Source organism: Atractosteus spatula, chromosome 9, assembly GCF_055471065.1.
Source record: "Atractosteus spatula isolate fAtrSpa1 chromosome 9, fAtrSpa1.hap1, whole genome shotgun sequence".
Classification (NCBI taxonomy): domain Eukaryota; kingdom Metazoa; phylum Chordata; class Actinopteri; order Semionotiformes; family Lepisosteidae; genus Atractosteus; species Atractosteus spatula.
Window position 1 is genome coordinate 38,655,589 of NC_142714.1, and position 60,948 is coordinate 38,716,536.

The following is a 60,948-nucleotide window of genomic DNA, read 5'->3' on the forward strand; positions in this document are numbered from 1 at the left end:
AGACCTAAGATTCTTTAGTTTTCCAGATTAAAAGGCTGTGAGAAATTGAAGATTTAACCACAAATTAAAACTAAATTGATCAAATTAAGGGAATCTTCATTGCAAAGTCAGTATATGTGCTACTTAATCGATTTTAAAGGTACTAAAATTGAATGTAAATACAGTTTAAGTTACGAGAAGGGTACATTAACCCATTTCCTTAACTGTCAACAACAAAATTAAGCTCACATAGCTCGAAGCTATTGAGAAGCACCACCTATACTTGGATGTTTTCTAAATCTTTTTCAGAAAACATATGTTTACAGCATGATCTGTCTTCCAACTTAGGATAAATTAAATGAATACAGTTTTTTCTTATTCTTTCGATGTATTAATGTTGATAAAATTTTCATTAACATATTTTATTCATGAAAGGAAGTGTAAGATTTTTTAATTTTCCTAACTGTAGTTCCTGAAGTGAAAAATACAGTAAATGTGCCTGAGGTGACCTGGCTTAATTTTGAGAGTAGTATCTGCTTCTACTCTTGTTAATCTAATTTAACAATCCAATTTAACAGAACACAACAGCCTATGGGAAACTGGGAATCAGAACAGTGGTAAGGCAGCCAGTGGCATTAATTTTCTGTTTTGAAGGAATACCAACGTCTGATGTGTTGCAGGGTTCTACCTGTTACTTTTATCTGCCTTGCAATTTATGTGAGCAAACTTTTTTTTTTAATTCAGTCGGTGTCACTGGACTAATGTCTCCTTTGATTACATCGTAGGCAAGATCATTGGACCTTTCAGACTTGTTTTGCGGTAATCCAAGGTTAAAAATTTAATGCACGATTCATGTCCATTCTACCATTGTTTAATTGCAGCAGAGAACAATCACTATAATTGACTATGGCAACAGTAATGAAATATTTTAGAGCAGGGAAAACAAAGAACTGGAAAATTAAATCAATCTCATTAATCATGTCAAAGAATCCCATATTAATTGAGTCTGCTTCCCATTAAATCACAATCGGACGTTTACATGCCTCATTGTAGATGTAGTTATCGAGACAAAAATGAGGGAGCACTAGGTCTGCTGTACAACTTCTGACATTGCATCCTGATTATAAAAATAAATGAGTGGAAACCTTTCTATAATCAGGTAAGCATGCTAAGATCACATTCCCCTATTTGCCCATGCAAAAACATTTGCAGGATAGAAGCCAAGATTTATAAAAGGGGAAGGAACAATTGTTCAAACCTCACAGGGGTATCAGGTGATGAGAAAAATGAGGAGAATTATATTTAACAGATGGTTTACATGATCCCTCAAATCTGAGTGAAGCCACTGACATCTAGGGACTGTGTGTGAATCGATGTTTAGCTTGCAGGCTGATCACACAGGAAGCAGAACATACTGTATACAGTACAGTACCTGGTGTCAAGGAATGCTTAAGAGGATTAGACAACCTACAGTACCATCCACCCTATTGGATTATCTCTACTCCAGCCTCCGACAGAGAGCAAGAAGGCAGCAGGTCCAGTTTCTTGGCAGAGATCTATGCAATTATCTTTACAGTTACTGCTTGTAAAAAGAGTGTGGACTATATAGAAAGAATAAATTAAGAGATACAAAATGTGCACAGGCACTCTGCTATATTTTTTGCAAAGCCAGTTCCCAGTAATATTTCATAGTAGAAAGGAGAATGCTTCAATTGCTTTCATAGTTTTTAGTTTGATTAAAAAAAAGAATCTTCCAAATGTTGTAGCACTGTATTGGGTCCATTTTGGGCAGATTTATTGATATTGTTATTGTGCTAAACTGTCTGTCTCATATTTTAGATGTCTCTTTATTTTTTATGTTAGCTTTCTTATTTCCAAATGTGCATCAATACCTTTGTATACGTCTCTTGCCAAAGTGCTAAAATCAGGACAGGTCCGCTTGAGCTCTTCTGGAGAAGGACCCAGAACTGAACTCAAAATGAAGAGTGCCTGTTGTTTTCAATCATGCATTTGCAAACTATGTGAGACACCATCCCTTGTGTCTTGAGTAAAAATTCCTAACCATATGAACAATTTAAATAATTTGTTTGTTAAGTTCAACACTCCTCTGGCATCTTAAAATGTTTTAGTCCTCAATCAATTGCCACCCACCAGCAATTAATTTATGGAAGCTTTGTCAGTAAAATCGTATGTAGTTAATAATATGTGATTGAAGAGCACCTACTCCTTAGTTATCCAGATTTAAGTTTCACTCAACAAATAATTTATTTTTCCCTCCACCAGATATCTGATTTGTGTTAACTTCGAGGTATGTTTTTGCTTTCTCGTAACGTCTCATTTTCTTGCAACGCTTTGTAGTTTCAAATTTTATGTTGAGCAATGATCAGCCTCACAGTGCAGACTTGTTAAGCTCAAAGTCTTCCATTGTTACTCTTTTTGATTATACAGCATTCTTAAACACATAAAACTCTCAGTATGTATTGCAAATACTGCTTTGTCACATTTATTTCTCACACTACCACATTAAGCTACTGTAAATAAACCATTTATTATTCATACATCTGTGCTATGGACCTGTAATAACATATTTCATAATACTAAAGGTCTATGGTATATCCATGCAGCCATTTTCTGAAAGCTTCATCTAATACAAAGGGGAGCCTGAGCCTAACTCTGCAAGGAATGGGATACACCCTGCATGGGACACCAGTCCATCGCCGGGCACATGCTGATGCAAACACACTCACACCAAGAACTACTTTCCTAGAAGCCATTTAACCTACTGGCATGACTTTGGACTGTGATAGGAAACTGGAGCATCCAGAGGAAATCCACACAAACATGAGGAGAACATACCAATTTCTACAGTGATAGTACCTCTGGAATTAAACCCAGGGCCCCAGCATAAGAGCTATGGTAACCACCGCGCCACTGTGACACCCGTCTGTAGCATAATAAAAACAGAATTTTCAGGACTACAAACAAATTATGGATACATGGAAAAACAAGAATACAATATGAAAATAGTCTATAATATATACTGTATAAGATATATAAGGGTATGACGCCTGGCAAATATGATTCTTTCACAAGTGGGTTGACAACTCTGCCAGGTGTTTCGTGCTCATCTTATTAATTGTCTGCATCCAGCTTTGTAGAGCACTGCACTGCATTTCGGAAAAAAAAAAATGAAAGTACCAAACCAGCCCCTGAAATGCTTCAATCAATTTTACTGCTCTTTTTTTCAGATGGCTTACAAGACTTGCTGTGCTCTAATAATTCAGTCTGGAAACTTTAAAAACAAACCTTGTATGATAAAGGCAGGGAACTTTAAAGGACTACCTCAAGTGGAAAATTCTTATGCAAATGTTGTAAGAGTTGGAGGAAATCTGTCAAACATTACGAACAGCTGCTGAGCATAGGGCTGTCGTTATTGTGTGCTTTGGCAGGGGGTGTGTGCACAGGAGCAAGGAGAGCAGGAACCCAGCTTTTGAAGTGTGCCTGCTGATGTGATATTTTTCTTGGCGACATGGGCAAGTGGAAAATACATTGTAACAAGCTCTCATCACTGCCCAAGTGCGGAGCTTTTCTCAGCGTAGTGTTTGGGTGATTTTAATGTGACATTGACACAATAAATCTATTAATCTCATCAGTGTGGTGAAAAGGGCATCACGTCCACACCACATCCCAGTGAAATGTTAGGTGGATGATCTTACATTTGCATTTCGTTCTGCCAAACAAATACATTTCACACGGAAGCGCCACACCACATAGTCTTTCGATCAGGTCCTTTTCAACAGAAATGTTTTTCTCTTAATCATCAGTGAGATTTCATGTAATACTGATGAAGCCATTAGTGATTTTCCCCCCAAATTTGTAATATCATGTCAATTAACTATTTAAGTTAAATACTAAAATCCAAAGTTTTAAATTCATTATAAATTTAAAAAATCTGTTCAACCCACTACACTAATGTTTATATATAGATGTGAAGTGCACCAATTGTATCTGTACCGAGTTCATTCAAAAAAACATTCTTACTAAACATTCAAGTTCAAGTTTATTGTTATTATAATCATACACGGGTATATGGTAAAACAAAATGCTATTTAGCTAGCTCTCAGACAGTAAGTAGGACAAAAAACAACAATACACTTTTATAAGAAAAGAAACACAGAGACATCAGGCAAAACAACAACAGATAATGTGCAAAACAACAACAGGTTACAGGTAATGTGCAATACAAAATTATGAGGAACTTCCTGACATGTGAGGTAGAGGTAGATTTCAATGTGTGTTTGAGTTACAGTAACCATACTGTAAATGTAAAACTTTTCAATACATATTGACCATCAAAGCAAATATAACTTACATCTGTAACAAATTCACAAAGCAACTGTTTGGAAAATGACACCCTCGTGTTTGTAACAGGTGGCAATTTTATATTTATTCAACAAACATGACATGGTTAAGGTGTAGTACCATGGTGCAGTGGTTAGCATTACTGCTTTGCAGCCCTGGGGTCCAGGGTTCCATTACTTGGGGTGCTATCTGCTATCTGGAGCTTGTATGTTCTCCCTGAGTTCATGTGGGTTTCCTCCTGGTGCCCTGTTTTCCTCCCACAGTCCCAAGACATGCTAGTAGGTTAATTGGCTAATTGCTGGTAGGTTAACCTGGGAAAACTGGCCCTGGTGTGAGTGTGTGTGTTTGTGTCTGAGTATGCCCTGCGATGGACTGGCATCTTATCAATACAATCCTGTACTGTGCCCATTGTGCTGGGTTAGGCTCTGGCACTCCTGTAACCCAGGATAAGTTGATTAGAAAATGGACGGATGATTAACATTTGTCATCAATAGGGTTGGTCAACGGAGGGTGTACTGTGAAAGTCATAGGTACTTTGTGAAAAGCAAGCTTGTGAAAGCTAGTTTGAGCACTATTGAAAGTGATACTTGCTTTACATCTACCTGTATAACACATAATTTACATGAGTTTGAAGATGCATTAATGGGTGATTCCATTCCTTTTCTAGATCCTGGTCAAACACGTGCCTTTTCACTGGTCTCTGAACCCGATATGCCACACATCATCACATCTGAAGCTGTAAACAGTCAAAGGCTTTCTGAGTAGGTTACCCGTGACATAAGTGTCACGTTCTTACCTCATAAGAAAGTCGTTGTTACACAAGCAACATGAAAATGTGTATTATCCTACTGGAATGTTGTTACATCGGGATGGTCTTGTAGTAAGGGGCGCAGGTGAAGTTCTTGGACTTGATTGACACAACCAGCATGTGCTGTCAATCATTACAAGTGATCGATGTAAGTGATTATTGTTCTTACATCATCATTGACTTGTCTATGAGGGAGATCTTCACAAATCCTTAATTCAGACCTAAAGAAGACTTGGCTTCACTACTGACAAGTCCAACTGACCAAACCATATAATACTGTAGTGAACATTGGTGATCCTGTTTTATAAAAGATGACAGATAGGCTTGATCCTCGCAGATAAACAGCTGATATGTGGGTTTATCACAAAGATAGGGTGTGCCGATATGGTCAAACTTGGAAAGACTCATTTTATTTTTCCATTATACCAACTTCAGGAATGTCCCCACGTGGGTTCTTTAGAATTAAGATTTATTCATTAGTTATTTTTACACATGCCTGCCTAAGATACAATCAGAACCTCAGAAGGTCTAGCAAACAAATCCCCATTAACAGGGAATATTCAGAATATCAACATAATTGAAACAACTTAATTGTTTATGAACTAATTTCATTCATGACAAACATGTATATGTGCATGCAGATACCTCTCCAAATAAAATACTAACTCTTACTAACTACTGTACATCAATTAATTTTCAATGTGGTGTGATACTGTACTCACATGCTGGACCCCTAGATTGTATCATTGTGTCAAGATACCAAAACACAAATAAACATTTTGTACGCAACCAGTAATAAGTTCAATTAAATATCAAAGAAAAGAAAAGTAAGAAATAGTTCTAATCTGTGGTAACCCAGATTATATGTATTCTTCCCATACAGTTTCAATTTAAAAAAAAGTTTTTTGGGGGTGTGAGGGATACTTGTCTGAACCACATTCCTCAGAATTCTATACAGGATTAATTTCTGCCCTCAGTCACCTGACCGGTTGGCACAAGACAATTGGTCAGCTGACAATTTAAAAACCAGGAAACTGACACTTCAATCTGACAGTCACCATCTGCCTTCTGATGGTAGAGGCCAGATCCTTTTTTGTTCTGCAAGCTGCAGTAAACAAAGTGAGAAAAGGATGGCAAGGTCTGATCAAGCAAGTGACAAACATTCTGTGAGCTTGAATCATTTTGGAAGCACTTTTGAGAAGTCTTGGACAGATACTAAGAGAAGAGTCCTAGAGAAAAGTTATTGCTATTAGCCAGGGATTTAAGAAATCTAGCAAGAAACTCAAGAAGGAGTCTAAACTTGCCTTTTTTTAATTTAGTGGTTTTCCTGCACACTGTAAGTAAAGGAGCATTTTTGCCTTTTGTTTCTGCTTTACGAATCAAAGTTCCTTTTCTCACCCCCCACAACAGGGTGTCACAAGGGATTTCAAAAGGGCAAAATAACTATCTCTTAAAAGGACCTTTATATGATGTTAAAGAGCAGCTACTCTAATCTGATTGTAAATAAAGCTGATTTAGTACCACTAGGTTGGCTGACATAACTAAGACTACAACAGTGGAACAACATCAAACTGCTATTTAACACAATCAGGTGTTGCAGTATTTAGTTAATTGGCCTAAATATGTATTGGATATATAATCCAATATTCCCTAATTATGGTAGAGGTTACTTTTGTGCTGTTAACACTTTCTCTGTCTCTGACTTATTATGGATGCATTTGACCAATACTTTTATCCAAAGCATCTATATTTGTACCCTTAGAATTTTTGTCGTAATTTGATTGAAGTCCTTTGCTCAGGGATATGACAGCAGGGCTTTGTCTTTCCAGTTATATGTCCAGAGTTTTTATCCACTATTTCATACCGACAGTGACATGGCTTTGTGTTCTATGCAGCCATCATGGCCATAAATATCAGAGTTTCTTTCTTTTAACTTAACTTCTGAAGAAATGATGGCTATGAAAACTGTTCATGGCACCAGATGAAACCACTTAAGGGATATAAATATGTTTGAACTTATTAATCTAAGTCTCAAAAAACGTTTTTAACATCCACAAAAAACATTCCTATATTACCTCCTGTCTCTTCTCCTTATGCTGAGATTCATTTCATACCATAAGCTTTCCCACAATATTTTTTCTATTGTAAACATTCTATTTTCATATCTTGTATCCCTAAAAACAAAAAACATAATTGACATTTCAAAATGTCCCTGGAGTCCTTTTCAAATTTGAAACACATGGTGTATCTGTCACCTCCTCTTTTGATCTTGGTATTTTTGTTTGTCAGATTTTAGAGTTGACTTTAAAATCTTGGTTTTCAATTATAAAGTTTTGACTGTCTCTTAGATGATACTTAAGTAAACTTCAGAACTGTCAGCTCACTCTTCAACTGTTGGCTCTTTACACTCAGCTGAGATGGGTTTGCTGTACAGTATGTGTTCAAGACTAGTTAGCAAACTATGAGAGACAGAGTAACCTGATCACCAAGGTTGTGAACAACCTTTCTCAGTGTATCCTGGAGTCTGGTCAACTTTTAAACCTTGCGTTTTTAGTGGAGTTTTTATGGATGTCCTGTCACTTTGCACATCATGAGTGCTCATTTTAAAATGCCTTTCCTCTTTCTATTACTGTAGCTTTTATAATGCATTGTTTGAGATAGTTTGTATATTAAGAGATTAATTTATTGGTGAACCAGTCTTTATTAATTCGTTCACTAGCAGAAAAATTAATGTGATAAAATACAGGAAGTACTTCACAGTGCCAGGGTGGTTAGCTGTACTGCCTCAGCTTTACTGTCCTGTTGATGGATTCTTAGCAGGGATCCTTCTGTGTGGAGTTTGCATGCAGAAGAGATCCATTCATATTTTGTCTTTGGATGTCAATCCAGATTTTCTTTGGATGTTGATTTTTTCCTGGTTTTTCCTACCTTCCAAGTCTATCAATCTGTCTCCCACAAATGCCCATCTTGTCTGAGTCTCAATATCCAGCTCATTAAAATTAATGAAGATTTTTTAATTGGAAGGCTTATTCATGCAGGCTTAGACCAGTTGATTTTATACCCAGAACATGCATTGACCACAAATACATAATAGATTATGCAGAAATAGGGAGACACTGCCTGCATGTCACAATATACCATCAACATAGATTGATTTGCAGTTTTTATTATTTTTAATAGAAATATGGATGAAATGATGGACAGATTTCACTATCGATAACAACTGGCATCCCTGACAAGTGCCCCTAGAAATAATCTAATAATAATACAGCAAAATATCATAAATACCTGTTATGTGTTAAGAACATTGCTGAGGGCAGATGCAAAAGGTTTTAACTGTATGAATGAAACTTGTTCCCAAGAGAAAGAGATCCAGAGCCATATTTCACACTTGAGTTGTTTAAAAGAACTTTCTCAGTTATCAATGAAAGTACAGAAAAGGCAATATCTGTAGCCTTGAGCGATTGTGGTGCACTATTTTGGTAATATTTAATATTACACCTCACACAAAGTGAGTGGACCTTCATTTTCTTCACAATAATTGGTGAATAGCAGCAATATTGGCATCCTTCCAAAAACGACCTCTCAGTGGTGGTACAGTATGTATCACTTCAAGCAAATACACACACTGAATCTAGCTGCATGGCCCATATAAAATTCAAGAGTAATGCCATTGATGTAATGTGATTTGTCCTTTCTCATTATCTGCATCGTCTAACTTTAGCTCAAACAAAGAAAACTCTAGTACAGCTGACTCTGCAAGAGCAAAACCACATACTGTATATTGCAGGTTATCCAAATTATATCATTTTGAATGAAAAAAAAATGTTTTCAATTTTACCTGTCAATATCAGAGCTGACAATAATCAGAGCTGACAATAATATCTCCTGTGCTGATCTAATGATGGGAATATCTGCTTTATCTTTCAAATATGCTAAACTTGTCCTTTTTTGGCATTGGTCTCCTGTTGATGGATCCAGCTTATTTATGGTTTTAAAAATAGCATGTAGATTTCTATTGAATTGAAGCAGCCGATATGAAAACTAAAAATTATGCTTTTGCAGTAACAAAATCCTGATGTTTATATTAGTGATTTCAGTGTAGAGCATCATTTATTAAAGGACATTTGTGAATGTGAACTTTAATACTTATAATAATAGCCTTAATGATGCAACCTTATGGAGAAAACTATGGAGAACCAAAAATCCCAGATTTCATACATATAATGTGTTCCAAGTGAGCAGAGTACACACAGCACAGACCATTCAATTTTGAAATGCACATTGTACCATCTATCTTGGCTGGGGGATGACAATCAATTACATTTTTAAATGCTCGTGATAATCCAACACAAACACTTTTCTGCTGCAGAAAATGACGTGTTCCCTCTTTAATATTCTCTCTCATCAATGAATCACACACATTTAATGCATTTACTGCTGAAATAGTGATTCCCCCTATGTGTCTCTGTGAACTCGCCAATGCAATTTGTAACTGTCTTTGGAAAAAGCGAAGTTTAGCAGGGCCGGTGGTAGTGATTCCTAAATGCTGGACTTGGAGGACTAAGGTTTGTATTTGAGACCCTGTTGTGAGTCGGATGCCCCCTAAGAACTCCTTCCAAGTTCATGTGAAACCTGTTGCTTTTCCAGACAAGTAAAGCCTCTGTCTCTGTAGGAGTCCGATGATGGAGATGTGACTTTATTTTTGGCATTGGCACAGGCCGCATAAATCAGAACAGAAGCTCAGCAGATCGTCTTGCCTGAACAAGGAAAAGGTACTGAACTAAGGGTGCACATGCTTCACGAAGTATTAAGGATGATTCAAATGCAAAACCTCCTCATAAGCTTTTAAATACTTGGCACGTTCAGGATCCAGAAAGGCATCGATCCCCAGTCGATCAACCAGCAAAATTAATACAAGAGGCACAAGATTCCCAACCATTTTCTAATCACTACACAGGCTCAGGAGTGATCCAGAGCCTAACCAGGAAGGCTACAGGTGAAAAGCAGGATACACCCTGGATGGGTGACTGTGTTGGTGTCTGTGTGTGCCACTCCATCTCAGGGAACACAACATAGACACACACATACTCACACCAAGGACAATTTTCCTTGAAGTCAGGCAACCTACCAGTATCTCTTTGGACTGTAGGAGTAAAGTGGAGAATACATGACCTTATCTTGAATCCCATCTTCATTTTTGGTCACCGTATCAAAAAAAACTATATTGCTTTAGAAAGATTTCAAAGAAAAGCAATAAAAATAATTTCCAGTTCTTAGAGACTGGTCATTTATAGACAAGATGAAGACGCAAGCTCTCCTCAGTCAAGAACACAGGGAATGGAGAAGAAATCCAATAGTACAAAATAAGGGGTATAGAGAGGTTCAACTTAGGGGGCTGTTTCACACTCAGTAGTGTGAAGTAGTCTCAGTAGTCTGTTTCACACACACAGATTCACAACCGGAAACAAGGGAATTCATTAAAAACACAAAATAGGAAACATTTGTTTACTCAAAGAGTAGTGAGCATCTAGAACAGGCTTGCCATCTAGGGTGCTGAGGTTCAGACTTTGAGTACCTTTAAGAAATGGCCGGACAAAATTATAGATTCACTCAGCTAAGCAAAGTGTCAAACAAGCAAGATGGGCTGAGTGACTCCTCTTATTTGTAGTCCTTTATTATGTACTTATGTGCTGTAATTGCAAGACACACATGAAAAAATGATCAATGTAAATATTCGGTAATAGTCTGAATATGTGAAATGAATTAAATTAAAAACACAAGCTCAGTTCTCTCTTATTGATTAGACTAGCATGGGGAATGAGTAGAGAATGAGTAGTTACTTATGAGTGCTTTTATTAATGATAATATAAGATTCTATTGTATTATGTTATCCTTAGTCATTTCCTGACGTATAACGGTGACCAATGGCATTGACATCTCTTAAAACAGCTGGATCTTAATTGCTTTGTATTGTAACAATAGCAAATGTATTGTCTATGGAAACAGATATCAAGTGCCACAACAGAATAGTTTCCACACTGCAAAAACAAATTGGAGGTGGGAAAGGTCACAATGTGTCAATGAACAGTAGCAAAGTAAGAAGCATAATGTCTTGAATGTTCGTGGTGTGAACTCTCTCAGAGTTTCTAAGCATGTGACTCATTGCAGTTACTAACAGGGAATAGTCTTTGATCACACTGTTGAATGTCAGATGAAAATGGTTCCCATGGTGGAATGTTTCTGACAAAAACAAAGATGATGAGAGCAGGCCAATAAAGAAATAATAAAAACATTATTGTGTGGATCAAAAAGACGAAGGCCTTTGTGAGTTTAATCCAGTTTCCATCAATTTGTATTTTTATGACTGGGAATGCAAAACCATGTGTCACAAAGTGTTCTTGTTAAAGGTCAAGTTGCATGTTGAAAGGCTTTGTGTTCACTTACTTTGTACAGAGTATGCATGGGATTTGTGCCCAGGGAAGATAATCTATAAAAGTCTATTTAAGTATTCTCCAAATACTCCATCTAGTTAAGTAATGATAATGACACTGAAATAACACATTGCCTGCATTGCATTGTTAAATATGGTCACACAGTCAAAGCCAAAAAGCCAACTACTGTCTGATATTAGCATGCCAACAATTACTAAAGAACACATTGCATACATTTTTTCTCACTTGTCATATACGAACGCACTGGAGAAATGCTTCAGCCACAAGTTTGACCCTTTAATTAAAAAAGTAATAGTAATCTTTCAGAGTAAGTTATCCAAAGAGAGAGCAGGATGTGAACTTCTACATGTTTCTAATCCAGCCCCTGCAGGACCTCTGGCCTGGCACCTCACTCCCAAAGCACGACATACACAGTTTATGGGAGAGCCAGGAAATCTGTGAGCGAGGGTTTTATCTCCAACCCCTGAACCTCCTGCCCGGTTAGATTATACAGCATACTGTATATGGCTGCTTGTGTTTGAACTACACTTCTTATCTCCTTCAAAGTAGTGCATAATGAAAACATGCTAGTAGAGCTCATAACCAATTCATTGGTTTGGCCAAATTCTATTAAGGATGAAACAAATAGAAAGCTTACACAACGTTTCAGCTATGGAGCCTTTTTCGGGTGTCAAGACCCGAAGAAGGCTCCACAGCTGAAACGTTGTTCTTCTCTTTTCAGCATGGAATAAACTTATTACTTGTTCCTTTACAGCCTACGCATGCTGACCAGAGTTCAACCAGGGAGCTGTTATACCTTGGGAAGCCAAGTTAGACTTTGGTTTAAACTGGCTTGCATTCTTTTGAGTAACATTTTTAATTGTTGTTGAAGCCATGTATACAGTATAGATGTTATGATGTAGTAAACCCTTATACCAATTACATTCTTTTTCAAAATAGGCTTTTACATTTGCCTTTGAATGATTTGAATTGAGCTTATAATATTAACCAGCGAATGGAATTTCATCTGAAGCAAAGTATAAATGCACCATGCGTTGTTTCTGAAATCCGATGCAACAGAAGCACCAGTACAAACACAAAAACACAGTGTCATCCAAAAAATTTACACCCCCTGCATAGTTTCTGCATTTTGTTGTGACTTGATACCATCTCTAATTCATTAATTGAGTACCAGCACTATTACCTCCTGTCAATTATGTATTAATGAAGTGCTTTTCATCCCAATGGATCCTCAAGGCTTTTACATAGGACACATACAGTACTGATCGAAATAATCAGAATCTCAGAACTGGTCAGTGTTGTGATGGGAGACCTGGAATGAAAAACACATCACTGCTGTAAGTGATGCTGGTGGACCAGAAGGTAGCGCTCTTCCCTCTGGACTAGAATTGTCAAACAAATACCTCAGTGATAGGCAGGCTGCAGATTTTCGGGAAGAAGGGGTGTTAATGCTGGTGTCCCAGCTAAAATTCACTGAGGTCTTGCACAACATACAGTACTTTAGTATAATTTCACATTTAATTCAACTGGCAAAGAGGTTTCTGACCTCTCCACCCAATCTGATATATATAGCATAGTGGGAATTCTAACTTATAGTAGCTGCTGTATAGGACGGAGATAATAGTGCTGGTACTCAATGAATGAATTAGCCTTGGTACAAAGTCAACACTGCAATGGACTGGTGTCTCATCCAAGGTGTATCCGCCTTGTGTCCATTACTTGACAGGATAGGCTCTGGCCCGCCCACGTCCCTGTACTGGTTAAAATTATTAGAAAATGGATGGATGGATTAAGTTAACAGTTGAATATAACTCTAGTAGTTTCCCATGCAAAAACATAAGATACTGTAAATGAAAACATTTTAAAATTAATTTATTGTTTTGGCTGATATCTTTATGTGAGACAAATTTAAGAATGTTGTGTAATGTTGACTGGAATCATCAGTCTTTGAGCTAAAACTGATATGCTTTATAATGGTTACACAGTACTTCCCTCCAAAATGTTGTCAAGAAACATCTGGGTCCTGAGTTTGCAAACGATGGGGTACAATGCTCCTGTCTGATAGGCCTAGTTATTTTCCAGCTTCTTCTGTTTGCACAGTAGCATCTGTGTATTGAGGTTGGAGTTTCCCTCATACAGAAGGTCTGCAGAATTATTGCCACAGCTCCAAATGTCAGGGGGTTGCACTTCAAAGCGAATTTGAAAATTAATGAGTTTCTCCCAATGCAACACACCCCTGCTTCAGCATTTTCCAACTTAGCTCTCAGAGAGTTCCAGGGCGACCTTGCTCCACTCCGCATCACAGTACATTACATCAGTTGAATATATTTCTTTATTTTTTTATTTGAAAATTGCTCCAGCATTTTTTTTAAATGCCACAACAAATGTCTGTGTACTATAGCCCGGCAAAATGAAAATATGTCATTTAAGGAAGCAAGAAATATTTTTTTCAAACTGTGTTAGTTTTAAATCTATTCAAGTCTTTTTTTAAGGTGATTTCCAATTCATCAGCTAAACCAGCTTTGACTCGTATCTAGTTTAATGCCTGCTGACTGCTGTTTGCAGAACCACAAATAGAATCTAATGCCCATTTTTAAGGCCATACCCCCTTTGCTCTCACTGGTTTTTAACCCCAGAGAACTCCTCAGAACTTTCTGCTCCAGGGGCTGAGGGCTGACTGCCGACTGTCAGAATCACTCCGCCACAAATGAGGTAATTGCCTCTGTTGCTTTGTGCATTATTTCCAACCTTTATTTCTTATTGCTTTTATTTAATGCTGTTGTCACTAATTTATCATTTGTAGAGCATCCTAAAACAAAAGTAAAAAAAAAACTGTGATTTTTTTCACATAAATAACTGAGAATTTTTTGGTTTCTTTTGACTCTTGCCACATTGAGCTTCAACTGATTTCACAAGAATAATTGAGCTTCAGTCAAGAGAGAAAGTCTGTCTTTGGGTTATGTTCCTAAGTCCACAATTAATCCTTGATTTATCTGATGATACCACATTGTTTTGCTCTTCCTAGACATTGAGAAACAAGTGCAGATTTTGAAGCCCTTTTGAAATTGTCAGAAGAAATGTGTTTGAATATTGAGTAATGCAACAGAATTCTTTTTAATTAGAGCTTTCGGAATGGTGAATTTTGAGTTCTTTTTTGATTGATGATTTAGCTCAGAAGTCCCTTGCTCAGACTGAAAGACAGGACTGGTAAACATGATTGGGAAATGATCAAACAACAAAAAAAATGAATTCTTGGGCTAATTTAAAATAAACAGCATATTTTGTAAATTACTGTACCTTCCTTCCAGAATTGGGTCCTTTGGGTGATCAGAGAGCACATTTACCTACAGACCAGATTATCCCAGTGCCGTCTACATTCAGTTAATTTTATGTATCTTAAGGAAGTTAACTACAATTCCATTCATGCCAAATGGTGATCTACTGTGCTTAATTTTGTGTCGACAGCTTGAGCACTGAGCTCATGTTGTTAGCAAAATCTTCATTAAGCTTTCAGCTTTTTTCACATTCTTTCCCTACATGCCCTGCTACTTTTACTGACAAGTGGATGCATCACTAAACCCCAAATCAATTGCTTTTAGCAAAAAAAAAGATGTCTTTGTGATGTCAAAATCTCTTCTTTTAGCTGATTCAAACATTGCAGTATGGTTTTTGCTGACCAAATTCGAGCACAATATTCTGAGATTACATCAGTGTTATAAACATCTACAGTATTCTCAGTTACAATTCCATATGTCATTATTTTTTTTTCGGTAATGACTTTTGTATTGCTTCCCTGCAAAGTCTAGATACTGATGAGTCAACATTTGTTTTCTCCCAAGTTCAACAATACCAGTGGGCTATACATCATATACTGTAACATTTCTGCTTTTGGACTTGTCAACACTTCAATTTACCCTTGTAACTCCTCTGAACTGTGTGGGATGGACATCTCCAGCCCTTGTGGGCCACAGGTTTCCTTACATTTAAATCCCCTTTGAGCTTAATTACTTAACTGAATAAGTCATTTGGATAAGACATCAACTCACCAGTGCTTTCTCAGGCTTTAAATGAATTCCCAATTACAAAGTCCTTGTAAAACCTGCAGGAGTCCAACCCTCAAGGATTAGTGTAACCCTTTCATCTAAAGGCAGTACTAGATACTTCACTTATTTTTATACCATCTGCACATTTACCATCATACAAAAGCTAGATCATCGGCATAAATCAGAAATGGCAATGGGCATAAAAGGTCCCTGTGGTACACCACTAATTACATTTGCCCAAATAGTTGTTTGCCCTTTTAATTACTTTTATTTAAAGTCCTCTTTGAAGAAGGTTCCTTTTTCTTGCCCTATTATAGTGCACTGTTGTAGTCATGGTATTTATTTGGTCCAGATTTAGATGTATTTTCTTTTTGGAATGCACTTGCTTTGCATATTTTATAATAATATTATGTTTATCTACTGATTCTATAAACATCAACCCATGCCTTCAATGTGGAAATTATGTCCTCTTCCTTCATATATTCCTTCACATCTTCCCTACTTCATCAATTCAAAGTATACTATATTTTGAATGATACCACATCATGGTCACATTTATCTGGCAGATCTTTCAACTCTCTCTTAGTTGTTGAAAAAAGTGATCTTTTGTGGGTACCTTTACAAAGTGGTTTAAAAAACACTTTATTATGCATTTTTAAGTCTTCCATCTTCCCAGTAATAGTCCAAATCAGGCAAAATAAATCCAGGGAATTGTGATGTTCCTCATTGTTAAACAGTTGCCTTTATTGCATTCATTATTGTTCTTATTGTACAGTAAAAAAAAATACTGTACAATTTGTACAGTATGTAACTTTCATGCCCTATTCTATACTAGAGAGTTAGACATCCTAAGCTCCTAACATCCTAAGCTCCTGCTATTAAATCTATTGTCTGCAAAGGAGTCTGAGCTGCATTCAAACTGTATTGGAACTTTCTTACAATGCACAACATACTGTACAAAGCTCTCATTCCCATAGGTGCAACCTGAGAGGTCTACGTCCACAGTAAAGTTGATCCACATACGCTGCAATATCACTACATGCTTCTGAGTTATTCTCACTCTTCAGTTAAGTCTTAGTGATTAATGTAAGTGAGCTTTCTGGAGCTCACTGGACCAAATGGTTTAATATAAATATCATGACTCCCAAGAGGGCACAACAATTGAAAGTATCCTTGCATTTTGTTGTAGCAATGATACAACAATGGTACCTTTCATGAGGTATATGAAAAAAATAGTTTTTTTTTATCTACATGTGTGCAATTAGTTGCATCGTGACTGTAGTAGAAATGAGAAGATTGCACATAAATGCTAGGTACATGGTCTACATTCAAATTAGCTAAATGCAAATACTGTACTTTGCCATAATAGTCTGAGCATTTGATCCAGAAAAACACTATTGTGGCTTTATTGTTCATCAATTTGGATTCTAGAAGTATTAAACAAACAACCCAGCCATGTTGAAGCCAATCCGCTTGATTCTTTCAAGAAACGACTGGATGAGATCCTTCGATTAATTAACTATGAACTGCCAAACAAGCTAGATAGGCCTAATGGCCTCTTTTCTGCTGTGACCTTTTTGTATTCACCTTTTAGGGTACTTAATTATATGGGGATACAATAGAATAACTTTTATGGTAAATTTTAGTTCTTGGCTTAGCGAAGCTGTCACATGGGGTGATAAATCAAATATGGAAGAGATCTAATTACTGGGATTCCAGATGTTAGGATAAAATAATCCTGATACATTTCATATTGCCCAGATTTAGTGTGTCTACAAGAGTAAAGTCAATACATAAAGCAAACTTTTAAATTGTCTACACTAAATTTGCTTCACAGCTGGAGATGACTTATTTTTTAACATAGCCTCCTTACATGTCCACATACTCCTGCCATTCCTTCGCAAGATTATGAATATCATGTAACATTCCATCACCTGCTTGGAATCATACTCCCAATCCCATAGGGAAGACAGTGTCCCTTCTAAGAATACAGCAGTCATCCATCCAGTTCATAACTGCTTCTTCTGATTCAGGGTCATGGGGGGAGCAGGAGCCTATCCCAGCAAGCAGCAGGCACACGGCAGGATACACCTGTCATTCACAGGACAGACAAACATCCACAAACCAGGGCCAATTTCCCCAGAAGGCAATTAACTTGCCAGTATGTTTTTGGAGTGTGGGAGGAAACTGGAGCACCCAGAGGAAGAAGACACATAGACTCTACTGATTAACACCCCAGGTCCAGAATTGAACCCAGTGCAATATTGAGAGGAAGCAATGCTAACCACTTTGTCACCATGCCCTTCATCAGTTGGCCCTTCGTCACATACAAAATATATTCCTTAAAGTAAGCAAATATTACAATAACAAATCTATTTCAGTTATTCTTGTTCTAGCCTTAGCATGAAATCTTCTTACAAAGCCTAATATATAATTTAATCATATAATTAATCACCTTAAATCAACAATGATGCTATGCTTGCTTTTGTGAAGCTGTGGAAATGGAAAATACACAGATCAGGCCTGCAGAGGAGTTTGCATCATCGCTTGCTTACATAGGAAAACAAAAGGAATTGTGAAATATTAGGGATGACAGAGTTTACAGAAACCACAATTTTCTCTGTGTTCCTGACAGCTGAACTGGGTTTTAGGTGTGTGAAGTTTACCTTTGTAGCTACGGAAAAGCATTTCCTCATCAGTCAACATGAACAGCAGGTATTACAGATACTGGGAGTATTTATGGAAACTTGAATGTGAGAGATGAACCTTCATTGAAAGTATACAGATTTGAGTTGTTGTTTTTTCCTACAGTAGAGAGATTATTTATAGTTCATATTTTCCAATTGATATTCTTTGTTGCAAAAAGCCATAAAAGTCAGACTAATTCCCCATTAAACTTTCCATTTATGAAAAGCTGTCTAAAACAGAATGCTTGTGTATTTGATATCCTTTGAACTTCCTGTGCATGTATTTTCTTGTCACCTTTAAATATGTTGTTTTTCCACAGAAGCTTGACATATACTAATGGGTGTCTCAAGTTATGCATTTAGCCCTTACCTGAAGCAAGTCAATCTATGACAGAAACCCTATGAACATGCCATTTTTCAATAACTCCAATATCTAAGAAAACCTCATTGGACTGAGTAAGCTGGCATTGCTCCTTTTCATGTCTGATGAACCTGTGTCAAGTTGTTTAACATGTATAAACTCTTGCCGCATGTTCAGTTTGATTATTTCATAAAGCACGTACTCTTCTTAGAAAAAACACAATTCGTTGTATCCAGGACGCTGCAAAAATATTGTAAAACATGGATCTCACTCTGTAAAATATCTGAATGTTAAAAATGATGTTGCCTTGTTTTCTTTGTGTTACTGACGCTTGTTTTACTTACAATAGTTTGCTTGACATCACTGGTTAGTTTCTTTTATTTATTTCTAGACCTGTCCTTCTTGTGTGGAGGAAATAAAGGTACACTGTGTGGCAGCTTTAGGTGACAAGGAAGTATCTCTAAGATTTAAAATTAAAGTATGTGAAGACAGTGTAAACACTTCTAGCTTCAAAGCAGAGGGGATGTTTTCTGAGATAAAAAAAACAATTTTATCAGTACAGTTTACCTTGGTATACCTAGGTAGTTGTGGGTTAATGATTGTCAACTAACAGTCCAGAAACATACTGTACCATATAAGATCACATTAAGATCAGAGAGAAGGGGGAGAAAAGGACGAGGAGAGAGGGAAGAAAGGACAAGAAGCAGAGAGGAAAGAAAGGACACGAAGAAAGACAAGAGAGGAATCAGGAGGACTTGGAACGTGAAGCTTGTGCAAGGCAATAGACCCTACTTCATGACCCTACTGGAGCTAAGTATCTGAACCTTTCTAAAGAGAGCTTGTCAGCTTCTGTGTCTTAGGGAAATTGGGTTTCTGGGGTAAAAGATACCTCAGTTTGAGACATCTTTCCTGGTTGTGGGTGCATTTTTGAATAGGGATATACAGTAGGCTCCCATTTATTTTGTGGCATCCAGGTTTACAGAGAGAGATCTACTTGTAACTGCTGGTTGTATTGCATTTATTAAGTAGTTTATTAAGTCTCTTATTTTGGCCTCTGTGGACATTATTTAAGAGTTCAATAAGAGTTCAGTCTGAGGTTTTCAGGGTGGTTATGATGTTAGAAGTCTGAAACGCCTTGTCAATACATACTGTAAAATAGTAACTTGCATTTTGTATATTTTGTTGTGTGTAGTGTTGTGCTTGTATTGTCATTGTTAATAAGCATTTGTTCAACCAAGTGTGCCAGAATTATTACTCTTTTTACCAAAGCTTTGCCAAAGTAAATAAGGAATTCACATGCCTCTAATTATACCAACCACTTGGGTATTGTCACACCCAGTACACCTAGAGGGCACTCTACTTCTCTCCTGTTCCTAGTTCCCTGTGATTATTCATGTCTTTCTGGTGTGTCTTGTGTAGCCTATTTACTTCCTGCTTCTGCTCTGCTCCTCGCTCAGCATTGAGGTTCGGATGTCCTGAAACCCGCCTATCACCAGGTCGCCCCATGTCCACTACCTGAGGGCATAGGTTTCTACGGCATTTCCTGAACAGCTGAGCCCGGGCTAACCCTCGTCTCACCGCTACGCATAGGGTCTTTTCCGCTCTCCTGCCATTCCATGGTTCGTCCCTTCCGACATCCGTGATAGGTATATTCTGGAGAAACCACTTACAAGTTGGGGGTTATGAAAATGTATTTTACTTATTAACTAAACTGCTCGGTCAATTCCTGATTTTCACCATTTTCATAACCCCCTATTTGTAATTCCACCCCTATGTTTGGTTATTGGCCATTGTAACATAATTAATAGTATCATAACTTCTATTACTATTCCAACAAACCCAATGTGATCTTGCAGTGTTTCCTTCACTGACATATTGGCTTGGTCTTCCATCCAAAGTTGTCCAGTTTTTAATGAGATTTTGAAAAGAAGAAAGTAAATAGTCTTCTAGAGTTTGCAGTGTTGTGTAAAGCATGCACCAGAGGCCTACTGTACCTATCATGTTTCCTTTCCCTGCTCATGTCCTCATCACTTGACCTTCAATGAGGTATTTCACATCATACATAACACTGTTTACTCCCCTGTTCCATATTGTGAATGTTCAGATGCTTCATCCATCAACCCAGAATAAACATAGAGGACTATTATTATTATTGTATTTCTTGTTGTTATGGATCTACAATTATTGTCATAGCCATGTTTGTTCTCTTTCAGTTCTGCTATTTTGTGACCAGACTCTGAGTCAACTATCAGTGATGACCTAATCTGACACTCATGGTGTACATGGAGTCAGTCTTTGTTTGGACCTTATTATATATACTGTAATCAATCCTTGTCTGTATCCTTATTCACAGCTTAGGTTCAGCTTTTCCAAAATTGTTAAAAGGTAAGTTTGCTGCAAAACTACAGTTTAGGCTACTGTCTTTTGTTCTCTCTTTTTTGTTAATATTGTTCTTTACTGGACTGCTGAGTAAATTGACACATGTTTTGCATTACGTGTTGGCTTTCATTGCAATTTTTATGATTTCTGTGACCATCCCTTGACCTACAGCAAAGCAAGAAACCAGCATGCATAGGCTCAATGCTTGTGAAATGGCAGGTTTTAAAAATAGCATTGGTAAATGCAACTTAAACAGTTATATTCATAAGAAAAGCCAGCATCCCAAATTAGATGACAAAAGGGTAATTGGATTCTGAAGTTTTCATTTGAAGAATTCACATCAATTAAGGGTATTATATACTGTAAACGCATCATGCTTCAGATGAGGTATTAATGTGAGCTTGTTAATTTCTCACTGATTTTTCTCTATAAAAGAGGTTAACAGACAATAATATTCACATGAACAGCCAGCATCCCAAATTAGATGACAGTAAGGTAATTGGAATCTGAAGTTTTCATTTAAAGAATTCATATAAATTAAGGGTATTATTGTATATAAGCACATCATGCTTCAGATCAGGTATTAATTTGAGCTTGTTAATTTCTCTGATTTCTCTCTATAAAATAGGATAACAGACATCAGACATATGAATTATACAAGATCAAGCCACCTGTTGCTGTGTCAGGGGCATAGTTTTGAAGTTTGGGTTCCTGTCCAAAAAGGATTAGGCAGTATTAAAAAAAGCCTAATTAAATCCTTCACCCTGCTAAAAGGAAGAGTTTATGTACATAGTACCTCCACACCATGTTACCAGTAAGAAGGATCTTCTACATGATCATTGGTCATTATTTCTTAGTGCACTTTTATGGCTCACAATTCTGGTCCTTATTTCTTTGATAGTTTTACCTACATATCCTATACAGTATATCCCATCAGGACAAATAATCAACATTGTGTTATAAATGAGATAGTGTCATGCCTGATCGAGCACAGCATATACATGCAGAACGGCACACCTCCAAGTGCTGTTAGAACACGCTCAGGCAGACTTTCATAGCAGATGGACATTGTTTAATTATTGTTTCTCTATTTAGTTCCATTTCTTTTAAAGACTTCCCTCGCCCTTCACTCAGGGCTCTGTCATTAGCTAAGCTACTGTACGTTTGTTATCTCATAGTTTCATTATGCCAGTTTTCTTTTTTCTCGACCTATTTTTGTGCTTGTTTCCTTCTTTCAGCGTTTTCCCTGTTCTTTGCCACTACTGCTCTGCAGCTCTGAGTCTTGGATATATTTTTTGTCTCTTTCTTTTCTTTTCAGACTCCCTTTTTTCTTCTGTTGCAGTGTTTCCCACCTCACCACTGCCTGAGACCTGCTTGTGAGCTTTCAGTCAGACACGGCTATTTTTTTACCTCACCATGTCTTACAGACAATCCTTTAAATGCGTATTTTCATACTGGATCAGATCAGTAAAAGTACTGTTAATCACTGAATTGGATCATATCAAGGACCTTGACCTGATATCACCATTTGTGGTGCATGTCATTATAGATATGAATCATCCTTATGCATAAAAGCCCCAAGAATATGTTTCAAGGATGATGACTTTTCTGTGCTGTTTTTTATACATGTGCTTTTTAGCCTTTTAGCTTCATCACCCATTTACCCTCCACTGAGTTGAGCATATTTTAAATGAACTATTTTCAAATTCATTTAATGACATTTGAAAGTTTCATCCAAAATGTAATGCTTAAGCTCAGTGCAGATCCTCTGGGCAGCATCAGACAAAATGATTTGACAGTGATTTTCAGTAACCAAAAAAGGTACTGTATCTAATCAGCTCTGAGGCTGTAATGTTCTTATCTGTTGTCTATTTGAGGCCTGTGAATGACCAGCAGATATAAGATGCTGAAGAGAGTAGTGGAACTCCCACAGGGCTGCTCAGATTCATCAGTCTTTATCCATTTTCTAACTGCTTCATCCAATTTAGGGTCACAGGCAAGCCTGGATAGGATGCCAGTTCATTGCTGAGCACACACAAACACACAGTCACATCAGGGCCAATTTTCCCAGAAGTCAATTAACCTACAAGTATGTCTTTGGAGTTTGGGAGGACATCTGAGCACCTGGAGGAAACCCACGTAAACACAGGGAGAACATACAAATTTCATGCACATACTGTAGCACGCCAGGTCTAGAGTTGGTCCCAGGGCCCCAGCGCTGCAAGGCAACAATGCTAACCACTGCACTACAATGCTGCCCTCTTGATTGTTATATTATTTACAAATTACAGCTCTGCACTATAAAATTAAGACCTTTGTGTATTTTAAAAATAACATTTAGCCAAATTGTATTGTTCCCATTGTCTCATGAAAGTGGAATGCCCATTTCCAGTACCACACCACCAGTACCACATCACCAAACATGACTAATAAGACTAGGGCTGTGAGGTTTCAGTGTTCATCTCTGAGTCATAATTGTCTTTATTTCATAATTAAAACACACATTTTCTTGACAGCCTAAGCAGAAAAATCTCATTAGTGAATACCAGGGGTGGGAATATGGTACTGCAGAATTTAGCTGTAATCATTAATTTGCTCCTTAGATTATTTAAAATGAGCATTTGTGTGGAGAGATTTACTGTATTATTTTTAAGGAAAACACCCTACAATTTTAACCTGTACTGTAAAATAATGAGAAAATGATGATGGACCATCTGGCCTTTTCTTGTTTGTAACTCTCTGCATGTTCAGGATAAATGTATTCACCAACAAATATCATGCAAAAAGAAATTGAATCAATCCCTTCTCCTCTCTGAGGCTTAAAACTGTTTTGTCTATTTAGTTTTTCTAAGTTAGTTTTATCTAAGCAACGTTTTCCAGGTTTGGATGTGGGGGTGTTTGCAGTTGTATGGTTAAATGTCTGCTTGACACTTGTAGTTCCAAATGCTATATTGTCCTGTTATATTTAATTTGATTTGGTTTCTTTTTTTTCTTTCATTCCTATAGTATGTTTTCTGTACTTCATCGGTAGGAGATTTTTGGTCAGGTTATCCTTGTAAATGGGAAGTTGTTCTCAGTCGAATTATCTTGCTAACCAGAAAGTATTCCTGCCCTAAATCATCTTTATTAGTCATGTTATATACAGTAGGAATTACATCTGGACTTTTAGGCCTGCTGATAAACAAGTGATAGCCATTATGATTTATACTGAGTGAGAAGAATAGTTTTTTTATTCTCTTTAAACAATTAGTTGTTAAAAATGTGGGAATAAAATATATAGTTGACCAAATAAATCTTGAAGTTTAATTTACCAGATTAAGATTGACTGATCTGCAAGTGCCAGAGGAATTTCTGGTTATCATCTCATCAAGGCTCCCAGTATCTTAACTGAACTAATTATTCTGTCTTTTCTCACCTTTAAAATCTGAAGAGCTAAAAAGAACACCTGCAGCACTTGATCTCTGGGATTTAGGTGGCTAACACTGTGATAGAGCACTAGCAGGACAATTTTCTTGTGCCTTTTAGCACATCAAGATTGGACATCAACATTTACAGTCAAAACTTCTGTTTCCATTCCAAATGAGCTCTCAGTAACTTAATTGCAGTGTTAATTCAACTACTTATTTATTTAATTATGCCTTCTGTAGCTGTTTAATGTCCCTAAGGTTAGTGATGTCAAAGTACTTTACTGTAAAGTAAAATTTGTATGTAACAAGTTCTGTTTACAAAGCCGTTAAAAAGGCTGCAAAGCTTTTCTTAACAGGAAGCTTTCTTAGTGTAGGTCAGCCTGTTTAACTGGCATCAGTTATCAGCTACTGGTGAAGAATTTATATGTTCTTTCTAATAATCTGTAGGCATTTGTATGTATGTAAGAGCATGGATATGCACAACAAGGGCAATTAGGAAAACATTCCTGAGTTGGCTTTAACAGTATATCCATACTGTAATGCATTTTCTTTTACAGTAAATTTTAACTTTTCTTAACCTTTGCTTATATTCTGAGCTAAATTCCTGATACCACTAAAAATAATATTTTTTTTCAATGTGCAGTGTATTACTAAACCTTTGCAAAAAAAATCAGTGTAGCTGTACATTCTTGTAGCCTTTGTTAACAGCAGGGTTCTCGAACTCTCAAACTCTGTTGCAGTTTTCTGTTTTTTCTGTCATCAAAGTGCTTAGTTACTTACTTAGTTCAATTGTCTATATTTATGTTTTCTATATTTAATTGGATAAATATAATACTTCACTCTTAGCTTGCACGTTTAAAAGTACTGAACATAAAATGAATTGCGTGAAGTGATAATCATGGAGATGTACTGTATACTGTAAATAAACCGACATCTGCCTAAGAAAGTTAACATTAACTTTGAGAACTGAGATCTTGAGCTGCAACAAAGGACATACTGTAGTGTGCCCCTGCCCTCCACCCCCCCACACCCCAGGTACTGAGTTTCAGGGCCCTGGATTAGTGTAAAGCAGAAGCAAGGGCTGCATGTTACATTACAGACCTAAGTAAGGTACAATAAAGGTATTTCCTCAAGCCTTGGAAGCATAATTTTCTCAAAGAAAAAAAACATGAAATTCAGAAACCATACGGAAATAATGTTGACTTTGTGAATGAGGCAGCCTTTAAGTGTTTTAGCAGAGTTTTGAGTCACTTATGAATTTTTTGCCAAGGTGTTCCATAACTGACTCTGAGGTACCAAAAGCCGGTTACCGTTGGGATAATCCAGGGAACATTAGAGGTCTGTAATTGCAGTCTGGGTATGGATAACTTGGAGGGGATGGAGGGAATAGTTCAGTCAGTGTAATGAGCAGGGACTGAGAAAGTTGTAAGTTTCATTGTGCGACCTTTTTTTACCAATGCACTGTGCTGAATTCAGAAAATAATATCTCAAGCCATCTCCCTTAGAGTTTAGCTGGCTCTTGAACAGGGCAGTATTATCCAATAATCACAGTAGGCATTGTGCCTAGGGCTTATGAAAAAAATTTGACCATGTTTTTCTTTATTTGTTTGTGCTGTGGGTAGCACGGTGGAGCAGTGGTTAAGATAAGATCACTTTATTATCCATATACAATTTCTTGCATTAGGAATTTGTCTTTTCACATACCCCAACTTACTCTCCAAGAGATACACAGGCAAATAGATGGGGAGAGAGAGAAGCTTGGGGTCAGAGCACAGGGTGCCCCTGGAGCAGCTGGGGTTAAGGGGCCTTGCTCAGGGGCCCAATGGAGTTGGATTACTCTGCCAGCCATGGGTTTGAACTAGCAACCTTCAAGCCACAGGCACAGATCATTAGCCACAGTGCCACCACTCCACCCTGTAACTTAGCATTACTTTAGGAACCTGGGTTCAATTCCAGACCTGGTGTGCTACCTGCATGGAGTTTTTAAGTTCTCCCCATGTTGATATGGCTTTCCTCTGGGTGTTGCAGCTTCCACTCACAGCCCAGAAATATACTGGTAGGTTAATTGGCTTCTGGGAAAAGTGGCTCTGATGTGAGTGTGTGTGTCCGTATCTGTTTGCGTCCTGTCCAGAGTGAACCCTGCCTTGGGCCTGTTGTTTGTCAGGATAAGCTCTGACTCCCCACTGCCCATGAATTGGAAGAGTGATTAGAAAATGGGTGGACGAATAAAAACTGTAACAAATAAATGTATATAGCAATGTAAGGCTATCCAAAAAAAAATATTCAAGATAATTTTGATCTCTCATCTACCCATAGAAACCAATATTCCCTTAAAAATGCCTCCACCAAAGGACTTACTCAACAGAAGTGTCAAGGGATTACAATGACCTTAATCCGACCCTGCTCTTAAACAAAAGGAAAGCCCAAAATCTAGCTGAGAAGACATCAACCCCCAGAGCTGGGAATTGTTGATTTGAATCCCACCTTTGTAACTTAATTTTGTTTGATTTTAACAGCTTTGTGCGTACACATGTATGCATTTTCTGTTTTTTGATAATAATACACAGTACCACTAGAAACCTTTTTGGAATTCAAGATCTAAAGATGTTTGCAGCAGACAGATTATTACTAAATAAGGTGTGATTTATTATATTCCCGATTTCTCAAAAACAACATCCAGCTGAAATAAAATCACAACTCTCACCTTACAGTTACTGACAAACTGAAGACTCTTGAACAAATATGTACATTTAACTTGAAATGTATTGCATCCTTACCATAGAAAAGATAATATAACTCACTCTCCAGATATTTGACATTCTAAGAACTAGAGCAAGGGAGCCATGAAAGGCTTCAGTCCATTTCAGGACTTTTTCAGAGAATAGTCTCACATCTGAAATCCTCCCAAAAGACATAGGCAAGACATATTTAAACAAGCTTTAAGAATGTGTGTTTTTTTTTTCAAACCCGGGCAAGTTCAAGCAGACAAAAATAAAAATGGAAAGTCTGAGAATGTGAGCACTTGTACATACACATACAGTGCCATGTGAAAGTATTCAGACTTTTCCTATGGTATTCTATTTTTATGAAATTGCAAAACGATGCATACAGATTTTTTAAATGTAATATTTTATTCAAAACCCGAATGCTAACGCTGTATACTTCTGAGGGTAAGATAAGGTACTGTAAATGTCAGCAAAAAATGACAAGAGGACACATTAAATATGTTGATTGCATTAAGTATTCAGACTCATGAGCGCAATATTTGTTGGAAGCAACTTTGGTAGCAATTACAGCTACTGTACAAATCTTTTTTGGATAAGTCTACCAGCCACTGGCTTGGTGCAATACTCTACCAATCGCTTGGGCACATTTGTTCAATCTCTCTCAGGTTGCTTTATGATCACTAACGGACAGCAGTTTTCTAGTCTTTCCACAGATTCTCAATAGGACTCAAGTCAGGACTTCAACTAGGGCACTCATGAACATCCATCCACCCATTTTCTAACCAGTTTTTCCAATTCAGAATCAATTCAGGGGGAGCTGGAGCCTATCTGGCTGTTGGTCTCACAGGAACATCCCTTAAACTGAACATCCCTGCCCTTTTGCCTGACTGCTCATTTTGAAGCAACAGCCTGATCTCCTCTTCTCTTTGTCTGTGCTGTGCTTTATCTTAGAGCTTTTTGAAAACTGCCATAGTCTTCAGGGTTGAGCTTTCACTTGAAATTAACTTTGTGACTGATTACCTTACAGAGGGAAACATTTAGTCTGCAATCATGTGGCCCACTGTTAATTCGCACAACAAAGCTCATTTAACTAATTGTTTAATTAGGGTAATAGTAAAACACAGCAAAAGATTTGAATACTTACAGAATCATGACTTTTCCATTTTTTTCATATCTGGTTACTTTATTATTTTTGTTTTTCACATTGAATGTGTGGAAAAGGTTGCGTATATAAAAAATATACATATCTACCTCAAAATCACATGACTGCAAGCTGTAAAGCAACAAAGTGTAAAGACTGCGCAAGGGTCTGAATACTTTTGCAAGGGGCTGTACACTCTGTGGAGGTGGGGTGGAAAGCATTTTGAATTACAAAGAAAGGCATTAGGAATGTGACAGATGATCGTTTTTGATGCCTTTCAGTATATTTAGTCAAATTTCAGATGACATGGTTTTGTAAAAATCTGTAAAGTGATTCTTCATTGTATTCTAACACACTTCCCAATGAGGGTTCTTAAAACAAGGATGCCCCACACACTTCAGCTTTCTAAGGCACTTCAAATAGGAAGAAAATTTAGCACATTACCTTGAGTGAAAAACTCTGCTTATAAAGGGGTTTAATGCCTTAATTTCAAAGGATAATAAATGTACTGTACTCTACATTCCTCTGCAAGAAGTGGTATCTTTTTGACAAAAACTTTTGTAGAAAGTCCTGTCTATAAATAGAGTGTTTATATACAGTATACTATAGTTTATATATACATGGAACATCCATCACAATCACTAATAGCTCACACCCTTTTCCCATCAAAAAAACGATGCTGACCAGAGAGGTGTGCTCTTTCCTGATGAACTTGGTCAGGACCTTTCTAGCATTTTGAAAAACCTCCCATGTGGGTGTGAAAACTCAAACAATAAGGATGAAACAAGGGAGTTCCAGCAATAAATCATTTTTTGCCATGTTAACGCTGTATGCTTTCCAATTTTATGTAATCACATTGGGAAGATGTGTAGCACAGATATTGGATATATTGGATAATTCTGGTGTTATATTTCATAATGGTATAAAAACTTATGGGCAACACAGTGACACAGTGTGGGTTCAATTCTGGACCTGGGTTGCTGTCTGCAGGGAGTTTGTATGTTCTTCCCATGTTCACATGTGTTTCCTCCTACAATCCAAAGACATGCTGGTACTGTAGGTTTATTGGCATCTGGGAAAATTTGGCCCTGCTGTGAGTGAGTGTGTATCTCTGTGTGTGCCCTGCAATGGACTGGTGTCCCATCCAGAGTGTAACTTGACTTTGTGGCCATAGGCTCTGGCTCCCCCTCATTTGGATGAAGCAATCAGAAAATGGAAGAATGGATAAAAAAATAAAATTAAATGAAGACACATCATAAGGATTTTGTATTGTAGCTGTGCTCTTTATGACTTCAACAAATTTAAAACAGCCACTTAGACATAGCAATACAGTAATTAAAGTAAATACTAGCAACAGTCAAGAAACTACTATATATTGCAAAAGTGAGTTTTCACAATCTGGGGAATTCTTCTGTATCATGTTTCTTTTCTAGAGACATACAATAGATGAGCTGTTATGTTTATTTTAGAAAATAACAAAAGTTACAACGTTAAAAGGCCATTCAACAATCTGACCTTTTTAGTAGTTAGTAGTTAATTGATCCAAGGATGTCATCCAGCCCTTACTTAAAAGAAACCAGGGTTTCAACAACATGGAAAGATACAGTAGCTTATTTCATACACCCGCAACCTTTTGGGTAAAGAAGTGCCACCTCTTTTCGGTTTTAAATGCATTTCTAAGTAGTTTGTCATTAAGCATGACTGGAATCAAAGATGGTTCTTATTTCTGTTCAAGGTTTTAAGGTTGTGTTGAAACTCAGTAGATAATGTACATTAGTATTCATAAGAACATAAAGGTTGCAAACAAAAGGCCGCCATTCAGCCTATCTAGCCTTTTTGGTAGTTAGTAGCTTAAGGATCCAAGGATCTCCACCTACTGTGTCTTGAAGGAAGCACTGAAATTAATTTTCAACACATGGCCAGGTATAGTTTGTTCCATACAGTTTTTGTCCTGTGTGAAAAAAGATTTTGTAACACCAATGTCTTTAATATGAGGGATGTGTTAGAAAAAACAGCTCTGTGCTCTATCAAGGTACTTGGCTCTGTGATTGCTTTAAATCTATCTCTGGTTTTAAATATTCAAACCACAAAAAGAATGTTATGTCCCCATTTTTTCTTCACTGTCTTACAGTAGGCATGTTTTGAGCCGGTCTGACTTTGGTCTGAAAATGGCAAATGTCAACAGCACTCTACAAGTTATCTGTAGTGCCTGGGTAGTAGGTAGATAATGTGGTATACAACAATCTATACAATTTTTTAACAGAACTAGCAACATGGAAAAGCAGTAACTGATGCTTTCAAACAATACAAAAATGACAGTGATAACCGTAATAACAATGTGTACCCTATGTGCAAATATGATAAAATGGATACTTTTAACTGACTACAATTATACTGTATTTATTGTTATATTTTTAGACTATAGAACATTGAACCTTACACAGAATGACATTTTGATTATTATTATTATTCTCATTGTCCCAGGAAGCAATACAGGTAATACTATTCACATTAAAAAAACACAATAAAAGCAAAATTAAATTAAAATATGCAATTTTACAGACCAATGCTCTGGTACACAGTGCTGTGTGTTGCACTTAAAAGTCATTCCTTAAACAAGTTTTATCGTTTGCAGTGGTATTATTACCTTAAGTTGAAACCCACATTTTATTGTATACTTCTGCTACACATTGTCCACTTTGAATTTTTGTTTTACAGTCTTTTCTGTCTCAATTTGTTCTTAAAATCCAGCTCCCCTTGAGAGTTGAGTGCATGTGTTTGCCCTTATTTCTTGTACTAAAACAGCTTTCATGTGGCTTTTAATTATTATTGGGCTATAATTACAACATTGAACCCAGGACTGCTGAACGTTTGTACAGGACAAGTAAATATATCAATGTCTTGCACAACACAAAATGTGAATCCTACTAATCCAGTGTTTTTTAGTTCCAGAATAAACAGGTGTACATCTCAACTTGGTTGTGTATTTACTTACGTCAAAAATGCCCATATCTCTTTCTTAGCTGTAGGATTTGTAAATGGGTAAGGTTCAAACTTGTTTCATGTTTTAAAGTAAATGTTTTTTTTAAAAGCCCGTTACTATTTTTCTAGTCACAAGCAATTTGTAGCAATCTGGGTGCCGCAGTGTTGACTGATTTTCACTCCCACTGCACCAAGCCGATGTCTGGAGCAGAGCTGTTGTCACGCTGAACCAGCGGCGGAGAGCGGAAGCTTTTGCGCTGGAAGGTCACCGGTTCAGATCCTTACAGGAAGGCTCTGGCTGTAGTTTGCCATATAAACCCTCACTTGTAGAGCTCTGCTCTTCTGGTTCCCGAAAGTTAACGGACTGCAGCAATAAAACTTCGCAAATAAACCACGCTCCAGTGCTCGACTCTTCACTTGCTTAAGTGCATCCATTAATTCTGGAATTGTAATCATAAATATGCTTCCTACCTATTGAACCATAGAAAGGGAGCTATTTTGATGGCTGCCATCTTTCGCTGAGACGGTGGCAACACATACATATTATTAAGAAAGTTAAGAGACTAACCAACGAATTGTTCATCGTGAAAATAACATAGAATAGTAACTATTTATGTTTGCTGATGAAATCGATTACTTTTTTATACGTAGAAACTGTGATCTCGGAACAAGATAATGGAATGTATTCTACAGGTCTACTTTTTTCTAGATGTAATTTGGGCTTGGTTTCACAGGTTTTCACAGACAAGCCTTGTTAAAAGTAGCATTTGTGGTCCACCTAGTGGCAATATTTTGCAACTACATTGGTCACCAGAAAAGCAGACTCTTGTGGGTGATCAACAGTAACGCTGGATAAAGGAGGTCTGCCTATGGGCCCTCCAGTGGTGAAATACTGTATGTACAAACAGGACCATGTGAGTTTACAGTAATTAAACCAAACTTATAACAAAATAATTTACAAATGACCTATTCATCCATATTCTAACCCATTAATCCAATTTCTAACTAGGTTCGCAAGGGAGCCAGAGCCTTTCCCAGCAAATAATGGGTGCAAGTTAGGGTATGCACACACTCACACCAGGGACAATTTTCCCAGAAGCCAATTAACCTACCAGAATGTCTTTGGATTTTGGGAGGAAACCAGGGCCGTCGCCAGAACCATTCGAACGGGTGGGCATTTGGTTTTAACCGGGGGTGGGTTTCAGCGCCAGTTTGAGACACGTGACTCAGCGGACACATACTGTACTGTAGTAATGATTTGTTCTAAGCTGGTCTGCGTTAAGGACAGTGAAAATGTCCTTGTCGTTTTTAGTGCGCATTTCATGCTCCTTCCATACGGCCATGCAGGTTAAATGTTCCTTTGGAAGTGGAGTGTTTATGAAACCCTTTGTATCTCTCTGCGGCGTGTTTCCAGTCATGGTACCCCATAACTGTAATAGTTGAGTCAGTTGCGCGGGCACTGTTGAACTTCCTACAGGGATAGCAAAATGCTGCGTCAGCGTTGACGCTATACTCGAGTCATTCTCGATTACCACGGAGATACAAAAGCGATTCTTGCCTTGAAACAGACGGACAGTGTATCGATGTAGAACGATCTAGTTGGGTTTTTCAATCCCTAGGTCATCGGGGGCTTTGGCAGTAGTCCATAAATGACCGGACAGGAGTCTTTATAGGTTAAACCGGCTCCGTCTTTAACAGCTAAATTAGCATAGCTGGAATTAGCATGTGCACTTCTGCCGTTGTCGATGTCGAGCACCTATCTGCTTCCCTTACTTCTGCTCCATTGAGCCATTTTCCTATATCCATTATTTAGACTACTGTTAGCCTAGCTTTCTGACTAATGAAATGAGATTTAAAAAATTCTGGGTACAAAACCGCCTTGTGTGTTGCATTATAAATCCCGTACTGAAACCTCAGATGTGACACAAGGCCTATGTGTTTTCATTCATCATGACAGAAAAAAATGAATTGAAATGTGTTAAGTTACACAAATATTTTTCAAAATGTCTAAAAAACCCCCGAATACGAATACATTTTTGCCACTTTATTAGAAAATTCTATTGGGGGGGGGGGGGGGTGCCAGGAGGAAACCTGAGAGAAAACTCACACAAAATGAGGGAGAACATACAAACTCTGTGCAGATAGTACCCCAGGTCTAGAACTGGACCCAGAGCCCCTGCACTGCAAGGCAACAATGCTAACCATAACATCCTACATTTACTCCATCCACTTAGAAAGAATCTTTGATAACAGCTTTATGACTGAGTTTAACAGTAATAATGAACAAAAAATCTATAACATTTAGAACTAAAGCAGATAGATTTAGAATTCTGGAAGGCTTCACCAACCTGATTTCAGAATTGCAACATTCTAACTGCATTTGATTTAATCAATAGACTATTGTCTTGTGAAGTATGAACTCTACTCCAACATGAATGAGATTTATTCAGAGTTTTCAGAGTTTCCAGCTGTCTAGCTTTATTCTCTTTGATGTTACATTTGTTTGTCTGTTTTCGACTGCAGGATTGTAATTCTTTTGACTGCAGGAGAAATTCTGACTCTGTCAACTTTTTTCTAGGTTAGTAGAAAGCTGAGCACATCTCCAGAAAAAGTATTTAGTAACCTTCCATATTGAAAGATCTCAGGATTGTTGTTGATATCTAAAACAATTTTAAAACTCTGAGACTGTTAGGAATCCCTGGTGGGAAGATACACGGATCCTGTGCAGACGCAGGCACGGGTGATAGATGAGGCAGGCGAACAAACCAAAACGAGAGGCAAGGTCGTAGTCAAAAGGCGAAAGGCAAGTCGTAATCCAGGAAGTTCTCCGGCAGCAGACAGTCCGAGGCGAGAGGCGAGGTGCAAAGTCGAAAAGGCAGAAGGGGAATCCAAAATCCAGAATAAACGAGGTACGGGGAAAAACGCCAGGTAGAGCTCTCAAGGAGTAGACTCAGTACCGAGCAGTGGGAAGCAGGTGAAGATGGTTTAAATAGCAGTGCGCACCGCACAGTGAGTGTGCGCAGGTGGTTTAACTCGTGCGGCGGCGCTTGCTAATAATCACCCGCCGCTGGGGCTGATTAGCTCGCTTACGCTTTGGTCTTGACTGCCTGGTGGTCGTGACAGAGACATGCTTCAAAAGGGACACATTCTGCAGAAAGAATTAAAATGCCACTATTTAGCAGGAGCTATTCCTACAGTCAGGTCAAATAAGGCACAATCAAGAATGTTTGGACATTTGTCTATGGAAATAGTGTACTGTAACAGAGTTGGGGAAATACAAATGCAGCTGACAAAGCTCTCCAAAACTGTTACTACAAAAATCAATAAAATTGTTCACTTTGTAGAGAAAATAGATACGCTATGCATGCTATACATATACATCTACAGTGGATACAAGAACATTTCAGATTATGAAAGCTATCAATACACTAGATTGGTGGCTTTTGCCTTTCAATTTGGCTGGACAGGAGTACAGTATCTTCTCCCCTGACACTAAAGCAACCCACTATTAAACCCCTTCACTAGTGGATCTGTGCTTTGGAAAGCTATTGTAACGCAACGGGGTTCAGGTGGGTGCCCTTGCCTTCTGCCTACACAGGTCGGCCCCGCACCGTGGGTGACGCGAACCCGAGCCTCCGGCGTCACTTAACAGGGACCCAGCCCGGTGAGCTAAAGAGAGATCTCTCTACAGCCCAGTAGCTGTAGTCCTGCTATCTCAGGGAAGGGCGGTGACGTCACCTGCTCTGGTAAGCCGGCTCTTACACGGTACCTGTCGACCGTAAGCGTTACACTCTCCCCCGCTTAACTCGCCGTCCCCAGCAAAGGGCTATCCCAACCTGCTTCTGACACCAATGTAACGCAACAGGGTTCAGGTGGGTGCCCTTGCCGCATTAGGTCAGCCCCGCACTGTCGGGGGCTCGAACCTGGGACTCCCGCGTCACTCAACAGGGACCCAGCCCGGTGAGCTAAAGGGAGACCACCTTAACCCCGTTGCATTACATTATCTTTTTTTATCTCTAGCAAAATATTACAGATAATAATAATTAATCCTAATAATATGAGTTTAATGACCCAGTTAGGTAGTGTAGTTCCTCCAATGACTTTCACCAGGAAAGGTATGATGCATGATGCTTGTTGGATTTTCCCTTGCTTGCCTCTCTTGCAGTTGCATCGGATTTCTCACTGGGCTTGCATTGAGAGTTCTAGGCCTAAACTGACTTTTGACAGAAAAAGTGGGCACAGGGTGTGAAAGAGTCCATCATGGTCAGAAACCACTGGAAGTCTGATATATTAGTTTATCTGGGGCAACATTTGACAGGGGCAATTATTTAACACTCAGACTTTGATCTATATTTCATTTCTGTACTCTTTTCTTAAAGATCATAACGAACAGTTCTTTCCGGACCCTATGCGGACGACACAATCCAGAATAGGGAGGAAACACTAGGGAAAAAATCATGCAGGAATACGGGGATGAAAACAGGGGGGCATGTCCATGCAGTGCTGGTGTTCAGGGGGGTGAGTCCGGGGCAAACAATCCAGTAGAAATCCAAAGGGGGAGTCCAAAAACACAAGCAAAGTCCAAAACCAGGAGGTCCATCCAAAAACAGACAAGATAAAAACTAGAACCAGGTCGGAACCGGCAGAATGGGAACGGGAACAGAGAATAAAACCTTAATGGGACCAGGCACTTCCAGGTCCCAGACTCACACGATACAGACATCAGATGCAGAGCCTCGAGTAAAGTGAGTGCCTGGCTTTTAAAGGTGAACTAAAATGGGGTAGAAACAAGGAACAGGTGCGGGGAATGAGGCAGAACGAGGAAGAGCTGGAGCACCCTTAAGAGGGGGAGGAGCGATCATGACATTCTGTACTCTTTTCTTAAAGATGGTCATTAGAGTAGAAAACTGCAGTGCTAGAAAACTCCAGCAAGGCTCTTGCAATGCAACAGATGGATTTTACATTTTTTAATTAGGCGCATCTACACGGAGGCTTTACAGCAGGGGCTCCCAGTTCCAGTCCTGGAGGGCCGCATTCCTGATTCTTTTATAGATGTCTTTAAATACGTTGCACTTGAAGAGCTGGGAAAATCTGTTAAACTGCTCCAACTAAGTTGGTAATTAATTTGATTAGATCATTAAGAGTGGTGCTGGAATGAAAACCCGCAGGATTCTGCCACTCCTGGACTGAGTTCACAAACCCTTGCTACCAGGTTGTAACCACACAGCAGGCATGTCCTGAGTACAGTGCTCACAAACCCTGGAGTATCACCTGCCTCTGAGCAAGCTCTCCACTCATTGGAACCACACGCATAGGGCAGCATAAGAGGACAATAAGTTAAACAGAAAAAGAGACAATAGCACTGATTTACAGACACTTACAAGTCCTAGGGTCAGGGTTTCTGGGATTCTATAATAGGATAACCTTCCCAGTGTTCTCAGCTGCTGTTGTCCCTGAACCATAGCTCTTAATGGTTCTTTAAGACCTTTGTGGAACACGCTATTTGGCCTTTTTTGGGAACTTCTGATGAGCTAAGCACAAGCAGATTTCCTCTCCATCATAAGAACATAATTTGCATCCTTTATCAAGAAGGCCAGCAAACAGTGGCTGGTAAGTAATAGGTAAGTAATAGCAAATGTTTAAATACTATCTTGTTTCATCATTGAACATAAAGCATAGTGAATTAGACAGAACATTTTTCTTGACCTTTGTACATATAAACCTATAAAACAGAATAAAGCTGCTTCGATTCGTGAGCATTAATAAAACTGCAGCTTATAAATAAAAAGGATCTATGAAACCATTTGACCAGCCCAAAAGCTAGTCCCAATATGTGCATTTGGCAAAACTAGTAGGATAAGGCTTCCTCATCCTTTTCGGGTATCCTAGCCCTTAGCAACATTGTTTGTTGCATTAAGATTGATGTGTACATTCAGAATTGGATTATTATGTGACTTAATGTGAACTGGTATTACAATGTTAGTTCTTAAGACATTTACTGTATGTGTTTTAGTTTAAAAAAGATTTGGTAATATTTTTTTTAACATACTAAACTGTTAACCACATCCAAGTCAATCACAGATCACGCACACACAGACACACAGACACACACACACACACACACACACACACTCATACCTGCGCCAAGCTTACCAGAAGCCGATTAACTTACCAGTAGGTCTTTGGACTGTGGGATGGAGCCCATGTGACCACAAGGTGAATGTACGAATTTCATGCAGATACCAACTCAGGTCTGGAATGGGACCCAGGGCCTCAGGGCTGTGAGGTAGCAATAAGCACTGCACCAAAGTGACCCTCCCCACCTACAAAATCTACTAATAACCACCAATGTTATTTAATTTTTCCTTCAAATACCAAACATTTATTTGTAAAATGTAGTAAAATTGTTATCAAAATGCATTGATGCAGTTACAATCACTACCTGCTTACCATTGTATAAACCAATGGCATATAAATTCATTTAAACAGAATGATTTTCTTGGTTGGGCTCTGCTGAGTGTGATCAATTGTGTGTTCATGGTGTTTTATGCTGTTTTACCAGCAGACGTCAGTATCACCTACTTTAGGGTTACATTATTGGACAGACACCCTCATAAACATCCTCATCTCCACTACACAGCAAACAACAGTAGAAATCACTTTGCAGTATACTGTATATAAAGAGCAAAATACATTTTAAAAATACATTGAAATAAATCGTATCTCTTTTTCAACATATTTAGCATAAAATGTTATACAGTATAATGTCATACATATTGTATAAGAGCATAAATTCAGAGAATATACTGCACTGTATAATTTCAGGAATACAATCTTTATTTCATAATGCAGCCCAACACACTGTATTGAAATAATTTTGTGGAATGTGCTAAAAACATATTTGGAAAAAAAAACTTATTTTGAATGTACAACTTAATGCCTTAAAACTTTTACAGTAGACAGTCATTTTCTTGAAATTTTCAAAGGTAGTCACAAACCTAAGATCAAATCATTCACTATACAACAGGAGTAACAGGGTTATTTCAAACCCAAAGGAATGCAATCACTGATTAGCAGAAGACAGATAAAAGACACTGGATGGCATGTAAGAGACACACCATTTGTCCACCATGAGTTTTTCCGTACTATAAACCTGCTAGCTAAATGTCTGATTTGAGTTGAACAGCATGCTGAACCCCTCTTCTTAGGTTTTAACAATGTTCAAAATGTTATCCATCCATCCACCCACTTTCTAACTGCTTCCTCCAATTTATGATTGTCTGGGAGCTGAAGCCTATCCAGGAAGAAACAGGCGCAAGGCAGGGTACAGGCATGGTCTATTAATAGACGCCAATCCATCTCAGGGTAGACAGACACAAACATAGACACACACATACTCACACCTAGGGCCAATGTTCCCATAAGTCATTTAACCTACCAGTATGTATTTGGATTGTGGGAGGAAACCCACACAAACACAAGGAGAACATACAAACCCCATGCAAATAGCACCTGAGGCCCAGAAAACACTCACCCCTGGGAGAGGCAGCAATGCTATTGATGAATTGAAACCTGAATTGGAAGAAGCATTTAGAAAATGGATAGATGGATCAAATTTACCTACCAAAGGGAAAGAGTTTTATACAGTATAAGTTCCTTAAATGAGGAATAACAAGGACACCCAAATATGGAAGCTGTCCCTGAGCCTATTTGATAGGTAATTTTATTTTAAGATTCTCCAACAGAGAAGGCAGGCATTAAAAATACTGCAATAAAATTTTATTGAAGAAAAACTAAATTCACGTACAGTATGAAGGTCAAAACTGCAGGAATGGATACTTCAGGTTTGTACTTGATTAAAGGGTATCATCAGCATAAAGTCATATTTTATGCTCTACCTCCCCAGTCTGGACACTACATATCATTAATTGACCTTCTAGACTCTGCAGGAGGTTTTATTAGAAAGGTTACATGGATGCTGAGAAAGTTAAATGGCAGCCAAACAACTTGAAGGAATTATGGAAAGTGGTAGAATTTAGAATAATACTCCACAGTCTTTAATTGATTAACTTCGTGGGAACAAAGATGCATGAAAACAAGTTCCTGTGCTCCAAAACGGGATTAAACGCCAAAAATTAATGTTCTGAACAATGTTTTCTTTTGTCTTTTATTATGAATTATGCTTGTGTCTGTACATATTTGTTTGATATTTTTTGCATTATACAGTATAAGCACTTCATCTTCTGTTACCCTAAATACTTCCAATATTAAATGTTGGCATAATGCAGTTTCTAAAATGATTTTCTTAATTAAATTTCTCAAACTAACACATTTCCACTCTTATCTGTCAGCACTTTCTGAGTCACGGTTTAAACCAACGCAAGAATTCTGTGGTGTCAATCATGTCTAATGCAAATGTCTCCTTCACAAAACTAACCTAACTGAGTTGTACAGTTTTTGAAAGAATTATCACACATATTTTTTGTTTCTCCTTTTGCAATTATTTTGACATCAAAATGTAACAAGGAAATTTAGTCAAACTAAGCATTTGAAATTGTTGAAGTAATTTTCACTTAAGTACAAAAATAAAGCGTGGCTTGAATTCTGAAGAAAAGTAAACTCTGTAAACTTCTGCTGAAATCCATACAGTCCTGGGCATTAATTAGATCTGATAGCTTGTAAAATCTCACTGTAAAATCTATTTTTTATTAATCCAACTATAAACATTTGCAACGGAACATTATGTCTGAATTAGCGTAAATTTGAGCAGATGCAGAAGTGTTCTCTCACTGAGATTATTGTAAAGTAACATAATGTATTTTACTGAGGGCTAATTTAAATACCTCATTCAGATTATTCTTTTTTAAGATGGATGTGCTGGATGTGCTTCTGAATCCATTACAAATTTATATCAAGGTGCTTGTCAAGAACCTTAGGTTGGACAGTACTGTGCAATAGGACATGTGTAATACACAACAAAAGCAAAAATTCACAAAACAAATTCACTAAGTGAAACCTAGAATAGAACTAAATTATATTTTATTAGCTTTTTTAAACAGGTAATGATGACATGGTGGTGCAGTGGTCAGCATGGCTGCCTTGCAGCACTGGGAACCTGGGTTCAGTTCTGGACTTGGAATAGTATCTGTGTGAGGTTTGTAAAGTAAGTTCTCCAGCTTTCTGCCACAGCCCAGAGACATACTGGCTGGTAATCAGCTTCTATGAAAACTGACCCTTGTGTGACTGTGAATGTATTAAATCAGGGTGGGTGAATCTGAAGTATCCCTGGACTTTGGGATATTTTGGTGGCTGTGCGCTTTGGGATCTGTTGCTGGGTGTGTGCTTATCCGATGCCAAAATGCTTGTTCATTTCTTAATAATACATTTAACAAAAGGATATGTCCCAGACCTTTGAGAATAATATTCCACAAATATTTATGTATTATTGATGGGGGTAGTAGTAGGAGGAGTAGGAGTAGTAAAAGTAGTTCTGTTGATAAATAAGAGAATCCGTATGGATCATTGTTGAAGTAAGTGTTATTCCATATTATGACCGCTTGAGGCAGTTGTATCGGGAAATATATCCTCGCTTATGTTGTTTTGTCTATGCGAACTTCCTTTGTTGAAGAGGCAGGCCATTTCTCCTCCTTCAGACTACAAAGTCAAACGCCGATGAGAGTTCAGATTTCAGCCAGCCCGTGTAATCTAGTGTGGATAAAATGATTTTTGCGGTGGCTGTTTGAATATGGCTCTGTCAAGAGGACTACGATGCTGCCAAAGGATTTTCTCTTGGATACCCGTGATTATTATCACAGCGGTGGTGGTGTGGTCTTATTATGCTTATGTTTTTGAGCTGTGTCTGTGTAAGTAGTTTTGTTGTTAATGTTAGATCTGCATAAAATAGCACTCAGGAAGTGCTGGGCAGATGAACTGTAGTAGTGTAGCAGTAGTTGTAAGATTCGCGTTAGATACTCCAGCCTGACTTAATGAGCAACTATTTATTTTAACATATATGTGTTAGAATTTGCATTTTATGTGGAAAGAATAAATGTGAGTTAGTTTTATACGTCTAGTAACCACTGTACAGACCTTACTCTTGATCTGCAAGAAGCTTTGTTTATTCTGTGATATTTTCTTTTCTGTTTTATATATTTAAAAGTTCAGCTTTTTAGAACAACTATGGCTTAAAGTTTAATCGACCTATTTATACAGTTACACAACGTTCCTGATGGAAAGTGATTTCTGCTCTACGCAAACATGTAGCTGTAGCTGAGTCTGCTGTTACTAGTTCCTGTTTCAGTCACATACAGTAGCAACGAAAGTTGGTTTCTGGAAATTGCTGGAGATTTTTATTTAAGAATGTTGTTATGGTTTTCTCGTTATTTTCTTTTTCTTCATTGTATGTTTGCAAGAGAACCATTTTCATATCTTAAAGGTGTTCGTTTGACTAAAATAAGTCTGAGGATTTTAAAATGTTTATTTTTTAAAGGTAATCTAAGGTGACTAATACCTGATTTGTCCAGCTAATTGATTCTATTTCTTCACAGTTACACTCGACAAAACTCTGGAAAAAGGTAAGCCGTGTGATTGAATGCAACTGTTTTCCAAACCTCTTTTGAACGCTATCAGTTCATTAATTCATCTGGTGATCCTGACTAGTAAAGGTATTTAATGATAATGTATACTGATATTATTCATGAACTATATATCTTACTGTATCTTGGATAAGAGTTCCCGCTAATCAATACCATTTTGGTTATTATAAATAAAATGTGCCTAATGCCTTTATCTAGTGTCACTATATTCTTTAAAATGATGCAGTGTAATATTAAATGTTTTAAGGAACGGAATTAAAATATAGTGCAAGATACATTATGGACATAAATAGTTGTAAATAATTTCTAATAGATAAGCCTAAATGGTAGAAATGCCTGTTACCAAAGTAATCAGTAAAACGTCATTGTGTTGTTGTTTTTTTTGTTCAGTTGAAATATAATCATGATAAAGCAGAAATTAAATCTTCTGTTTAATGCATGACATCTCTTAGCAGTTTGGCTGATTCATGACCACTTCTCCCTTGTGGATGTGGAACTGCATTTTGTCATAGGTTAGAAATGACTGACCTGCCTGGCATTGTGGATGGTAAAGTTACAGGATGCCTATTTGTAACTTTGCGATGATCTCATTTACAGTCACCTACCTTGGACTGTTCCATGTCTGTTTTGTGATGTTTTCCTGGACCTATTGGAAGTCCATCTTTACACCACCGTCTCAGCCATCAAAGAAGGTAGTATTATGGAAAATTATTTATGGGTAATGATTAATTATGCATTACGTTTATGTATAGAAATGTAGATGTGTATATAAAATGTATTTAAAATTATTAAAATATAATACAATACATAAATATAAAATATATTATAGACTATATATAATTCATTATATTCAATATAAAATTATATTGACACCAGTATAACCCGACGCCATAGTGAAGAACATATAAATGAGTACACTTTCTGTTCTCAGTCAAGAGTGTTACAGACAGATTTCGAAGTGAAATTGTGGAGCAAACTAGCTGATCTGCTCTGTGAATGTCTGTGGTTTCAGTTAAGATGGTGGGGCAGAAGAGGTGGAGGATGATGATAAGGCGAGGGTGATAAAATCTGATCGTATATATACTGTAGTATGTAATAAAGATACTATATAAGGGAAAGAGCAAAAAGTGTTTTATTTAATAAAATACAGATCTCAGTCAGCAGGTACAGAGAAGCTGTACAAATGAAAGGATCTGACATAGAAAGATGAGAAACAATGAAAGGGAATACCATTATTTTTTGAAAATCTAAGCAAAATTGTTTGCTAACCAGCCCTCAGCTAGATGCTGATCTTAATTTCAAGCCATACCTTGCCAAAAATATTGAAATGGTGATTTTGAGCACCTGGTATAATGGGGAGTGTTGTCAGGTGGGGAAACCATTGTTAATGCCAAGAATTGTCATTTAACAAAACAAAAACAAAGCAAAAGAGGGGAGTGTTAGTGTATGTAATTTTTTTTTTTAAAGTTTGGAACTTCATGAAAACTGGAAAAAAATGAAGACTGTTAAACTGCTCCATTTTCCATTAGCAAATGAAGATGGTTAACATGAATCTTTTGGTGGTTTTGTAAAGCTTGGGTTTACAAAAATGGGTCACAACTACATAAAATATACAGCACATAATAAAAACCAAAGAGCAAACGTAAAATTCAAAAACATCCTGTATGGAATATTAGGGAATAGAAAAAGTCTCCTTCTTGGTGGGTTTGATTCTGGGCTGAGGTGCCCTCTCTGTGGAGTTTGCATGCTCTCCCAGCGTCTCGGTGCTCCCTTTTCCCCCCATCTCACAGAGGCACACTTGGCAGGTTTGACAGATTGCTTAAATTGCCTCTTACTCTGTGTTCCTGAGACAGACTGGCGTCCTGTCCAGAGCAAGAGCAGAGCAACAGTAGCCATGTGCTCTCAGTCTGCCTTGTGGCCTTGTGTGTTTTTGGGATAGTCTCTAAGGTGCCACTATTGCACAAAGACAAAACAGCTTTCCGATAACAGGTGGATGGACGGAATTTCCAGGAAAAAAATAAGAGACTGGTATAAATTGTGCCAGATGGGAATTTCGAATGATTCGGAAGAATGCCCTTTCCTCAGCTGGGCAAAGGTTTTCGATTCAGGAATGCTAAGCACTTGATAGAGATGGCAGGTGATGACGGTTTGGTGTTTGTCGAATAACATATTGAATTTTGTTTCAGTTCCATCTTTCCTACACGGACAAAGAGCGATACGAAATGGAAGAGAGACCTGAAGTGCAGAAACAAATTCTTCTGGAGATTGCAAAGAAGCTGCCAGTTTTCACCCGGGCTGCCTCAGGCGGTGAGTGACTGCTGAAACATCCACTATTTGCTCTTCAGTGTGTTCAGCTGGAGAAGATGGGTAGATATCAAGGATTCAGCATTACATTCGGAAGCCTAAATGTCGGACACATCTGGCTACATGAAGCAGAACATGGAAAAAACATAAATGTCAAAACCTCCAAAACTATTTTTTGGTACAAGTGGCTTCAGCCTGGAACAGCCCCAGAAAATTTGAGCCATTTAAGCATAATACTAAAGTAAATGTTTTAATGTCACATTCTTCTGGTTAACCTTTATCTGGTAGTTATAGCAAGTGTTCAGATCCACACGACCTGCAGGATAATGTATGCAAGTTCCATATAAGAATGAACATCAAGCCTGTGTAACTAAGGCTACACTTTTAAGTAAAATTTACTTTTGGTTTTAAAAAGGTATACAGTGATGTGAAGCATCTGTTTATTTAAAGGCTATCTAGATTACCTGACATACTGTAAGAGCGGATATATAGTAAGAGGTGGGCTATCCATGTGCCGGAGTCAAGCCTTTATCTTGTTTGCTTCCTTTATAATGTCCTGTTGACAAGTATACAAACATAATCGCTAATCATTCTTCATTTCTCTGTAGCTTCTCTAGAGGATCCGCTAGGTATTATGTTGAAATAGGACTATATCCATTTGTTTTTTCAGTGTATCTATTTGTATCTTCCTAGTAACCATCTAGTACGACCCATAAGAGCATCCTGGCTTTGTTAGAATGGCTGTGCTGGCATCATCCCATGAGCACTGCTCCCACATAGCTGGCATTTCTGAAAACCAGAGAGATGCCCAAATTCATTTGTCTAAATGTGATGCTGGTTCAGTGGGTGTCTGACTTGTGAATATTAGGAAAATGTGAAAAAAGAGAAGGATGTGTAACCTCTATTATAAGCACCTTAATCATTCTAAAAACAAATCCAAATGTTTTTCTTGTTGATATTTTTGGAGATTTTGTTAGCTTGTGCGAGGGTAGTCAGTTTTGCTTCTGATTCTTATGGTTCATGCTTTTTTTAAGCTTTTGTATGAGCTTTAGAATAATTGTATCTTAATCATTTAAGTAGATGATATATTACTACATAACGCTCACAGTCATCACATAAGGACGGGGACTGCCTCCTCCTCAAATTGAGCAATTTTGCTAAACAGATTACAAACTTAGACTTGTTCTGAGTCCCAAGAAAATGATGACTCGGTGCAGTCTATAAATCATACTAGATTTTTTGATGTAGGGCTCGCAGAAATATCCTGGTATAAACTAATATACCACTAGCAAATAATAATAATTTTATAGTTCTTAAAACAAGTTTCAGCCTTCATTCCAAAACCCCTTGAGCGGTTCTTCTTTTGGTTCTCCCAGTCTTCTTATTTCATTGTTTAGTTGTGTTATGGCTGTGTGACGAGAGGGAAGGAGGTCGGGGGTCTTGGTTTCAGTTCAAATGCATTTAACCAGCGGCTGTTTTCATTATGTTTCCAGCCATCAGGTTCTGTGATCGATGCCAGGTAATAAAGCCAGACCGATGCCATCACTGTTCAGTGTGTGAAATGTAAGTCTTTTACCAGATCGTACACCTTTTCTGGTTTGGGGGTGCTGGTTTGAATCCAGTTGGTGAAGTTTACTGCCTGAAATCGGGCTTTCTTACATTTTAAGAGCTATTTTCAAGAGGACTTCCCATCTGATTTGGATTTGAATTTTGTTCCTCATCAAGATCACCATCTTCAAAGTAATACCAGTTCTTTACACAGAGTGCGTTTCATCCGATAGGATTTCAAAGTGCTTTACAGGTAGTAGGAGAGTCACTTTATCAGTCCCTGAAGTGCAGCACCTTCCCAAAACCAACTACCAGGAAGCATTTAGCCGGGGGATGGAGAAAGACAGTGTTCTTGATTCACTGTATGAGTCAAAATTTGTCACCTTCGGACATGCCAGTGAAATCTGTACGGTTAACGAGCATGCTGTCCAGCCCCTGTCTTGAATTTATAGGATAGCATTAAACATTTAATCTGGTGTCCTGTTTCACGTGAAAAAGGTTCTTCTGAGACAGAACAATTTAAAAGATGTTGGTAACACAATTATAAAGACGTGTTTCACCCAGCTGATATACTGTTGTATTCATGATGCATGCCAGTTTGAAGGTGTGAAGGGAGACCTTTTTTTAGAATACCTGTTTAGTTTAGAATATAGTGTTTAATAAGCAAGGGCACTGTTGATGTTGATGTTTGGTACAAAAGCATTACTGTGCATTTAAGCCTCTGCTGTGACTTACTAATGGCTCACTTTCTGCACTCTGTTGTATTCTACTATGATTTTATCATTTGAGGGTAAAATCATCTGAGTGCAGCACAGTAGAGCAAAGAGATCCACTTGTCATATGATAACTTCAGTTCATAATAACCTTCTTGTTCTTTAGTGCCCCTTTCTTAGTCATCAGCGAAATAATCTTTCACAGATTGGGTGCAGGAGAGGGAAATGGCCTGCTGTGACTGCATGCTGTGTTGTGCAGCTATTTTAGACTTGGAAAAGAGAAATAAACCCCAAGCCTGCATTAAAATCATTATGATAGTAAAGATGGCAAGCAAGGGAGACACTGTATCTCAAATATAAGACGTTGATCAAACTAGCATATATTGCAGGTCTTAAAATAACTTTTTCACCAAAATATCTTTACCACTATGCATTTACTATAATGAATGAGTGTTGAGTTAAAAGAAGCATCTTTGGCCAAAGTAGCTTGCCAGTTTCTAATATAATTAGCAGTGATGTGATGTTGGAAGTTGCATTGAATGGACATACACAACACATATATTCACAGAAAACCAAAAGCTATACTTACCCAATTCCGAAATTCTGTGCTGAGATCACAAAACACACTGCCAGCAAACCCAACACATGGAGGAAGGAAAAGGGACACCATCCAGCACACATAATAATCACAAAGCAAGTGAATGCAGCACACAGTTGTACACTCTGTATAACTATCTGTTGTATCTAATTGTCACTGGCCAGTACTATGTATTCTCCTCTCATTTTCTCTGTTTCTGTGCGTTTGTATTGACCTTTGCGTAAGTGTTGCAGTGTTCTCTGCCCTGAAGGACGTGTGTATTGTTTAGTCAGGCCTCACTGGTCTGTTTTTATTTGAATGGTCATATCTCTAGACTTAGAGCATAAAGGTGTGAACTGTAATCGGCAATTTGGAGGAAGAATGTTTGTATATACTCGGTTTTATTTGTAGTTCACTCTTTCATTCATCCTTCACCTCACCTCTCTCTCTCTCATTGTGTTTTTTGGTTGTAAGTATGTGGCTTGTTTGTTTTGGTATTTTTTTGTATTTCATGCACTGTAAATAAAAACTCACAATTTATTTAAAGTGCCTTGCGAACATATTAATTTATGCCCAGTTATGTCCAATATTTTAGAATTACATTTTCTTAAGTGAATATCTTATAAGTCAATAATTTAATGACATTTTGGGTGGTCAAAGAAAACACCTACATGCATGAAAGAGGTTAAATGCCACAAAAAAACTACAAAGAAAAATCCAAATAAATCATCACCTTGTATATATAAAATATGTGAATACATGAAGTGAATTATAATACAGGACACTGGTGAGGGAAGACGTTTATTTTACAGCATTGTAGTCTTGAACATCTTTTTATTTCACACCTTTCTCCTCCCCTCGCTTCCTGAGTGGCCTCTCTGCCTCTCCCCTCTCCCTCCTCCTCCAGTTTTCCAGCTTTTGTTCTCCTGTGCTATTTAATGTTTGCCATCTACCCTGTCTTTCTCGCACCTGAAGAGGGCTTCACAGCCAAAAGATTGTTTCCTTTCTTTTCTTTTCAGCATGGAATAAACCCGTCACCTGTTCCTTTTTATTTCTACTACTATTTCAGTGGGGAAAATAAAAGACTCCACAATTAGAGGCATATTTAGTGCTAAAGCCAGAATTTCCGTGAACTTTTTGACCGTTTGCCAGTTCCTTTTCTGCTGCCTATCGTTGCCATTTATCTGACCTGTCTTGGTTTGTTGCCATAATTTTTTAACTCTTATCCTCACCCTGAGCCACTTCAGTTTTTCATTGGTTATAATAATGTCACAAAGACCTTTTATAAAGCAATTTCAGCCTATTCTGAAACTTTATATTATAAGTACATGGAGTCTTGTTAAAAAACGGAACCTTTGATGCATAAATTAGTTTTCTGTATTGTTTGTTTTATTTCAGGTGTGTTCTGAAGATGGATCATCATTGTCCTTGGTAGGTAAATATAGCACTTAATCACTAAGCATCTTGCTAGAAAATAAATGCTGAATATTAATAGATATATGCCATGAGGACATTTGCATTTTTCCATCTTTTCAATTTCTTTATATGACTTTCATATAAAGTGCATTTAGCCCTCAACATTTATCTATGATAAAATCTATGATAAAAGGTTATTTTAGAAACAGTTATTATACTGTTTCAGTCCAGAAGGATTTAGAGGCAATCACTAAATAATTTTGAAAGAGCTGGACAATTAAACTGTGACCAATTAATCAAGTGATTTATTAAATTAGTAGTTTAGAGATCATCAGTTACTGTATATAACATCTCAATACTCACTAACCTTCAAGGACTAGAGTTGCATTACTGAACAAATTAATTTACTCAATTGATCAATAACTTTCAGTGCTGCATTAAAAAATGCAATTTAGGGTGAGCTATAAGATTGGAGATCCCTAATCTGAACTGTTGAGTAGCCTTGGATAGAGTTCCCAAGATGTATTTACAGTAGCATCTCATCAGGCCAGAAGCAGAGAGCCTGTTTTTAGCAGCAGCTACTGATGTTTAATTTATGTCCGAACAACTACAGCACATTGTGTATACAATCAGTGGCTGTAGCTTTTCAAAATCTCTCAGCATTGCAGTATTTGCACATCATCTTGAAATGACCAAGGCAAGGGTCACACATTGTTCTCTCTAGTTTGATGACCAAGAAATTTACTAGGCCTTTTGCTCCATCGGTTCTGTGATGAGCATCTGATTGTCACAGTCACAAATGCAAGCTGAACAATGATGGTATAGCAGCCCACTTACAACACTCCAGAAACAGTTTAAAAGTACTAGAATGTGAAGATACTTCAGTGTAAACCCTGAGGATATTGCATATATTAAAGCTGAAAACAGAAAGAGATCATTTGCCCTAACATGCTAATTTCTAGTTGCTTACTGATCTGATGGCATCATCCTTCTTTTTTCTTAAAAGCACCCAAAAAGCTGGCATCGACTGTAGGCCGTGGTGGCCTGTTTCTGACACCAAACACTCTTTGTGTAAAGAATGCCCCCTACTTTCTGTTTGGTTATTTATTTGAAGCCTCCTTTTAACCCGCTAATAAATCAATAAAGTTCAGGACTAAACTTTAGAACAAGACCAAAGATGTTCAGTTAATGCTGATGTCTGTGAAATGGTTTTAAAACCAGTAATTATTTTAGTTCCTTCTTTTTAAACTTTTTCCAGGGCAGAAGTGACATGGTGTTATAGCAGTGTAGTAAATTGTCTTTACATAGAGATCAGTTAGTAATTTGTAAGTTCAAATTTTTGAAATTTGAACTTATTGCAGATCTGGGGTCAATCTAAGAAAGTAAAAAGGTTGCAAATGTGAGGAGGTGTTCTGGCTCTGTTATAGTTTTCCTTTTGCTGATTAAGTGCAAATAGATTTGCAGAAGCAGTTTATAATTCAGCCCTACACTGCTGCTGTGGATCACATATTTATGAAATTCTAAATGTATCAAAACATAAAGGCATAAATGAATTGTATTTAAAAAGGTATGTGAATTACAGGGTATTATCACAGTGTGCCATGACCTGATTGCAGCAATGAATGTTTTTAAATTATCATTGTAATTTCTCACAAACTACACTGTTGTATTTGATCCCATGATAAGTTTTAACAAATTCCTGACATTTATTAGATAAGCATATTTGTTGCCAAGATTTCTAATTGTTAACATTTTTCTTTAGCTTTTTTTTTCTTCTTCAATATATATATACACCCTGGTCATGGTAACAACACATTGTTGTGTTTTACTGAAAACAAAGTGTTTCAAAATTATTTTTCAGGGTGAACAACTGCATTGGATTTTCAAACTACAAGTTTTTTCTGCTGTTTCTGTCTTATTCCATGCTGTATTGCATCTTTATCGCTGCAACAGTTTTTCAGTATTTCATCAAGTTTTGGGAAGTAAGTAAGACACCCCATTCATTTTTCCTATCTTGATGAGAAAAATAGTTAACTCTGTCATTGGGGAAAAGTGTACCTATTGTGTTTACAGTAAACCTGCTCTGTGTACACTTAAATTTGTCATGATTTATAGCTTTGTGACATTTATTGTCTTTTGTCTGATAACATAAACCTATTGGTCTTGTCCTTTTTTAAATTGTATGTCTGTATTTTGTATATTATTCTAACTTTAATTCAACAAATTGTACTGTATGTCACACTGACATATGACATGTACATGATAATCAACTTTTATATCTGAAAGTAATAGTATTGCCAGGTGTCTTTTCATTTCAAGGTTTTTATTACAGTGGGTCAAAGAACAGAAGCAAGATATGCAGCAAAAGATATGGGGTCAGTAGAAAATGGAGCAGACACAGACACCAATAAAAGCCTGACGAGAGGTTTTGAGTCTAGATTTAAATGCACTCTGTGTAGGTGACTCTCTGATGTCCTTGGGGATAGACTTCCAGAGCTCTGGGGTGTAGCAAGAGAAGGCCCTGACACCCATAGAATGTAAATGAGCTCGAAAGACCTATAGAAGAGCAGAATCAGACAAACGAGGGTTGTGAGGTGGGAAGTAGTCAGACAGGTACTGAGGTGTCAAGCCATGTAATGCTTTATACTGTATGTGAGCAAGAAGGTTTTGAAATCAACTTGAAACCTGATAGGAAGTTTGTGCAAGGGCTCCACGCCAGGCGTAATGTGATTGCTTGCACACAACCTGGTCAGGATTCTTGGAGTTTCTTGGAGTTTGTGGATTTGGATACCCCAGTGAGCAGGACATTGCAGTAATTATTTATAGAAAAGACAAATAGGTTGACCGGCTTTTCTGCTACAGTGAAAGACATCATAGGACATAGTATGATAATATTTCTGAGATGGAAGAATAATGTTCATACAATATTCTGCACACAAGGGTCAAAAGTCAAGCCGGGAGCAAATATCACTGCTAAATTCTTCAATTATGTTTAAAATTCAAGGACAGTGCCATCCACAGATAGGGTTACTGCATTTGCTTAACGTAGGTATTGGGAGGTGCCAAGAAGAAGGCCTTACTCTTGTCACAGTTTAAGTAAAGGAAATATGGAACCATCTAGGTTTTTATATCAAAGATACAATTAGAGAGTACAGAGAGCTTTTTTAGTGTCAGGTTTAGTATGGTATAGTACTTTACAGTCAGTTGACTGGTCCTGCATTGATTAGACGCATATCTTGTCAATTAGTATTGCTGCTGCAGTCTACTCATTGTGGACTGGACTATGCATAGTGCATGACGTGAAGATGTTGACATTGTGATGCTCCTGCAAAAAAAAAGATTCCTAGAGCATGTTTTAGTATTGCTTCATGCTACAGTATGATTAAAAGGGGTAATCCCATTTGCTTTTGTTTGCCCACATCTTCTTAGCACATGTAAGCTCATGAGTGCACGTGCTGTCAAACCTTTTGTCATTCCAAATATAAAAAATTGCTTTGTATGAACATGTGAGCAACCTCTCGTATCTTCACCCTGGAACAGAAAAATCCTATTATTCTATAACTAGAATAAACATTTATTTTTCTCCTAAGAGCTATATATTTTTATAAAAGAAGCACACTTGACACAGGCCCTTATTGTTATGGAAATAATATTTGGCTTAATTGGGTTTTATCTTCAGATTCCTAAGTTTGTTCTTGCATTAAACATTCTGTGCACCAGTCCCTAATTCTGAGTGTCTGAGGTGTTCAGGTGGGGAAAGAAACTTCTTTTTGTCTCATAAAACATATTTTCCAGTACATCTGAAGGATCTCCAACTTGTTTTAGTGGTAGTATAATGATAAGTGGTACAGTGATACCTCTTACAGTGATAAGTGGTAGTACAGTGATAATGTCTCGTGACAATAAAAATTAAATTAGCCATTTTTGCTGTGTATGAATGAAATTTGTATTCTGATGAATACGTTACAAAGGCACAGAATTTTGCTTTTTATTTCTGGATATTATTTTGCATACCTGTTTAGCCATGTTAGCATGATGCCATATGTTGTGTTCAATCCCCCCCATTTCAGGTGAGCATAAGACAAATGCCTGACAGGTTTTTGTAACTGCTCCTGTGTTCCATGTTGTATTAATTCTGAAAAGGTAAAAGAGCTGTGAATACACAGCCTTGGTTCCAGACTTCTGAGTTTACTCTTGGTTCTTCCTCTTGAGTTAAAAGGCATACACATGTAGACCAGTGAGATGTCTGTGATGGAGAAGCAAGCAGTTGTGAAAATGAGAGCAAAGCAAATTTCAATTAGAACCATTGAAGAGAGGTCAGGCATTGCAAAATCAACAAAGAAACCACTGGAGGAGTAAAAAACATGTTGTCCAAGGAAGATGACAGCAGTTGATGACAGAAAAATCATTAAACTGTGAAGAAAAACCTTAACATTACAGCCAAAGAGATTGCAGACAATCTCCAGAGTGCAGAGGTGAAAGTATCTCAATTTATTGTGAGCAAAATACTTCAGTAGGAGAAATTACAAGGGCTACACTGCAAGATGAAAACCTCTCATCAGCATTAATACAGAAGGGCCAGCTTAGATTTGGTGAAGAAGTACAAAGATGAGCCACGACAGTTCTGGAACAAAGTTTTATGGACATATGAGACAAAGGTAAACGTTTATCAAAGGGATGGAGAAAGAGAGGAACTGTGGTAGTGTGATCCTCAGTACACCATCTCGTATGTGAACTTTGGTGGAGGCAGTGTCATGGTTTGGGCATGCATTGGCTGCCTCTGAAACTGGCTCACTGGTCTTTATTGATGATGTAACTGATGACCGCAGCAGCAGAATTAATTCTGAAGTGTACAGAAACATCTCGTCTGCCACATTTGGTTGCAATTCGTCCTGCGGCAAAGACGTTGACCGAAAACATACTGCTTACTTAACCAAGGAGTTTGTCAGGGAGAACAAGTGGAACCTTTTTGAAATGGATAAGTCAATCTCCTGATTTCAGTCCTATGGAGAATGCATTTCACTGGTTGAATACGAAACTAAAGTCAGAAAACCCGACAACAGGAACAACTGAAAGTGACTCCACTTATGGTTTGGCAAAACATCTCAAAGGAATATAATTATATATTAGGATGCTGTGAGGGTGATGTCAATGGGTTGCAGACTTGAAGCAGTCCTTGCGTGTAATAAGTGGTATGTAACCAAATACCAACTTTACACTAGCTTATTTTGCTTTAATTTGTCCTAGTGTTTATTCTGACCTGAAACTGCAGTGGATTTAACACACTAACATGGCTGAACATGTTTGCACAAAAATATCCAGAAATAATCTGACATTCTGTACCTTGCACTCATTTATGTTTTGATCTTAAATACAAGTTTCAGTAGTACACAGCAAAAATGACATTTCACTTCACTGTCCCAAAAGCTCTCTGATTTTCACTGAATGTCCTTTCTTGTTCATTTTGAAGAGATTACCAGTATTCCAATTAAAACAGACCACTTGAGTGATGTAGTAGATTCTGTATCCAAAATGGAGAATTTTTAATCTTTTGCTATTATGACTCTGTGAAAAGGGTGACATTTTGCCTTTCTCGTTCTTGATGTGCTCTACAAAAGAATTTGTCCTGCTGCTGAGTGAAGGTGCCAGGCCGGGCACATACCTTAATGGTTTCTGAGATTTTGTGTTTAACTTTTCAACAGGGTGAGCTTAGCAACGGCCCTGCCAAGTTCCATGTGCTGTTCCTGATGTTTGTTGCACTCATGTTTTTCGTCAGTCTCATGTTTCTGTTCAGCTACCATTGTTGGCTGGTGGCTAAAAACAGATCCACACTAGGTAAGAACATGCTGCCTTTCTCTCTTCTCATCTTCAGATGCGTCACATCTGGGAATGTGTACAGAATGGGAGTGTTACTTGTATTTCCCAGTGTTTATTCCTTTAAATAATTTCTGCAGCCAGGAATGGCTTGTTACAGAGAAATACTTGTTTTAAAGGTGAGAATTCCAAGGGAGACCTGACCTTCCCCTTTCCTTCAGTTCACCCAAGTTTTTTAATAGCAGTCATTAACAAGGACTAGTCTTGCCGACAATTTCTATTTCTCTGTGTATTGTTACAGGGTAACTGATGTATTATCTTGCATTAATTGTTGGGGACAGGAAGGTTGTTGAAAAAGAATCAAGCTTTGTATGTACAGTATATTAAAAGGGAGATTTAGCTGCAGTCATTTTTTTTTATATGGTCTATATGGGTCCTTGATTGGTATCTGTACACTTTTGTGGACCAGAAGGTGACGCTGCATAATGGTTCTGGGTGTTTTACTGGCTTCTACATTAGCCAGAATATTGTCTGCTTAATCAGCTGTGACGAAAAGAACTTGTGTATCCGCGATCTAGGAGACTAAATGATCTTGTGATCTTCAAACTTATATATTCACCATTCTGGCATGCTTTAGTGTTGCTGAAGTCTTACACTATCTTAATCACAACTTAAACCAGATCATGGGAGGTGGATCAAGAATGAATAGTATTACATCTATATTATGAGGAAAGCAGAGCACTGTGGGTAGGTTTCTGGACCTTGAGTGAGGTACTTATCCCAGTAGCTCCAGTCCACCCAGCTGTGTTAGTGAGGATCATCATTGCTGAGGGTAATCCAGGAGCAAAGTCGCTTAGATGTGGACTCAGAGTCATGAGACTCTAGTATGTTTAACACTATAGAAACCAGGATGAGCTCTGGTCTGATGAGGTGGTTCTGAAAAGGAAATGTATATTATACTGTCATACTGTCATATATTATATTATGTATTCTAACTAATTTTCTTAGGAATAAACTGGTCAAATAAAAAAAAATGGAAAGACCAGTCATCTGAAAATGCACAACATCTAAAAAACAACCAAAATTTCTTTGTCACAAATACACAAGCGCTAGGTACCATACACTATCTTTTGGTTCTGTCCCTGGTACATTTTTGTAAATCAGAATCACTAATCCAGTACGTTTCTCATTGGTTGTAAGGGATTTTAAACATCTGAATAAAAAAATAACATTTGTAGCAGTATTGTGAAAGGTGAGCTATATAAAGTGAAAACATTGTTAAATAAAACTTCTTATTTTTATTTCACCAAAAGAGGCATTCTCTGCTCCGGTGTTTCAAAATGGACCAGATAAGGACGGCTTCAATGCTGGCTTTCGAAAAAACCTCCAGCAAGTGTTTGGAGAAGAAAAGAAATACTGGCTCATACCTGTGTTTACCAGGTGAGTTGTGGATTGGGTGTTGTAGGAAAAATTGTTAGCTGAGTATTGCTGAGATTACAGGAGGTGGTATACCACTGTCTGAACACCATCTGGGTTTGCCGGATTCCCAATTATCCAAAGATTCCTGTGCTTGCCACTAATTAGTCAACCTGGAGTGAGACTTGCTAGACTCCTGTAATCTTCTGGGTAGTCAATGAAAGGCCTGACATTCCTCCAGTTGTTGCTGACTCTGTTTACACAGTGAGAAAGTTGGAAAAAGATGTTCTATTTCTGGAGGGGAACAAACCAAGTCCTTGTTTTCTCATTAATGCACAGGAAGCTCAGTTGATTAGCCCATTCCAAATTGTGAGGAGAGTGTTACATAAAAGAATAATATCCATTACAAATTGGAAAGGGAAATCAAACGAAAAAGGTGGCATAGTGGTGCCCTGGTTAGCATTGCTGCCTTGCAGAAATAGAGCCTTGGGTTCTATTCCTGAGGTGCTATCTGTGTGGCGTTTTTTTGTTCTCTCCATGTTCACTTGGGTTTCCTCTGGGCGCTCTGGTTTCCTCCCACAGTCCAAAGACTTGCTGGTAGGTTAATTGGCTTCTGTAGAAACTGGCACTGTGTGGATGTGTGAGTGTGTTTGGAATATCTTGCTTTTCTAGCTCCCTACTGGATACTGGATAAACAGGTATAGAAGATGGATTTATGATGTTTAATAAAATAAAGAACACAGGAATGATGAACAAGAATAGGCCAGTTAGCCTTTCATACTTGTTGAGCAAGAATCTCATTTAGTCATTTCCGGAAGGAGACTAAAAAATGAGCCTCAGCTACATGGCTAATATGTGTTTTTAAAAAACAAATAAAAACATGAGCTCTCCTTATTCAAGCCTAAAAGTACCTATCCACTGAATAGCCACTGGTGTCCGTCGCCATTGTTAGACTGTTTTTGTTTGACTTTATTAGTACATCTAGGGCATTAAAAGCCTACAGGATTTGGCATCGATTTATATAATTTCTTTGAAGAAAGGAATAAAAATAAAAAAGGGTTGAAACTACTGCACCCAAAAAAACAGTCTAACCTGGAGAGCATGTGATCTCCACACCGAAGATGGCTCACAAAAACACAAATGTATGACTTTTGTCACACATTCATTTGGTTGTAATGTTCAGAATAATACGTGCTTGTTTGTACTGTAGATGTAATTTTCCACATTTTAACAACCTCCTGTTTTTTCCTCTGTGACTCAAGCCTTGGTGATGGCCATTTCTTCCCCATGCGGTGCTTGAACGAATCTCAGAATCCTCTATTAGCTAATGAAGAACAGTGGGAGGAGGAGGGATCAGATGAAGAGAGCTCGGGTAAGCTGAGACATTTGACAAGTGGAAATAGGGAAAAGTCATTAAAATAATAAGATGGTCCACAGTTACATGTGCCGAGCGTGAGGTAATTAATTTAAATGACCATTGGGAGTGATGCCGAAGTACTTCAGCAAAGCAAAGAAGCAAATTATCAGGAAGGATCAGATACCTGGCAAATGATCATACACCTGTGATTGGAAGGCCTATACATTTCATGGAGCAACAGAGCAGATGAGAAGATTCCAATAACCTGCATTTGCTGAGGAATAGCCTTCCACATCTACAGTTACAAGGAGATCTTTTACAGATCATGTAAATGATAGAAATAATCCATAGCAATTTGAGCCATTTCAGGTTTTGTCAGTTGCACCTCTCTTGTGTGAAATCGTACTCGGGGTGCTGGACATTTCACATTTGTAAGGAGAACAAGCCTATCTCTGCAGGCAGTGTTGAAAATATGTAAACCTTCATGATCTGTACAGTTTACCAACCTATAATACCCAAGATGGATCAAGGTATTATAGGTTAAGCTCTGTATTGATCCCCTAATGAATATCTCCCATTCATTCCCTTAATTTCTAATTACGTCTAATTTATTTTCCTTTCTGATGAAACCCCAGTTGTTTCTTGTAAGAGAATTTTTTTCTGCCTGATGAATGATCAGCAGTCTGTGATGAGTGTACTTGAACCTCACTATAGAAATGTAATATTGCTTGGCAATGTTAAATTCTTGACGTTTAGGACTTGATTTCCATAAAAAGCATTTTTAAACCATCTTTTTTGTCAAGTTAAACCACACTAAGGTTATTAAGCAAGTACCACGTTAATTTTCAGAGTATCCCTAAATGTGGAAGTTGCTGCATTAGGTCTAAACTAATTCAATATTCAATACATTTACAATACATTAATATGTTTTTAATGAGTATTTGGAAGTTGATGAGATAACAGAACAGAGATTATGTAGTGTTTTACCTCCCAAGCTGTGCACTAAATATGAATATTTACTCATCTTTTTCAAATATGTTAAATGTTCTTTACATTTATCCTAATGAGATACAGAAGAAATAATCTAGGAAACATTTAACTGAGGAATATATAACGTTGTTCACAGCACCATGGTGTAGAACTTTGCCGCCACTCAGTGGAAAAATCGTGCATTACAGTTTTGGAAAATAATTCGTATATGCACCGGAATCACTGGTAAAGTTTTGATTAATCATTTTATCATTTCAGCGATATCCGTATGTTTTAATTTCTTGAATGTTCCATTAATGTTTCTTTTGTTTGTATTTCAGCACTTCGGAGAGAGTGTTCAGTCACCATAGAATTGGAGTCATAGCAAACCTTTGTGGGGGCATTATATCTAAAGACTGGTGAGTTTATTTGCCTTCCTTTGTAAAATAAAGCAGTAATTGAAGTTTGGAAAGCAGTATAGCAGGGAAACCTATAAGACACACGTTTCACAGCATTTTAATCCATTCCAGGTTTTAAGAGCAGTTATGTGCATGAACATCATGTTCAAAGGATATTTGAAACTATTTCTGAAGTTGATGCAGTATGAAGTGTTCTGCTCATGGAACCTTAAGTGACCCTAACTGATATGATGCTGGCAGTCAAAATCCTATTTTAATGCTACACTACAGTGTGAAGTATTGAAGAAACATTGCTATATTTAAATGTGTCTGTAAGGGATAAAAAATATATGCAAATATAAGAAAATACAAGGAAATATGAATTTTTTGAAAATATATATAAATATTTCAGCCACCTGATATACATTTTCGCACATATAGAGTTGAATATCCCTAGACTACTCCTATCCATTTTGACCAGTGACTGACCCAGATATTTTGTTGATTTCTACTGAAAGGGTGATGCCATTTATTTTAGTCACCTTTTGGGTAGTATATTTATTAAACATTCCATTGCCTTTCTGTATATTTAGTTTAGATCACTTTTGATATAGTTCATGAATGTGTGATTGTAATTTGTCTAGATGGGAGTCCAGTTCAGTTCCTGGGGTGCTATCTGTGTGGAGTTTGTATGTTCTCCCCATGTTCATGTGGGTTTCCTCTGGGTGCTCTGTTTTTTTTTCCCCCACAGTCCAGACACATACTGGTAAGTTCATTGGCTTTTGGGAAAACACTGGCCCTGGTATCTGTTTTTACCCTGTAATAGACTATTGTCGGGTCCAGGGTGGATCCTGCCTCTCCGTTTCTCCTTGAATTGCGTTTAGAAAATGAATGGATGGATTCGTTAAAAAGGCCTCGACTGTTCCTAGTTAAGGTTGCTCTGTAGTTGTCTTAGGTGATGACCAGTGGAATTTCCTTAACACATGCGGCAGCTGCTGATATTAACTTTTGATATTTTTCAACAACTACAGGAATTGCATCTTAAAGATCAGGACCCCCCAGAAAGAAGAGGAGTGAAAGGTGTGCTGCTCTTTGCACTCAGTGGCAAGCCGATGCATCTCAGCTACTGAAGAGTTACAAACCACACTGGATGAAAAATATCCAAAATGAACAAGCTATGGCTTGAAGAAGTGGTGAAATGGAAAAACCGAGATGTTTGGTTTTAATCCACATTTGTTGTATTTATACATTTTAAGTATTAAAAGTGGGAACATAAATGCTCACTCTTGGCCAGTGGACACTCTGAAACATGTGGGCATGTTTGCTGCAACCTGGATTAGCCACAGAATTACAGAGACTTACCATACAGCATGTGGTGACGGGGATAATAGGAGACCAATTTTATGATACTGTGCATTTAAACTCATAGTCTTAAATCTTAAAACTGTCTTTCTTTGTCAACTGTTAGAATTGAACATTTGTTTTGAAGTTTTTAAAGTCTGGTTCCTGTATTTTGCAAAACTGTAGCTTAGTAAATTGGTTGTATCGGTTCTGAGTCCTGAGTTATGCCATTATGTGAAAAGTACAGGAAATGAATGCATCAGGGACATAGGCGATTTAATTTTTCTTCTTTCTGGCTTGTTAACCTTGGCTATCTATTAGTGGGGGAAATTTCAGTTAGATAATATGGAGTGTGATTAATTTATTTTAAAAAATAATCAGGATAACTATGCCACATATTCTTGGATTGTGGTGTGTGAAACTTTTTAATGCCATACAGTTTCTAAATTAGAAATCCTGTGTGGTCAAACCAGATCGGTTTAAGAATCTGCAATTATCATTCCTTCTTAAGTAATAACTTGCCTTTCTATGTTCTTTTTTTATTTAGAAACTAGCCTCGAGACCATTCTTTCTCATTTAAAAACATGAACACTCTGCTACTTAGATAAAGGGGTGGCACGGCTGTTAGCATTGCTGCCTTGCAGGGGCTGGGACCATGGGTTGAACTTACTATCCGTGTGGAGTTTGTATGTTCTTCCCATGTTCGCATGGGTTTTCCCAAGGTGCTCCACTTTCCTTCCACAGTCCAAAAACATATTGGTTGTTTCATTAGCTTCTAGGAAAAGTGGCCCTGGAGTGCTTGTGTCTGTATCTGCCCTGTGATGGACTGGTGTCCCGTCCAGTGAGTATTCCACCTTGTGGTTGTTGCTGGCTGGGATAAGCTCTGGCTCTTTCATGATCCTGAATTGGATGAAGCATTTATAAAACGGATGGATGGTTAAAAAAACAGGCCAGATCTGCTTTTCACTTCACATCCCCAGTCACTGACGAGTTTGTCATTAACAATCCCTTAAATGTACAATATAATTTAAGATCAAATTGATCACTAATCCTTGAGACCATTCAACTCACATTTCAGTCCTTCAGTGGGGAAAAATGTGTAGCCATTTTTGAAATATGTCTGACAATATGATTTTCAACAGGACAGATGTATATAGTGTACAATAATCA

At 37.7% G+C, this 60,948-nt stretch overlaps 1 protein-coding gene across 1 annotated transcript; it reads left to right on the top strand.

Annotated features, from left to right (window-relative positions):
• The first annotated feature begins 41,037 nt into the window (after nucleotides 1–41,037).
• Nucleotides 41,038–59,992, top strand: LOC148828547 (palmitoyltransferase ZDHHC15B-like). Its single transcript, XM_088925306.1, has 12 exons — nucleotides 41,038–41,193; nucleotides 41,878–41,904; nucleotides 42,523–42,617; nucleotides 44,112–44,232; nucleotides 45,723–45,792; nucleotides 48,466–48,498; nucleotides 50,345–50,465; nucleotides 54,186–54,318; nucleotides 55,611–55,737; nucleotides 56,976–57,085; nucleotides 58,381–58,458; nucleotides 59,469–59,992. The coding sequence occupies exons 1-11, from the start codon at nucleotides 41,076–41,078 to the stop codon at nucleotides 58,422–58,424; spliced, it is 999 nt and encodes a 332-aa protein (XP_088781432.1). The 5' UTR covers nucleotides 41,038–41,075; the 3' UTR covers nucleotides 58,425–58,458; nucleotides 59,469–59,992.
• Nucleotides 59,993–60,948: the final 956 nt, after the last annotated feature.

Coding starts and splice junctions, on each gene's coding strand:
- LOC148828547 (XM_088925306.1), top strand. CDS start 41,076: ATGGCTCTGTCAAGAGGACTACGATGCTGCCAAAGGATTTTCTCTTGG. Junction 44,233..45,722: donor CACCCGGGCTGCCTCAGGCG/GTGAGTGACTGC, acceptor TTATGTTTCCAG/CCATCAGGTTCTGTGATCGA. Junction 55,738..56,975: donor CTCATACCTGTGTTTACCAG/GTGAGTTGTGGA, acceptor CTGTGACTCAAG/CCTTGGTGATGGCCATTTCT.